The sequence below is a fragment of the Anas acuta genome, unplaced genomic scaffold (assembly GCF_963932015.1).
Source record: "Anas acuta unplaced genomic scaffold, bAnaAcu1.1 SCAFFOLD_181, whole genome shotgun sequence".
In the NCBI taxonomy this organism is placed as follows: Eukaryota; Metazoa; Chordata; class Aves; order Anseriformes; family Anatidae; genus Anas; species Anas acuta.
The window spans coordinates 1-72,089 of NW_027076005.1; the positions used below are offsets into that span (position 1 = coordinate 1).

General features: G+C 44.1%; 1 pseudogene; it reads right to left on the reverse strand.

Annotated features, from left to right (window-relative positions):
- Positions 1-285: 285 nt before the first annotated feature.
- Positions 286-34,299, reverse strand: LOC137848830 (kinesin-like protein KIF27; annotated as a pseudogene).
- Positions 34,300-72,089: the final 37,790 nt, after the last annotated feature.

Consider the following 72,089-nt stretch of genomic DNA (forward strand, 5'->3'; position numbering starts at 1 on the left):
AGATGCATATGTGACCAGCATCTACGTGTTACAAAGACATGGCACTACCTCAAGTGTGACGAAATAGAACCATCAGTTAAGAGGAAGAATGAGTCACGCTGAGCCTTAAGACGAAACACGGGGCCAAGAAGGCTGCACTGTGCGTGTGAAGTGGTGGTGGTGGCAGTGTGAGGTGTAAGACAACCAAGATAATGACAATGATTAAACCATTTTTGCTTCTACACTAGAACTACTTCATTTTAAGTTTGAGTTGTGGTTAGTAGGACCTGGAACAATCAAAAAAACTTTTCATAGTTGTTTGTTGGTCCTTTTTTTTTTTTTTTTTTTTTTTTTGGTCAAAGCATAGATCACATTAGGAAGCTTATCTTCTTACTACAAATATCTAGGTCTTTTAACCTTAATAAAGAATGATTTTAGTTAACTGGAAGTATGGACCTCCTCATTGACAATCTTCCAAGAAATAACTTCTATGAAATCAAGTGCTGGCAGCAAAATCAAGTTGATTGTTTAAAATACTGGCATCTAAAAGCATAGCATATTACACATTTGTTAATTATAATGCCATTCAGAGTCTTTCAGATCATAAAATACCGTTTTCTCAACCACAACAGTGTGAGACTGTAGCTTCTGAAATTATGCTCGAATCCACAGAAAACCAAACACGAATTTAGAACAGTGTTATACCACTGCCTCTATTACAAACTGATGTTGTCTCTCCTTTGCAAGTGTGGGGAGATGTAGTACCTTCCTGGATAAGAGTTAGTTCAGTAAAAATATGAGTTTTATGTCTATCTGATATACTTCTGTCTGTTTGCTACCCCTCAAATGATCTACTGACAAACACAAAAGCATTTTAAGATCATGTACTTACATTTAGTAGGTGCCATTAGTTGATGGGGTGACTCTCCAAAAAAGCCCTTCAATTTCTTCTTCAGCTCTCTGCTGGTTTTCTCTAGAATAAAAGAAGTCTTTTTCCAGTTGCTGGACTTTTACTTCATACTCTTTCAAGGTTTCTGCAATACCTTCACCATCTTGTTCTAGGGCAAGTAAAACTAGTATGAGAATCAAATCTTCACTTCACTTCTCTGTGCCAAAATCAAGATGCCCAGCTAGAGAATGTCCTGTATTTTGCTGACACTCTGCTTTCAGGGTGTACATTTAAACTAGTATGACAGAGGATCAAAAAGCCCATGCCAACCCCAATTCTCCATTTTAATAGGAGCATTTAGAGGATAAAGATCAATGGGATTGCTATCTTTCACCTTTCCAATGTCAACAAATTGAATATAAAAATGTGACAATTCTGACCGTTTTTTAAAAATGGTCAGCTTTTTTCTTTTATACAAGCACCTTGTGTCTGTTCATCAGCATCCTACACGACATCAGAATTAGTAACAGCCAAAATGTTATCTTTCTACCTCATATCTTCTTTTTTCTTTCATATGAAACACAGTATTTCTCAACAGTGACTAAAGATAATATCTGCTGTACAATTCCCCTTGGAAAACAAACAAGCACCCTTGAAATGATGCAGTATCAACTGTAGTTTTTTCTCATGTTCTCTGTGTTGTAGCGTCAGCTGCCTGTCACACTGCAACTTGATGTGCTCAAGTGCAGATTCCAATTCACGTATTATATTTTCCTGGTCTATGACCTTCATCTCCTGTTCTTCAGTCTGCAGTTGTAATTTACGTTCAGACTCTCGCAGGCCAACAATCTAAGACAATCTAATACACTTCTATCAAACCATTTCAACAAATGCTTTTACAGTTCTGCTTAATAGATGAATGGATACAAAAGCAATTGTCTGTATAAGCTGTAAGCTTATACTGGAAACAGATTTGCCTGCTGACATGAGTTCACACTTCAGAATTGAGCTCTGTAGATTTTGATCACATGGACTAGTGGATTTTTTAATGCCCTGTGCAGAACTTAAACTGATACAAGAGTTTTTTTCCTGTTTCTGGAAAACTGCCAATTTGTGTACCACAGACAACTTGTTCACAAAATCACCCAAGGTTCACCCATGGGCAAAGAGAGACACCAAGTCCTAATGCATTTCTTTTTTATGTTTCCAGGTGTCATTACGATTCTTCAGTATATGGTGGTAAGCGCTTGTTTGCAGAAAGATTTTATAATGGATTTGGAAAAAAGAAATACTATCCTGAGGTTAATAAAGACTGCAGGTGGGAAGAATTTCAATACGACACCACTGTTTAAATATGTTGCTACTTGAGAAGTTAGCAGCATAAAGCAGTGGAAAGGAGCAAGGAAATTTCCAGAGTTGCAACACCTTTTAAGCTAATGACACCAAAACAAGATACAAACAAGTAATAGAAAAGCATCCTTTTTTATGTTGATGTCAAGATGCAAAATATCCAAATTAACAACAGATGTGAGTAACCTAAGCAGGCTTTCAAGGAAAGTGGATTAAATTGACTTTACTTCTTGACACTATTTCATTTAACTATTTAGCGCAATAACAGGTAATAGGCTAAAATATTGATCATTAGCCAAAGCAAACCTTGTTAAAGTATTTGAAGAGGATAGCTCTGAGCTCATCAGCAGACAAGGAAACTAGTTTTCCTATTGCATTATCCTCACTCTGTGAAAGGATCTGTGAAGAGGATCTAAGCAAGTACTGGCGACTCTGAATACTTTCATTCTTGTAATTAATAGCAGCCTCCAGGGCTTCAATTCCTTCTTCCAGCTGCAAAAGGACATGTTCTTCCTACACAGAAACACAGGAGTGAGATTGTAAAAAAAGTACAAAACAAACCTTTGTGTGCATAAGACATTAACTTCATTCTCAAAGGTGAATCTAAATTGAAGAGCAAGACTAACTAGTAGTAGTACAGAGAATGGAATGGGAAAAATAAGAGGAAGAGTACAAATCTAGAACCTGCTTGGAGCAAGCAGGAAATGTCTTGATATCCCTTCCACAGACCAGAGTTCAAACAAATGGTTCATCACCACAAAAGCCTACATTCTATTCTTCCTCCATTTTCCCCTCCCCACAATTTGATGACTTCTATTACTTTTTCAGTTGAACTAGTTTTCTAATTAGCGATTAATGAACCAATCAGATCTGTAAGCAGTTTGGTGACCATTATCTGTGCAGGAAGGTGGCAGAAATTCATGCCCTGAAGTATTGCAGAAGATTCTGTGGAGTGAAGCAAATAGGATTCTTTCTGGCATGCTATCAGCTCAGTAATAGGCCCCAACTGCTGCTTCTCAAGACCTAAAACAAAACTGTGTATTTGACATCAATTTATTCAATCTTCAACTTAATTATACTGATCAATTCAAGTGTGTAACATCCATAATATGGCTTATTTTCATTGTAACTATATGGAGGCCTTCAGGTGAGGTTTGGTCTTTCACAAAAGCCTATGAAAAAAAAAATCAAGGGACATCACTATTAGAGTACTTCACCTTGTTCTATGTCCTGATAGGAAAATAGCTGCCTAAGATAAATTGATGGACATCCTGTTTCATTATTTCTCATTATAGAATTGTTAGGCCAGCGACATTTGTCCGGACTCTAGCTAAAGTAAGTAAGTTCCTCTGAAAGTATATGTTGTTCCCTGTTATGGAAGTAGTGCCATTATAGCAGTACTTTCATGTCGGCTGTTAACAAAAACACCCAACCTCAGTTCCTTGATTCTCTACTGTCTAATACTGGGAGACATTTTAGGTCATGATTGGAATACTTTATTATACAACATTGCCTAAAACTTTGATGTATCTCAGAGATAGTTACTTACTTCAGCTGACAACACTTTTCAGTTACCCTCTTTCAGTTTCTCATCCACACTATTTCTTCTCCTGAGTAGCTGATCCCTTTCCTTCTGAAGAACCTGAATTTTTTCCAGAATGTCTGTCTTATCTTCAGTAGTGCTGTCCTGAAGCTGCATACCTTTATCACACAATTCCTGGTCCAGCATACTTAAGCGAGTAGACAATTTCATACTATCTTTGTTTAAAGCCTTTAAAAAAAAAAAAAAAGAGAGAGAGAGAGAGAGAGAGAAAGAAATAAGAGGAAGAATGAAAGAAACCGTAAGTATAAAACTCCTTCCCCATAAACATGTACATGAGACTGTCGCATCCTAAAGTGGAAGACCTGTCTACTTCTTGTAAAGGGACGCCATTTAGGCTAAGTAGACAGCTACCATAAAATTTACTATTTAATCAAAAGATGAAAGAAAACAAAGAAAAGCAATGTGCAGTTTTCTACATATCTTACATGAGTTAGTCATTACGGTGACAATGACACTTCAATTTCTGTTTCTCAGTAGCCAAAGTAAATAATACAGAATGTTTCTCTGCCATGTTCTCTACTTTGCAGGCACTGAGCAATTTTTTAGATATCGTTATTTAATGTGCTGCAATAACAGAACTTTGGAAGTCAGATTTTGTTTTGTTGTTAGAATTTCGGGGATATCATGTAAATAAAGGTTATTACATTCTATTATTCATGTTTAAAATGTTCATTTGATCAAGCCACACAATAATGTAATGGCAGCTCTAGAGATACAAGTTGCATGGCTTAAACCTCTTCTGTTATCTGGCTGCCCTCCTCCCATAGTCTTTTCAGGCAGCTCTACAATTGTGTTAAATTTCTTTCTTTCTTTCTTTTTTTTATTTCTTAAATCACCTGGCTAGATCTCAGTTTCTTGATTTCTAGGAGGCTCTTCTCTTGCAATAATGCTTCTTTTTTAGCTACAATGGCTTCTCTTTTCTTTAAATCTTCTTCTAGTTCCGCTAACTGTTGGTGCTGTTGCAGAATTCTTTCCATTTCTTCATCCAGCCATTTCTTTTGCTCTTCTAACTTCTACAATTTAAACAGAGATCCAGAGAGCATTAACGAGGACTATTTGGGTCAGAATTTTATGACTATGTTTTTCCTCTTTTAGAGTAACTGATAAAACGTGAGAAATCAACATTTCAATTCTTAACATTAAGTGTTCAACAGAATCCTGATTCAGGATAATACAGAAATAGGACTGACTTAAGGAGAGGCTCAGCAATGTTATATTACTACATCTTATGCAAACAATTTTATCAGATGCTTTTAAGGAAATGTATTATTTTCCTAAAAACAGTTATAGAAATAGATGTCATATATAGAATGACAACAACTAAGTTTGAAAGGTACCACAAGAAATCAGCTAGCCCATCCTCATTGCATGATTCTTGCCCAAGACCAAGATTTGTGGAAAAACACATCGTGATGAGAAACTCTGATGCTGAAAGAAAGAAAAAATGGGAGTTCTGATCCTGCTAGCAGAGTCTATTATAAGTCTCTTCTGAAGCAATGGTTTATCAGTGGGCATATTGCTGGTATGGCTAAGAAGTTGCTTTTATTTCATTTTTTAAATTGATTTTCACCTCTAAAGACTTTGGTTAACTCATGAAACTCTCATGTTCCAATGTCTAGTTCTGAAATCATGCAGGTAGCACTGTTGCACAGGAAACCTACTATTCTAACACTGTCATGAACAACCAAAACCATAGCCATTTGTCATATTTGTCAGATGGGAAAAGAAATAAACAAACAAACCATGCAACATTTATAACAGAGCTCATCAGAATCACCTTCAAACCTACCAGACAACCAAACTCGTTGAATTTCCAGCTATCTGCATTACTACCTTTGACAAGTCATAGAAAAAACAAAGACATTACAGCCCTCTCCTTTCGTTCATTCAAAACCAGTTAAAGAGCTTCTTGACTTGTCTCAGTTTTTGCTACAACAAAAAAATAACAATTTAAAAAAAAAACAGGGGAGGGAGGACGGAATACTCTTCTTCCAAACGCTTTACAAAGATGACACGGGGTGAATAAAGACACCTTTCTTTTCAGTGTCCACACAGATTTGGAATAGATTAGCTACCTCTGATTTCTGTAAAGTCCACACCGAGTTATTTTTCTTCTTTTTAAATGCAGCAATCTCTCTGTCTTTAAGAATCTTCTGTTGCTGTTCCATCTTAAGCTGAAGTTCCTCTAAACAAAAACAAACAAACAAAACTCTTTCTGCCTCAGTCAGTGTGTTTTTCAAACACATTTAATGACAGAATCTACACAATCATGAAATCAGAAATATTGAACTAATTTACATGCAAAATTGCAACTCAGGGCTAGACATCACATAATAACATTCAAAAAAATAGCTGAAGAGAAAGGAAGAATGAAGATTTCTGTGAAAATACTTATACACAATTTCTTCAGTGTCAAGTAAGCAATTACTTAAAAGGACAAAATCTGGTAGTATAGTACATTGCCTTTGGGAAAACAAAGGTCAAACTGGTTGATCTTATTCTTTGTCATAAGGAAACAGAAAGAATCCTACTTTAATTTGTAGCTGGTCCCGCTGAAGCTCTGCTTCTAGTTGCTTCTTTTTTTTCACTCTCCTCACGCAGTCTTTTCTCTAGCAGGGTCTGCTGATGCTTCATCTGAGCCACGTTCTGCTCAAGTTCTATTGCTCGTTTTTCACTTTGGTTAGATAGAGAAGCCAGATTCTTAGTGTCTTGCTTCTTCTTCTGTAAGGCCTGAATGTTCATGGAAAATTTCAGCTTAACAACAGGAAAACTTAAAACTAAAACCCGACTCAGGTTAATTCTCTATTTCACCGAGTTAGGACAGTGAGCAAGACTTGCTACATTTTGCCACAACAATCACACATTATCTCTAAGGTCTCTGAGCCTTCGTAAAATCATCAAAGACAGAACTATCTAACTACTTAGTTGTTAAATAGTAGTGGGTATAACTGTGTGAAGGTTCTCATTGGCTACTTCAATCCAACTAGCTTCAATTGTGTGAAGCTGGTGAGAGTTTCACAATCAGAGTGTACGGATTTCAAAGGTGATGCTGAGACAGGAATTTGCAAATCCTAATGGTCATATTGGAAATACCTGCACTTTCAGCTTAGCTGCATCCATCTTCTTTCGGAACTCTCTTTGCAGCTTGGCTTTCTCAGCTCCTTATTCTCCAGCTCCTGAAGCTGCTTTTGAGTTTCGGCCAGTTCCATTTTGGCCTGCTCGGATTCTTGTTCCGGTTTAGTTATCTTCAAAGAATATTGCCTGCTTACACACTCTGCATCCTTACCTTAAAGACATCATATCCAAATAGTTTTAAAACAGCAAGCTAATAATTTGCAATGTATCACTTAAACCTGTAATTGAATCGTTACTTACTTCATCCTGATTAAACCAAAAATTTCTGAGACATTTTCCAAACCTAAACAAACAGCTCCCTTATAACACTGAAATATAGATGAACAAAGGAATCTTAAATCTGAACTCTTCATAAATCATCTGATGTCACCAAAGAAAGTAACACCTGAGTGCCACATCAAGTGAAAATTTTCTGCCTACTGCAGTCCTTGACAAAATAGCTTGCCTGTATTATTATGTTTTTTGTTGTTTGTTTGTATGTTTGTTTCTTTGTTCCCCAGAAGAATATGCTACATATTTCTCAGCTTTCAACTTGGTAATCAGCAAAAAACTCTCGATTGTGTTTCTACTGATTTGCCCTGTTCGGGCAATCTGATTTGCTCTGTTTGGGATTCCGTGAGTACTGTTACTGGGGGCGCACAATGTTTCTCAATGCCAAAAGACTGCCTCAGGAGAATATGTACACACTAGAAGAGTGTGATTGAAACAGGTAAGCACAGATCTTTAGGGTCATCACAATGATAAGTTTCTGGCAAGCATATATATATCAGGACAGGTGTGTAATGATATAGGCTAACAGGGACACTGACCTTTTCCCTCATCCACTTCTGACTCCTGCTTCTCTACTGCTATGATGGCAATGCAAGCATTCCCAGCACAGTGTCGTATCTTCTCTCCTATCCCAGACACTGGGTGACAAACACATGTCCATGAAGAGATCAGTTGCACTAAGCATACATGAAAAATTACACTATAGGTGGACAAACACAATAAGCTACAAAACACAAAAAAATATTTAACAAACAAATCTGCAGATCACAGCTGAGTAGGACACAATAAAAATTTGCAGCCTTCAATGCACTCATAGCAAGTAATTCATAGAAGTTAGGAAACTGTAAGTTACCAGAAGTATTCCCGCAGAAGAAAATTACCCAAAAACTAAGATATGCAGGTCTTCAGAAGTTTTGTGTCTTTTTTCTTGCTTATTTCTGAATGTCTTCATTTCAATTTTTCAGTCACTTACCTGTTCTTACTAATTCCTTAATAAGTTCTTCTTTCATTTTGATGTTAAGTGCAAGTTCTCCCATTTTTTGCTTGGCCTCAGTGAGTCTCAACTCTGAATTCTTTAACTTCTGCATGTTAAAAACATGACTTTTCTGGAGGCAGTCGATTTCTTCACCTTGAAAGAAAACAAAGCAATGTGGAAACCAAAAAAAAAAGGAATAAAAATGGAATAAAAGGAATACACTCTTTAGCCAAAAGACAGTGATCTGAAATATAGTATGTATAGAATTCTTACAGATGAAGCGAAAGAGCCAAAAGGAGAGAGTATTGCAAAGAGTCTTTTCCCTGCCATCTAAATACGGAAATGACAGCATGCATTAGCATTTAAAGAATGCTAATGAATGCTAATCTGAGAGAGAAAAAACATATTTAATTTAAGCATTTTCAGTGCATCTCTGATGAAATAATAGCATGTTTCCTTTTCTTGAACTAGTACTAGATTTGTAGGTCAAGTGCTTTCTCGCTAGTAAGTAGTACTCAAACATTAAGGTCACTGATGTCAATTTCAGAAAAGGGAAAAGGAAAATAATTAAAAAATAAATTTATGTTGAGCTATAATGAAAAAAGTATTTGTAGCAAATAAAGACATTTTGATGAGAAAAATAATTACATGTGATAAAGACATTATTGCATATTCTAGTACTATATCTAACACAATTTACTCTCATGACTTCCATTTTACCTGTGGCTGTATCAGTCTGTGGCACAGATTTGTCACATAAGCTGGACTTGTCAACTTGACATTTCATGTCACTTTGCTCAAAGGGAAAGCACAGAGAAGCCTGTTTTCGTGTCCATTTTTGGTTTATTGAATGCCTAAGAAAGAATGGAAAACATGATACATTCTAAACACAAAGGGATTTTTTTTTCTTTTAACTTTATATAAAGTACATGATATTAAAGAGAAGAGTGCCAAACTGAGAAAGCTTACATAAGCATTTGCACCTTCTTCTTCCCATGCTTGATCTTGTTGGATGATGTCCCCAAAACAAAGATCATGCAATCTTTATCGCATCAAAAAAACGTGGTTTTTAAACTAGTTTCATAATATGCCTAGTTGGTCCTGCAAATTTATTTTAAGTAGTATCACAAATGGCCTCACATTACAGTAGGATTAGGCAGTAATATTGTATTTGCTATATATTTATCTGTAACAAAAGTTAAAGAAAAAATTACCTAAATGAGAAAAAAAAAAATAAATTACTTTTGACTGTCTGTATTTTCTTTCTCTTCATCACTCTGATAGAGAGGTGGCAGTGAAGGACTTCATCTTGATCTTCTATGTAGCTCAGTATCATCTGGCTACGAGCACGGAATCCTGCCATCATCCGAGCCAGGGAAAAAGCAGGGGGACTGGTATACACCTGCCAAAAAGCACCAAAAAAACACTTGGAATAGTTCAGTAATTCTTTATTGATATTCCAATAGTATTTCAGTTTAAAAGTCTTTCACTACCTGACCTTGTATGCAGAATTGCAGGTGTTTAAATAATATTTCTGAGTACCTGTGTACCAGAAGGTTTTGCAAGAGAAGGTTCTGCTTAGAACACTTGTCCCAAGTGCAAAAGAAGGTACTGTTACCAACTTATTACCCAAAATGTTCAGTTTATCAGTACAGAATAATCATTCATTTTGGTAATGCTTCCTATCTGAACTGTTAAACATTGCACAAAAAGATCACTAAAGACTACAGCTTTATGACTGTGATAAATTCTGTGTTTTAAGTCAATTTGTATGGGGCTTTGAGCAACCTGATCTAGTGAAAGGTGTCTCTGTCCATGGCAGAGTTGGACTAGATGATTTTTAAAGGTCCCTTCAAACTCCAGCCATTCTGGGATTCAAAATGTAAGCCCATAGATTTTGGACAACTGGGACATAGCGTGTGTTGCAAGACATTCAAAAGTACTTTTTCAGTCTTCAATGCTAAAATGCTTCAAAGCTAAACAGCAGCTGACAAGAGGTCACCATAATTTGTCACGCCCAATAGAATTATTGAACAATAACTGTTAAAAAAAATGTAATGCTTAGGTAGACCTTACCTTTCGTGTCTCTGTCCCTGAAGATGGGTAAAGCGAGTGTAGCAGACTCTTTGTGAGTGGGACACTGTATGGCCTTCTTGCAGATGCCGTAACAGCAGGCCCATCTCCACAAGCACTTGAGAAGTCCCAAGTTTTCACAACCATAAACTTCTCTAATTTTTCTTTTAGCTGATCAATAAGGATTTGCTGTTCCACCATTTTTTCATTCTCATATGAAAAAAACAAAAACAAAAACGGTTGCTGATCATCAGGTTTGCATCATACCTTTCTAAATTCATTATAAAGGTCAGTCTTCTTGTATATCATTCACTAACTCTAAATTCTTCTGCAGTGCACAGGCAAATTCTGCAACAAACTGAAAATTCTCTGGCATGACAGGTAGAATCTTACCTCTCCCCAAACTCCAATCATTTTTTTTGAGACATTTTTGTCTCTAAAGGACCTGTCCTATATAAATTATGTCAGCTAGATTTAGACATCTAGTGAGAAGTAGATGACATATTTATCAGCCCTTGCTTGCCTTATTTGTGTGTTCATGGATAAATAAAACGGTAATTCAAGAAAAATGTTCAAATGAAGCACATGGTCTGAGTTTAAAGAATGAAATGTACATACATGTAGGCTTCCTCTTCCTCTTGGAGTGGTCCAACTTGAAAGATTATTTTTATTAATTAACATTCATAAAATTGTACGTGACCCCAGGATCCCCTGTATCAACCGTTACTTTCTTTTCTACCCAGCCTCAAATTTGTCGGTAATGCTAGTTTGAAGAACTTACTTGCCTTTCCTACAGCAATCTCTGTGCATTGTTCAAAATTACATATCTTCACTGAACTGATTTATCCATAAGGCCAAGACCATACAATTTTCAGTCTTCTCTGTTCCTTTCAGAATACATCGAAAATCTTGCCTACCAACAGGAAATTTGAATAACAGCTAGAGATAGTTAACTAAAGTATGCATTCTCCTACTTTGAATCATATATTTTTTATTTATTCTTTTTTTCTCATCTTCTTAGACTGCAAGTCCTTTCCCCATACATAGACAATGCCCCACAAATTGACATTTTGTTGGAATACAATACATAATATTTCTGTGTCATAGCAAAAAGAATATATATGTCAATACCATACATTTTATGATTGTGGAAGTAGTAATGGGCAACTCCACCTTACAACTTTTTTATTTTTTTAATCCCTATAAAACTCTGTCCCTTATGCCCTTGTACATACAACCCCATAGTGCATAACCTGTTACATAAATACATGGGTACAAACATTTACATGCTACTTTTACAGTTCTTATTCTGTCATGTATCATTGAAATGACACTTTCCTGTGCATACAACTTTAAGCCATTTGACACAAGCATTTGATTTGATTATTATACTGATTTTTCTGTTTTTAAGTAAAAGTGAGAGCTGCGATCTTTTGCCTACAGTACAACTGTTTCTGTTCATAACATCTGCCTCGTATCCTCCATAGGATACAATTATAAGCATAATCGTATATAAGCATCTATGTGTATTAGAAGCATGGATTGTTTTAGTCTAATAAGCTGACAATATGCAGTATGGGTTAAAAAGGGAAAACACACAAAAAAAGCCTATCCAGAAATGACAGAACAGAAAAAAAGTTACAGAGGGAAGGAAAAGATGTGTACCAGTGTACTTACCTTTCATTCATTGACTCTCCCCAAGCCATCAGCAAAGAAGAGGAAAAAGGAGGAAAAGGAGGAAAAGGAGAATAAGGAGGAAAAGGAGAATAAGGAAAAAAAGGAGAAAAAGGAGAAGAGTACTAACTAGCCATGTTTATGCTGTTCCCTTTAAAAAAGGTCAGATCTATCATCCTATAAAGTCAGATCTATCAACTATCCTATATATGGTCTCCTGGATCTTGAAATGCTATTCACTTACTACCCATTACAATTTCATTAGCATATACAAGATCTAGAGAGGGAAGGAGGCAAGCAGTGTTTCCACTGTGTCACTCAGCTTCTTGTAATAGTAAACTCAGAATACTAGGATGAAATTCTGTCTTAAAAAGTCAAAAGTCAACAATACTTTACTCTCACACTGAATAAAGATATAACAAAGCATGTTTCTACACAGCCTTTCAATTAAAGCATTCTGTAGGAACTTGATGGTCTTTTTGAGATTCTAAACAATCTTTTAAAGCCTTTCAAGTCCTAAATCATGAATCGTCCTGAAACAACTTAGCAACAACACAGATCTGGAGGAAGGCAGGAAGCAAAGAGAGGGTGAATGAACCACTTAATATCATACAGGAAGGCTGTGGCACAGTTAGGCTGATACACAAACTTCAGGAATCACAGTACTGTGATTCACCCACTAGATGATCTCAGCTCATTAGGGAATACAGCTCTAATTCAAACAAGGTGCTTGTAAGACTGGTAGGTGTTTACATCCAAAAAAATTCTGAAGGATCTGTCTTGAAATCATGAGTACATTCCTATGGTGGACGGATGGTTTGATATAGATATATGTAATATATGCCAGAGGAAAAATACCTGTAATCTATGTCTTTCTTCAGCCTTCTTTAAAGATTCCAGTTGCTCTTCATTTTCCTGTATTAATGTCTTTATCTGATTCTGCAATATCTTCAATTCATGATCCTTCTGGCTGAATACTTCTTCATCCATAGCTAGAGCCTGCTAGATAATAAAAGGAAAATTCAGCCAGTGGAAAAGCAGGCATTGTTATTCTTGACGTTGGAAAATTAAATACATACATATATTTATTTGTTGTTCAAAGATGTGAGTGGAACTGCAAAGTTGTGACGTATATATGGCAAATTCTCCCACCATGGAATCACAGAACAGCTGAGGCTGGAAAGGACCTCTGGAGGTCACCTGGTTTAACCCCTGGCTCAAGCAAGGCCACCTTGAGCAGGTTGCCCAGGACCATGTCCAGGTGGCTTTTGCAGGTCTCAGAGGATGACTCCACTTCTTTGGGCAACTTGTTCCAGTGCACAGCCACGGCCACCACACAGTACACAAGTGCTTCCAGATGTTTGCCTAGAAGCTCTTGTGTTCCAGTATATGCCCACTGCCTTTTGTCCTGGCTGCACGTTCACTGCACCTTCCCTTCAGGTATTTGTAAGACATTGCTAAAATCCCCCACTGAGCCTCCTCTTCTCCAAACTGAACAGTCCCATCTCTCTCAGCCTTTCCTCATTGGAGAGGTGCTCCAGTCCCTTAAGCATCTTTGTGGCCCTCTGCTGCACTTTTTCCATTATGTCCCTGAATCTCTTGCATGGGGGAGCCCGGAACTGAACAGAATCAAGCAGAATGCAGTAGAGAAGTTGGAAAGGACCTACAAAGATCATCAAGTCCAACTGGCTGACCACTTCAGGACTAACCTAAAGTTACAGCATGTTATTGCGGGCAGTGCCCAAACGCCTCCTGAATACTGACAGGCATGGGGCACCAAACAGCTCGCTAGGAAGCCGGTGCCAGTGTCTGACCATCCTCATGGTACAGAAATTTTCCCTGATGTCCAGCGTGAACTGGACATCCCCCACAGCTTTGTGCCATTCCCATGCATTCTTCCCTCAGTTACCAGCAGCACAGACCAGCACCTTCCCTCCTCAGCAAGTTGCTGAGAGCCATGAGGTCGCCTCTTGGCCTCCTATTCTTCAGACTGGACAACACAAGTGTTCTCAGTCTCTCCTCATAGGACCTGCCTTCCAGCCCTTCTACCAGCTTTGTTGCCTTCCTCTTCACACTTTCAATTATCTTCACATCCTTTTTTCAACTGGGGTGCCCCTGAGCACACGATACTCAAGGTGAGGCCACATCAATGCTAAATATGGTGGGAGAATCACCTCTTTTGACTGGCTGCCTATGCTGTGTATAACGCACCACAAAATACAGTTTGCAACTGCAACTGGACACACTACTCCAGCTGTGGCCTCACTGAGCGGAAGGATCACATCTGTTGACCTGTTAGTGACACTTTGCCTAGTGCAGCCAACAAAACCACTAGCCTTCTTAGGAGGAAGGGCACATGGCTGACTCATGTTCAACTTGGTGGCCACCAGGACGCCCAGCTCCTTTTCTGCAGGGCTGCTTTCCAGCAGGGTGGCCCCCGGCATGCACTAGTGCCTGCAGTTGTTCCTCTTCAGGTGCAGGACTCTGAACTTGCCCTTGCTGAACTTCATGAGGTTCTTGTCAGCCCACCTTTCTAGGCTGTCAAGGTCCCTGTGGCTATGGCAGCATGGCCCTCTGGGGAATCAGCTGCTCCCTTCAAAAGTGGTTTCCACCAGTCGTTTCTTTACTTCTGTTTCTCATCTATTGATTTTGTTTTGACAAGTTTCTTTCTCCCAAAGGAAATAATGGACCCATAACCAACACTACCTTACAAAGTGGGTATTTAAATCCAATTACTTTCTTCGGTGTGCTGTGAGATTTGGCTGTAAAATCTCAGCATCAATCATAATATTAATACACTTCTCAAACAAAAAAATAAGGATGGCCCTCCTCATTTTTCATCTCAAAGAAGAGCCTAAAGATTAAAGAAATTATAATGTTATTTTTTTTCAGATGTTTTTCTGGGTAAGTGATCCAATAGTGATTGAAGGTTACTTCCAAATGTAGTTGGCCTTCCAGAAAACCTTTAGGAGCCAAATGCAAAGTATAGACACACTATGTCTTACTATTCTAAAGACAGATACTTCTGTACAACTCTATCTTTTCTGTACAACCTATATCTTTCAAGTAAATACAACTCTTAAGAGCTGCTCAAGAGCCTTTATTGCCCTGTTTATTTTAGCATCTCCCTAACCATCTCCTCCGAGCTGTGGATGGCATGCTTACCTGGGTATCTTTCAGTTTAAACCCAGCTCTTACACTGTTTTGAACCTGGGAAGCAGAGCTTTACAATAAGCCAGAGAAAAAAAATGAAGAATAAATAACAGAGCTGTAATTTAGGATGATGAGAACCAAGAAAAGCCAGAATTTGTGTATGCGATTGCGAGGTAACAATCTACAGGCTTACCAGAATTCAGTGTGAAAAATGAAAATAGGTTGATTTTATAAAATTCTAGCTTGTTGGAACTCTATCTCCTCCTCCTACAAGACAGACACATTAGCTTTCCTGATTTGTTCATAGGTACCTAAACAATCAACTTAGAATGAAATACCTGGCAGTTCTTTAGTTCTCTCCTCAGCTGAAGAATTGTGATATGATGGGGCTCTTGCATGGTGCCAGTTCCAGTGTCAATTTGCTGCACGGTGAGAGCTTCCTGCTTTTTAAGCTAACATCATCATTCAAATCAACCAGGAATGGGAAGGCTTCGTCCAAACAGTTTCTGTAGCTGAAGCACTGAACTTGAAGCTGGGTGAGCTGTTCTTCTAGCAAACTGATTCAGGTTCTTTCTTGATTTAAGTCATGTCAACACTGATTACCAACTTGTTGGTTCTGCAAAGCTTCTCAGAGCAATCTGATTTCAAGTTCCATTTCATCAATCCGGTCTTGATCAGGGTTGTAGTTGACAACTGGTTTATTTCTAATGTTTTTGGCTCTGTTTGCATATTTGAGCGAATTTACAGATTCATCAAAGTCTGATGAGGATGGACTTATACATGTTATCATGACAGTCTTGGCGTTCCCTCCTAGGGAGTCTTTCAGAATGCGAGTGATTTTAGCATCCCTGTATGGAATATGTACGCTTTTCCTTTTTGGGTCTCCAAGAGCACTGATGACATTTCCCAAGGCCAACAAACCACTATTGATTTGAATTGATTCTTTGAATCCTTCACTGGTATTTCCAGTCTTTGTCACCCTCTCTGATCCTGCCAAATCCACAAAATGGAACTTTGAAGCAATCATCTGGACTGATTTCCAAGATGAATCCTGTGGATCACTATTTTTTTTGAGACTCTGCAGATTGTTTCTGACAAATACTGATAGTAAAAATGGCATGTGATCAACTAGAGTGTTCGTTCATTTGTGTTGTGCCTGCGTGACGAGCTGCATTGCCACTTTCCAACAGGCTCATCACTTCATCTGCACATTCTACTAGGAATTCCTTAGCACCAACAATCACTTCAAACACCAAAAGAAAATCAGAATAATTACATTAATTTTAAACTTTTCAGTAAAAGTTTACTGCAATTATGAAGAGTCAATCTATAAACACAAATCACAGAAGCATACCAGCCTGCATTATTATAAGGTCGTAGCACATAGCTAAATAAAATAAAACAGTATGTGGAAAGCATGAAGTACAACACATCTGAAACCTGCAGAAATAGAATATATGGGTGTATTTTGTCACACCATTTGAAACAGTATTGTAAACAGAATACACAGAATACACTTAGGTGTTTACACATCGTCTTATGCAATTTGCAACCTAGTGCTATCTAGAAAAAAAGTATGAGCAAACCTAGCTCAAAGCTTACTTTGTCAGTTAAAAAAAAAAAAAAGACAGAAATTTTGAAAGTTTGTAGTAAAAGTGACTCCCAGCCTATGTTAAGAACATAGTTCTTAGTGGAATGGAAGCAGATATTTACAGCATAAGTAGCTTAACAAATATAACTTTGAAGTGAGAAGCAAAGGCTTAATCTTAAAGCATTCATTCAACTGAATAATCATGCACAATTGTGTTTCTATGCTGAATTTGCAGAAACAGTAACAGTACTACCTTACCACCTGATGCTGCTTCTGGAGGAACATTGATATTGTTCATAGGAATCTCAAATGAAGGCTGCTTCAGATCAGCTAAACTGAATTGATATTTTGAAAACGTGACTTCGTCTAGTATTAGTCATCGGTAAGCTCTCTTTTCAAGAGATGGAAACAATAATTTGTGCACACAACAGAAATCAAATGCACAAAGTTCTAGAGCTGAAATCCTACCTGTATTTCCCTTTTCATCTTCTCAGATATGTAAATCTTTCACAGAGGTCTCCAACTCCAATAAATCTCAAAGTTCTTCCTCGTAAACCTCTATATAAGATACCTTCACTCGGAAATTGATGTTATGGTTTTCAGAAATATGCTGAAATAACTCCTGAATAGCCCGTGGGATTATGCCTTTTTCATCCTCTGAAAATGATGCTAAAATATAAACACAGATGTCACAGATACTTGCAGTCATTCTGTCACACAAATTACAAAGACTAAAACTAAAGAGAAGTCTGCGAGGTTTATCACTCAATATAATAAGGAATAGGAAGAGCTCAGTTTTCCCAAGTTTTCATGTAAAGATTTGCTTTTCTGTTGATCAGAAATGCATGGAAATGATACAGAACTTTACTACTTTCTGCGGGTACGAGACTACAAGAAAATTAAATTAGTAAAAAATCACGCTAGAAGAAAAAAATATTTTGAACTTGCTAATGAATTAATGATAAAACTTCAAATCCTTTATGCAAAAAGAACGAATACATAATTTTCAGGGTTTCAAATTCAGAATCAAGGACCAAGAAAAATCCAGGTAGTCTTCTAATTCCTGCTACTCCACTTCTTCTCTCTTATTCAGCAGAACAGACAAACAAATTGTGACTTCTCGATACGGAAGGGAAGATAACCAGAGCTGGTGATACAGGATTTCAGGGAAAGTCAGAAAGCAAAATTGTATACATGCAGAAGCTGAAGAATTCTTCTGCGAACTAATACAGAAAAATAGTAGTTTCCAGTCTCAGGTGTTTGAGAAACACTGACTTGGAAATACCAAGTAAGTCGAATAGTAGAGTTTCAGATATCTGCCTTTAAAAAAGCAAAATTTGAATTCCACATAAAGTTCAACAAGGCCAATATGCAAGGTTCTGCACTTGTGCTGGAACAGTTCCAAGCACAACTACAGTCTGGACAGAAAACAGATTGAGAGCAGCCTTGAGGAGAAGGACCTGGCGGTGTTGGATGATGAGAATCTCCACCTGAGCCAGCAATGTGTGCTTCCAGCCCAGAAAGCCAACCATATCCTGGGCTGCATCAAAAGCAGCATGGCCAGCAGGGGGAGGGAAGTGATTGTCCCCCTCTGCTCTGCTGTCGTGAGACCCCACCTGGAGCTCTGGGTCCCCCAGCACGAGGACGTGGAAGTATTTGAGAGAGTCCAGGAGGGCCACAGGGATACTTAGAGAGATGGAGCACCTCTCTTACGAAGACAGGCTGAGGGAGTTGGAGTTGTGCAGCCTGGAGAAGAGGCTTTAGGCACAGCAGCCTGCCAGTGCCTAAAGGGGGCCTACAGGAAAGCTGGGGAGGGACTCTGGAGGGACTCTTTGGCAGGTGGTGTAATGATAGGACAAGGAGGAATGGCTTTCCAACTAAAAGAGGGTTGATTTGGATTAGATATTCAGAAGAAATTCTTTACTCAGAGGGTGGCAAGGCACTGGCACAGGTTGCCCAAAGAAGCAGTGGATGCCCCATCCCCGGGGGTGTTCAAGGCCAGGCTGGATGGGGCCCTGGGCAACCTGGTCTAGTGGGTGACATCTTTGCCCGTGGCGGGGGGTTGCAACTGGGTGATCTTTAAGGTCCCTTCCAACCCAAACCCTTCTAGGATTCTATTCCATGAAATTTATCTATGAAATCTCTTTGTCAGACTCTGAAAAAAGTCCAAGAGTGAGTTTGCTTCATACAATTACCTAAAGCAGATACTTTCTAAGTAGGATAAATGTAGCCAAAATTTCTAAAGCACTGTGTTTCAGAAAGTAGTGTAAGTTGCCTGTTAGAATAGAGAATGGGAAAGAGCACTTTAATTTTTTTTTATTTTTTTTTTCTCTCATACTTTTGGTATAGCCTAACGGACACAGAATTTGTGTTTAGAACACAACCATCACATAAACTTTGGAATATATATGTCTTTTTTTGCTATACATTTTTTCATTATCTCTTAAAAATTCTCAAGCATCATCTGTTATGTATTAAATACTTAATTTGCAGAACTACATTGTTCACACACACACAAAAAAAGACTTTTTACAACGTACCAATGTGACCACCTCCAATGGTGTAAGTCTTCCCAGAACCTGTCTGTCCGTATGCAAATACTGTAGCATTATATCCCTCAGCCAAAGACACTAGAAGAGGTTTAATGCAAACTGGATAAACTTCTTCTTGGGTTGAGTTTTTGCCAAATACAACATCAAAAGTGAAGACACGGTCTTTCCCAATGATTATTTGTTGTGTATTTGGGACTAATCTCACGCATACTTGGTGGTTATGAAGTACTTCCTTGGAAAGCAGAGGTCTGACCCTTACTGCAACTTTAACCAGGATCTCCTCCATGCCGGCCTCCATCTCTGTGCTCCCCACTCGGTATTCAGGAAGTCATTACGAGATCTGTTACAATTCCTCTGTTCACCTCATTTGCAATTTTCTGCACCTAAGAAAAAATGTTCTCCGAGTTAAATAATAAAGAATTAACTCCCTGCTGAAACAGAATGTTGAAGAGTTTCCCAAAGAATACATAAGCATCATTACACCCTGGAAAGGAACTGTGATAAAAAAGCAGATATGTTAACAACTGTTAAACCAGTGCAGAAACTAATTTTGCTTCTATTACCTTCTAAGCTAGCAGACTTAACCTTTGGTCTGAAAGTGGTCAGACTTTCTGTTTGGATGTTATACTGCCGCATGAAGCAACAATATTGTAAGATCTTGTTAATGAACTCTTGATAAAGCATAGACTTACAATGAACCTTATTTTCTCACTGCTACAGTACCGATGCATAAGCAACAGAAATTATTCAAACAAAACCTTTTTATCCTGAATTTATACCTATAGACACACACGTGCTTGAAAGCCATCTTCTGCTTACAAGGGCCAAGTATTTAGAATTTCAGAAGCACAGAAAGCTGTCGTGTTGCTTACATGGTGGGTATGATTTTAAATAGTTGTGATTACTACACACCAAGCATTCCTCTGATTTTAATCCGTCTCTTTATGCCCATATGGAACTATTTTTTATTAGTTATATATTTCAGCAACCATGGTTCCTTATACTGCCCCCCATCTATTAATTCTGAAGCACAAGAAGAAGCATCGAATAGGATTTCTTTACAAATGTCTACCAGAAACACTCCAAAGTCTCGATGGGTATCAAATGCTGCCGGATCCCAAACACATCTTCTGCTCTTGCTGATTCTCAGTCAAGGAGGCTTTGCCATGCAAAGGAAAGTTTGCTGAACTTCCTTCTTGCTCAACTCCCACGCAGCCTTTTTGCTCTGTTACCCAACTGGCAGGACTCACCAGCTAAGCACATCAAATTCAGCCTGCATGAAAATGCAACCAGATTGAAACACAAGTCTTCTGTGGTTGCAAAGAGAAGAGTTTTGGCATTTCACTCACACCCATTTGCATTGAGGGCTTGTCCATTCAGAGCTGAGAAACATTGGAAGCTGACAAAAAGCCTTGTTGTACAGAACAGAGCAAAGGGAAACCAAGAAAGAGAAGCAAGAGCCTGAAATCCTGCTCATTTCAGAAAGGGCACGGCAATCACGAGCACATACTGAAAACTTACTGACTCCCCCCCCCCCACCCCCCCCTCCCAAAATGACACCCAAACTAGTCACGGGAGGGGAGGGGCGGAGGAGGGGAGAGATCCCATTTCCTACTTCCTCAAACAAACACCAAGCAAAATGCCGGCTCAGCGGCGCTGTGGGGCGGCTCCCCCCAGCCCCAGCCCCGGCCCCGTCGCTCCCCGCTCCAAACCTGCTCCGGGCGGCGGGAGGCAGCTTCCGGGCGGGCTGAGGGGCCGGCGGGCCGCGCCTGGGCCGCCCGAGCTGCTGGTGACAGCGCCTCGCTAGGCAACGGCCGCAACCTTCGGCGGCGCCGCCCCGCCGCGCACAGCGGCCCCCCGCGGCAGGAGGGCGCGGGCGGAGCGGGGGTTGAGGGATGGGTGTGAGGGGACACCGGAGGGCAGCGGGGGGCAGCCCCCGGCCCCCAGGGACGCGCACAGCTCGCCCTCGAGTCCTGGGGAGGGTGGAGGGGGCCGTCTGCTTGTGGTCAAAGCAGGGGTGCGAAATGCGGCTTCCATCGCCGCGCTCGTCATGGAGGAGAGCGTCTCCTTACGGCTCCGGTGGAGCTCAGCGGTAAAGGCTGAGTTTTCCCTCAAACACAAGCGGTCTCCAAGTAGGCGAGCCACGCTCACAACTGCTCGCAGCTGCTGGCCCAGCAGCCGCCGGGAGTGCCCAGGCACACGTCCACACAGACACATCTGTAGACACAATGCCGACAGAGCTCAAGGAGCAAAACGCGAACGGATTCTGTCCAATTTGTATATGAAAAACAACAGGTAAGACCAAGTCGGTCCCATTCATGACATGGAACACTGCTTTAGCAATTTGTAAGTGCACAGAGCTTACTCCACCCTAAAGACTTGATAAACAAAGAGACATTTAGAAAGCTAAGCTGTGAAATGACTGAAACAAAAAGGTGTATTTCCAGCTTCAGTTCCCTAAAGCGTGTAAGTACTTCTCAGAAACATAAGACAGGACAATGTAAAGATGTAATCTGCGATTAAGTAGTTCTTCTTTCACAGGGAAAACCAAAACCAATGACTTTTCAGGGACAGCAAAAACTCTTGATGAGACAACAACCTTACTCACTGTTGAAAATACAATCCCTTTACATCATTGACCTCACTCTGCTGCTGTTCTCTCCTTTTTCTTCTTTTCTCTCTTTTCTTCACATTTATAGATCTACACCCTGAAGCTAGAGATTTACCAGCACGTCGGCCACTTCTGCCTTTTCCAGGCTCTGAATCAGTATCACTTTCCAGTTGTAGTAAGGCAAAACGAGATGCAGTGGTAGGGACTGAACTGATTAGAGCAGATTCCATTGCCATTGTCTGAAATTCTAGGGAGCTGGCTTCTTTTAATTATCAGTTTCCTGGGAAAGTAGCACAGAAGGTAGAATGAAAACATTGTTTGATCAAACAAGCAATAATTCATATCATTAAACCACAGAAGTGGTTTTTTTTTGGCTCAGAAAGCATAAGACAGGGCTGGAATTGGGGGAATGAGGGAGAAATCAAAAAGATACAGTATAATTTATTTATATTTTAACCGACTACACTGTATTACCTTAGGTAACTAAAGAAGAATTACATTAAAAAAAAAAAAAAAAAAAAAAAAAAAAAAACTGTCTACCAAACACATTTTAGGCTAATACATTCGCTCTTGAGAGATTTCGTGGAAAAAAGGTGGCTCTACAAGAAGCTGGTCTTCATGTTCTGGGTGGAAATAGATAATAGAATAGAATAGAATAGAATAGAATAGAATAGAATAGAATAGAATAGAATAGAATAGAATAGAATAGAATAGAATAGAATAGAATAGAATAGAATAATTTAGTGCTTAAAAACTATTTCAGATGCCATCCCCAGAGCCTGACAAACACAATTTAAAAATGAAGTAGATAATACACATACGCAAGCTCCAGTTTGGGGTAAGGAGCCTTATCTCTTCTTTTACAAGAAGTTTAATTTTGTTTGCAATGCACTGGAGATTCAGCAAGCAGTTTTCTCCACAGGGAGGTGAACCCAGCATTTCAGCTGGTACCGTCCACAAACATCAAGTTCACCTGTTCTTACAGCAAGACACAGAGGATACGTTGGGAGGAGACAGAACTAAGTAACACTTATGCCTTCTGTTGTTGCCTGTAGCTAAAAGCAACATGTACATCCCTGGGGCACCATTCTAAAGATCAAATCATTTACCTAGCATTAAAGCTAGATCCTGGGTATATCTATGTTTGTCCAACTGCAGTTTTTCCATGCAGAGTTTGGTCAATTAGCAGAGTATTGAAAGTGATGATATCCATCTCTGATTACAAATTTCATAGAAAACAGACATCTAGATATGCTGACATATTATGACAGAGGTGTAGTGAGATAATACATACTTCTTGAAATTACTGTTCAAAAGGGATCTTTAGAGTTTGAAACAAGTTCTTGAGTTATCTGCTTAGATAACCTACAAATCTGTTCCTTATTAAGTACTATTACAAAAGAACATGAGACTCTGCAGAAGTTTCCACAGGCTCTCTTTACCACTTAACTCCAGAATTTCTCCAGTCCAAAATTGTATAGGTGCTCCATATATACTCAGGTATGTCAACATGCAACAATAGCATGGCAGAGACCATTCCCCAAAATAATGATTTAAAAGGAATATGTCATTTCACTTATCAGAGATGAAAGAACCATGCTCTACTCTTAAGTTTACAGGAGACAAAAAGGTTACAGAAAAGAGCATTCTCATCACACAAAGTTACTCAACTCCATTTCTCTCAAAAGAAGAGAAAATGAAGCTGGTCATTCTTAGGAGAAAACGGCCATTGAGCTGTGAATCTACTTGATGCTGATATTCAGATTAGCTGATCAGACCACAACTATGTATCTAGAAAATACAGGTCAATCATATCTACATCATAAGTAATTCATATTTGTCACTCTTTAAATGACAGAACAGGATACATTTGGATTTTTGTGCAGACAAGACTGTGCACATATGCACACGTGTGCATACATTGACAAATATTTTAATGCTAAATAACTATATAGTTAACCAGCTGAGGAAATTAGTTAAAGTTGAGAGACTTCATGCTCTTACTAGCTGGACACAAAATATGTTGAAACTTGAAGCTCAGAGAAAAGATTACAGGTGCATCTTTACAGCAAGAAAAAGCACCAGATAAAAGTGCTCAGTCATGTTCCACAAGAACTTATGATGCTGGATGTTGCTCTAAAGCAGACAACACTCAAAGTTTTGTCTGCAGACTCCCTGCTGTGCTTGGCTTAAGAAAAAAAAAAAAAAAGAACTATAGTATGACTCTTCAGTAAAAGCTTGGAATTTCTAGTCTCTCTCTACTGTGGTGTATTTATAGTTAATGTAAACAGTACAACGGCACAACAGTCTTTATTTGTACAGTGGCAGCAGTGGCTAATGCTGCCAAATCCTTCTTTTTGCACATACAATCTGAAAACAATTACACGTAGCTGAACCTCTACACAGGTACATAAAGTGGCTGCAAACTCCCTTCTTTCGTCTATAAATACACCAATATAAATACACCAGTAAGTATACCTTTGCTGTCTTATCGTAGTTGGCATGCAATTAAGAGCCCAGCTGACAAGTACATTTAACAAGTACTACCCATGGAATTCTGCTGTTCCAATTCACTGAAATACTACAGTGACAACATGATATCAATTTACAAAACCTTATTCCTGAATTCGGTGTTTCTACATCATCATCATCATAATGGATGGCAATGAGTTTATAAAGTGAATTGCAAATACATGAGATTGCAGGTTATTTTCTAGTTGAGTCGCAGATAGTTGTTAACATTGCTAATTCAGTTGGTAGGACATTTCAATACTATTCATATTACAGCAGGATCAAATTATCCCACTTCTGCAACACCTAAAGATGGATCCAGTGATTCACCAAGGCCTACCACCATGCCAGGCTTCATATTTTAGCACCACACCTACAATTCTGGCAGACCCATTTTATTAAGCACCTAGCACTTCAGTTTCAAAGTATGGCTCCCATTCCCCCCTCCCTGAAAAAACAATGGGCTGATACCTCAAAAGCTTTCAGCTAATTAGAGGTGCTTGCTAGCACCCTTTCAGAGGCTGGTATAGTTCCCCCCACCTCAGGAATTATGAGCAGTGTTATTCTGTATTGCTATAGAAATAACCAGCCGTAGAAAATTAAAAACACACTGGTGTAATTGAGCTTGAGGCTGTGTTTAAGGAAGCTTTTTGATCACAGAAAGAAAGTGTTCAAATATGATTCAAAGATCAAAGCCGAAATTCCTTGAAGTGGTATATTCTTTATTGCAGCGCTGGATGATGCACAGGGGATCTCTCCACCTATCGTGCATACCCAAGGCGGAAAGCAGTCTTGAATTTATACAATCAGTCTATCAATATTCTACAAGCGCCTATACATATTCCTTACCTATCCCCGCCTTCCCTCGCTTCTCATGCTAATTAGCCTTTTGACACCTTGCGCCTGCGTAGAGCCTCCCAAGAATTGTGGGCAGGGGTCTTTGGGACGTGGGCAGGGGTCTTTGGGAGGAAGACCCCGAGTCTTCCTCACAGTGTACTTTTCACCTTTGGTCAGGAATCTGCTGAGCTGGCATGTTTCTTAATTGCAAGCGCTGGTTGTTGCTAATTCTTCCATTTGTTGTATCTTTATAATGAATTCCAATGTCCAGTTTTGAGATTTATAGTCCTTCCATTTGTTTCTCTGTCTGTCTGCCGCTTCCTTATCATGAGTTGCAGCATCTTGTTTCGAGATATACAGTCCTTGTCTGGGGATTGTCCTTGCCTCCCCAATGCCTCCCCACTGCCTCCTTAATCAAATACCACAAGGAGTTTCATAATTCCACAGATCAAACTATGACCTGAAGCATTATTTCAACTTCTACAGTAGTTTTCAAGGAAGAGTTTTGAAGTGCGGTAAAATATTGGAAGTAAATAACAGCCTGTTGCCCAAACCCTATTTATCTGAACACAATATTCCCTACTACATAGGCTACAGGAAAAATCTGCATGAAGGTAAAAGGAAGCAAAGCCTGCTGGCAAGTATTTGAAATTGTTTCCATTTGTGTTATATATTAGCAAGAGCCACAGTCTTGAGAGAAGACTTTCACTAATGTGTCAAGGAAGTAAGTAACCCCGTTACAAAAAGAGCCCTCAATAATCCAAGTTGCAACACCATCATGGCATGGATTGACAGCTCCCATAAATGACCCAGTTTCCCAACTTTCTGATCTGCATATCACTAGCAGGCTGTTAGTGCAACTCTCTGTGCAGTCTGCTCCAAGCAGTAAGAGTTGTGAACACAGCTCCTGCAGCCAAAAGTACCTGTTACTCAGATTCATACATCACCAACAGAAGATGAGCATTGTGAGGAATGTGTTAACAATTCGTGTCCATAAAGAACAATTCTGTTTGAATCCTGTCTGCCTCTGGGTCCTGCACTGGCAATTTAATTCTTGAACCACAGATGCAGTGTGTCCCAGTCTCCCCCTCATTCTAGTCAATTTATCACGTCTTCAGAAAACACTCCTTAAATTTATGAACCTGTTTGCTTTTGTTATTCTGGACTTCTATTTCTAACAGTTACAGCCTTTTTTTCCTGTCTTCTTCGAGATTAACTTAACACTGCTATAGATGTGTCTGTGAATGGCTGGGGAAGAATGTTTTAATTACTCCTGAAGCGTCAAATAAGAAAGCTGTTGATTTAAAGATCAAAGCCGAAATTTTCTTAAGTGGTATATTCTTTATTGCAGCGCTGGATGATGCACAGGGGATCTCTCCACCTGTCGTGCATACCCAAGGTGGAAAGCAGTCTTGAATTTATACAATCAATCTATCAATATTCTACAAGCGCCTATACATATTCCTTACCTATCCCCGCCTTCCCTCGCTTCTCATGCTAATTAGCCTTTTGGCACCTTGCGCCTGCGTAGAGCCTCCCAAGAATTGTGGGCAGGGGTCTTTGGGACGTGGGCAGGGGTCTTTGGGAGGAAGACCCCGAGTCTTCCTCACAGTGTACTTTTCACCTTTGGTCAGGAATCTGCTGAGCTGGCATGTTTCTTAATTGCAAGCGCTGGTTGTTGCTAATTCTTCCATTTGTTGTATCTTTATAATGAATTCCAATGTCCAGTTTTGAGATTTATAGTCCTTCCATTTGTTTCTCTGTCTGTCTACCGCTTCCTTATCATGAGTTGCAGCGTCTTGTTTCGAGATATACAGTCCTTGTCTGGGGATTGTCCTTGCCTCCCCAATGCCTCCCCACTGCCTCCTTAATCAAATACCACAAGGAGTTTCATAATTCCACAGATCAAACTATGACCTGAAGCATTATTTCAACTTCTACAGTAGTTTTCAAGGAAGAGTTTTGAAGTGCGGTAAAATATTGGAAGTAAATAACAGCCTGTTGCCCAAACCCTATTTATCTGAACACAATATTCCCTACTACATAGGCTACAGGAAAAATCCGCATGAAGGTAAAAGGAAGCAAAGCCTGCTGGCAAGTATTTGAAATTGTTTCCATTTGTGTTATATATTAGCAAGAGCCATAGTCTTGAGAGAAGACTTTCACTAATGTGTCAAGGAAGTAAGTAACCCCGTTACAAAAAGAGCCCTCAATAATCCAAGTTGCAACACCATCATGGCATGGATTGACAGCTCCCATAAATGACCCAGTTCCCAAACGTTCTGATCTGCATATCACTAGCAGGCTGTTAGTGCAACTCTCTGTGCAGTCTGCTCCAAGCAGTAAGAGTTGTGAACACAGCTCCTGCAGCCAAAAGTACCTGTTACTCAGATTCATGCATCACCAACAGAAGATGAGCATTATATACATGTACCATATAATTTTAAGGCAACATTATAGCAATGGTTATTTCTAGCAAGTAGTAATTTATTTATTTATTTATTTAGTGCTTTACTCATTTGTAGGTCATGCTTTTCTACAAACCATGTCAGCATACGTGAATGGATTATTTCAGATTTTTATATTAAAACAACAGATAAGACCAAGTCGGTCCCACTAATGACATGGAACACTGCTTTAGCATGTCTGATGCAGCAATTTGTAAGTACACAGAGCTTACTCCACCCTAAAGACTTGATAAACAAAGAGACGTTTAGAAAGCTAAACTGTGAAATGACTGAAACAAAAGGGTGTATTTCTAGCTTCAGTTCCCTAAAGCATTTAAGTACTTCTCAGAAACAGAAGACAGGACAATGCCCTGAAGAGCTTCAGTCTAGTTTTAGACATGATGTAACAAAGCTAACTATAATAAAAGTAACATATCCAGTGTTTCAGTAACACCGAATCCCTTTTCTATGTTACCCACCTTAACCCACACTGCAGGTCAAATAGCTCTACTGTAAGCACTGCTGTAAGCCCCCAACACACATGTTAAGAGGAGCGTAATGCACACCCAGAAACTCAGTTGGAGCATCAGCAGCTTCCTGGTCTGCGTACAGCTTTTTATACATGCATGAATTTACAGTTAACTGGCAAATGTTCAAACACCACAAAGAAATGAGCAGCACATCACAATTTAGGACTCTAGGCTGACGTTAGGAGCAGACTTTCAAGCATTTGTGGAATAACCACATAGCTTTAAATACGGTGATCTACTGTTTCAAGGAAAATACGCTGAATAGCCCAAAAACACAACTCAGTTCTTCTTGAACCACTTCCATCTTCAACTAAACTAATAAAGCCACAGATTTCCAAGAACTTTGAAAAGAGCATCTTCCCACACGCTGTCTCCTTGTGTCTATTACTAACATGCTTATTTGCCACCATCTATCATCGAAACACGTGCTCAGCTAACACCTAAAGTACTGACTGTACTAACTCACCACTGTGTCTCTTATTTTTTTCCTTCATCTTCTGAGATTTGATTTCCTCAAGTGTTTTTATTCCAAAATTCAGATTGCCCTCTGAAAATAGGAAACAGTTCATGAGACTGGCTTAGAGGCACTCACTGAGGACCACAGGTCCTCAGGCTTCTTAGCGCTCAGCAACTTTCTGAAGTATTTAGAATAAAGCCTGGCAACACTCCTCACAAGTGAAAGAGCCAGAGAACCAAGGGCATTTTGCCCCTCCTTTCATCCTTCAGGCTTAAAAATGTAGTTTTAATTTTAATCCATTTACACGATATTAGATCCCTCTATCGTTAGATATGGCTTATCAACAGTGGTTGCAAGGCTGCACGTGCGGCCATTTCAACTCCATGCTGTGGCCCTGTTTTGTTCTCCAAAAGTAAAGAAAAGGAGTTCACCTTTCTGACCCAATGGGCACATGATGGTATTCATGGCAGAAATGAGATCATGGAAATAACCGAGTCCATTCAGCACCCCTACATTTTGTTGTGTTTTTACACCACACTGCTTTTGAGTTAACTGTCAAGTTCTTCTGATTTATCCTACTAAGGTGCTGGAATACCTTGTTTAGTAGCAGTAGAACTGCCTTTGCGAGTGGAAATCACCCGTAATCCATTTTTGCCTTCCGCAGCTGGTTGCTGGACGGGAGTTTTAGTTTCTTCTTCCTCAGAAAGTTGGTCTGAAGGGGAAAAATCTATTCAGTTATGCATAGACCAGATTGTTCATGATTACGTAGCTCATGCAGTGACACTTCAGCCCATGCTTCATATAAAAAACTTTGTTGCTCTTTTGTTTTGTTTTGTTTTTTAAAGAGCTACACTGACCTGATGAACTCCTAAGTAGAATACACTAGGACAAAACATCTAGGACTCTAGATTCTCTCTGCAGCTTTAACTACTACACAACACATTGGTCTTCAGACAGAAAAAAGAAATTTCCTTCCTAGTTTCACATAGAACTTTACACAACAGACCAGCTAAAGCCAGGAGTGGTTCCAAGCTTTCCTCCAACGTTTCAGGTTCTGTCCACTGACTGCCGGACAAAGCCACCAGTGACCTGGCCACACTGCCTGCCCTATCGCTAGTCAGACCTCAGGTCATCTGTGATTTCTACATTCCTTTACAGCACAGATTCCTTCAAGAAACAAAGATTTACACAATCATTTACAGCACAAATTCCTTCCAAGAACCAAAACATGCTCACCATCATCATCTTCATCATCATCTGCAGCATTGATTACAACTGGAGGGTGTGTAGGGCTTGGGACATTTTCAGAGTTTTCCACTTTCATCACCCCCTTAGCTGTGGAGAGGGATTTGACTGGACAGAAAGTTTGTTTTGCTGCAGTGACATCTGAGCCACTTTCAAAGCATCGTCCGTGGACTCAGGCGGACTTGGCAGTGTAGCTAGAGGAAGAGGAGGATCATCGGTAATATGACAGTTTAAAACTTTGACCACAATTTAGCAAAGAGGTGGTAGGAAAGGCAGATAACCCGCACAGACAACGAATTCAGCATCTCCTTTTGCCCATCCCATCACTGTTTACACCGTCAACAATGACTTCCCTTCGAACAACAACACATCTCCCTACCACCCAGCAAAAGATGAAACAACAGGAAGCAAACTGCAAGGCAAACATCACACAAAGCCAAGAGAAGCTGAGCACGAAAGCAGAAAACAAACACCAGCAGTACACTCGGTGCAGTACACCTATGACTGCAGACCTTTTCCTGTACTCACAAATGAACAGTTACCTGATGCCCCCTACAGGATTGGCACCCACTAAGTAATACTCCAAATTAAGTCTTCAGCGCTTAAAGAAAAAGGACCTAAACCCACTCTTGCTTGGTGGGAAGAATTGTCCATCGATGTAACATCCCTTTGCATGATGAAAAGCACAGTTGGCTTTCTGACAGCCTCCCGGCTGCTTCTCCCAGTAGCAAGGAATCTCACTGCACTTTTTCTGAAGACAGAAAGAAAGAAAAGCTCGTGATAACATGCACCTGAGGCTTGCAAAGAGATGCGCAGCTCCAGATCATGACAGCTGTCACAACACAGTGCTGAAACATCATTCCAAAGGTCAGTTTCTCAGTTCAGTGGAGTATTTCTGGGCATATTCACAAAGTTTGCATAAGCTGGAACCACTATGCACATTTAGATTTGTCATCATTCAGTTAGAGAAGACAGGCACTCTCAGACACCAGTTGAGGGTGGGTTAAACTAATACACCTAGGATTATACTAACATTATTCAGAGGGAAAAAGAACATCTGAAATTGCCTAGGTTAACCCTGTCTAGAACTACTTCTTGGAGACTTAGTTCTTCTGCACCTTTAACTTTCCCCACTTCCTACCCCAGGCAGCTAGAACAGCGTTATCAGAAGGACTGTGGGTCAGAAGAGACCTGAGAGTTCATTATCAAGCCTGCTCCCATGACGATAGAACAGCCTGTTTATTACCCCCCTGCTCCAGCAGGTTTTAGCAGTCTATTTAACAGCTATTCTGCATCTGTTGAGAAAACTGTCAGCATCTAATAAAAATATATATATATATTGCTAAGACATACCTAAGGCATTGATTTTATTTTCCTCTGCTTCCTCCCACCCCCTCTCTTGGTAACAGAAACCAGTATGATTTTGAAGCAAACAAATCTATCCTGCAAAAGCACAATCAGTACACCTACGGCACTGAAAAATGCTTTTGTTGATTGATTTTGAGAACACATCGTTAGGCACTCACGTCAATTTCCATGTGTCTGAATCGGCAGACGTTCCTGAAACAACGACCCTCCTGCCACAGCTTGCAGACCGTCTCATTGCCCAGAGCAGCTTCGCAGTGGCGGTAGGCACATTTGTCTCCCTGGAACCAAAAGGAAACCAACGAGGAAAATAGAGTACAGCCTCAAAAATGGCCATGCTGCTGCCTAATGTTGCTACAACTGAATTCAGAATCTATCTGGTTCTCAAGTTAACCAAAGACCAGCGTGCTTCCTCCTCCTAATCTACTCCTTCCTGAAAAAAAATGGGAAAAAAAAGCAAAGCAAAGGAAAGCCAGCCATACCTTGGTACAGGTAGAATAGAAATAGAAGTAGCAATCGTCTCCTTGTTTAGACATGCCAACGAGTTCTGCTAACAAGCTCGGCTTCTCTCCACAGGGCCTTCCTCTGCTCTTGGAGAGAGCTGTCTTCACCCTTGCTTGGGCTGAAAGTCTTCTACTGGCTTGTGAGCAGGGAAATCTTCTTTTGAAAAGTAACCCTAAAGAAAGTAACAAGTGAAAAATAATGAGGAACCAACATTTTTCCAGCTTTCTTCAGTTCATCAAATCAAGTTATCAGTCTCTCGAAGAGAGCAAAGCCTTGAAATCAGCTGTTACATGAACTAACTAAATATGAAAGTTCCGTAAAGCTGCCAGGAGCTTTGTCAGCAAGTGTTCTCTTCCACATCCTCAGTAAGATGACTTGGAGCACATCTGGAAGCCTGAAAACGGAGTCACTCCTTAAAAAACCACCTGATCATACATGCAAGTCAATAATCAACTCTGGCTACAAATAACTTCTCTAGAACACAGTTAGGACGCATTAAACAGTACGTTCCAGGCACTGTGGGTCTTCCATTTCACCTACCTGGACAACCTCAGCAAAGTTATCGATCTTCAAAGACTTCCAGTTAACTTCTCCTGTAGGCCAAACCAAGACTGAATCCGTGAATTAATAATAAAGGGGTAGGAAGAATTTTCCTCCTCACTTTGCCAAGGGAACCTCTCATCCACAATTCAAACATAGGATGTGCTTTTAAACAGCTTATAACTAATAGAGGAAGCAAGTCCATTTGAATGCTCTCTCAGACTGGAGACAGCCAGGGTTAGTTAGCTCTTCAAAAAAATAAAAACCAAAAAACAAAACAAAACAAAAACAAAAAACCCAGCGCATTTAGAGATGAGCTCGTGATTCAAAGTGGCTGCAAAAATGAGGCTCCATCTTCCACAGCCGGACAATTTAACTTTTTTTTTTTTTTTTTTAATTTAAAATTCGGTATGTTCCAATCTCTGGTCTTCAAGATTTCTTCACCTATTAAGAAAACACAAAAACCTTTCCCCGTCTTTATTACCTGTACAGCAAAAAACATACCAGTGCATATAAATCCACAGATGTGCATACGCATACACACATCTGTGTTTATACACACACGAGGAGGGAGTGAGAGAAAGTTAGCGAGAGCGACAGTGAAAATCAGAATTTTTGCCTTTTCGACACAGAGAGCGCGTAAAAATTCTCTCATTTTGAGGGAACTAGAAAAAAATGGAGGCTCTACAAAAGATTTTGATGAGTATGCCTTCGAGGCCGATGCTTTGTAACATGAGTGATCTGGGGGCCACCACACAAATATGCAGACGTATGTACATGCATACAGGATAAACAGATCTATACACACAAGCGTGCACAGTATATGTTGTATGATCTCCATAGCGAGAACAACTCGTAGCCCTGATCAGACACGTAGAGTTGCAATCAATTAACAGCAGGAAGACAGCAGATCAAGGGTACAGCAAGCTTTGAGAGGCAGGGGAATGCTCACTTTGCCAGTGGCATGACTGCATGATGCCAAGGATTTTGAATTAGTTGGATTTTTTGGAAGCAATTGGGTTTTTCTTTCTGCGCTGTAGCAAATACCACAGGTTTGCCACCAGGTGCTGTTCCCTAATCCATATATCCATCCTCATCCATTGCTTCAGGATCATGAAAGGTTAGAGAAGACGACTTAGGTCCAATTTAACAGCCAATGATTTTTCGATGAGCAGAGCTGCAACAGATTTTATTTAGCCACAAGCATTTTTTTTTCTTTTTTCTGAGATGAAGTCAGAAATTTTAATTATTATTATTTTTAAAGACACTAAACACAAAACCTGCAACCAGACCAGATAAAGTTCAAATTAGAGTGATTCTGAATCCTTTCATTAAAACGCTGCACATTTCTGTGCAAATTATTTCTGACTCTTCTGGACAAAAGTGGATGAAATAGTTCTTACAAATTAATAATCAAAGGTTGGAACCTTTTACTCACACAAACACTAGTGAATTTTCCAGGAAATATTTTTTTGGCAGGGAATTTTCCCAAATCTAAGATAAAGAGAGGAAAAGTTGGCTTCTCATATTAGTTACTGCTTTTGACTGCTGGGCAAAGGGAATAAAAACAGTAGTTAAGTGCAAGCTTTCCTTCTCTTCTTTACTATGGATAGGAATCGTCACTTCACACCTTTAGCACCTTCAGAAACACACCCAGTGCCATGCAGGTTCCTCTGCATCTACTTCTAACAATTACTGGTGCTCCTTAGCATGGAAGTTTGACTCAAAACACTCTCCAGATTTAGCTCTTTTGACTGCCCAAGGAGCTCATCATTTTGCTTGTTGCCTTCCAGTTTCCTGAACAGACCGGGAACACTGTTCAGAATCTGAATAGATCTGGTCTAAGGAATAGGAAGAAAGCAAAACCAAGCATACCTCGCAGCCCTAAATTCCAAAAAAGCAGTCTCATTTTAAAAAGGACCTCAAAAGCTTTTTTTTTTTTTAAACTGACACCTGCTAACACGGCAATCCGGGCGCTAAACCAGCTGAAGTTGTCCCTGAAAGCCTGAATAAAAATGAGTAACTCTGGTGCATTCAGCAGGTCTGTAATAGAAGTTGGTAAGATTTTTGATTTCTTTTTTTTTGCTCCAGGGTGCTGGAAAAATGTTTGCATTAAGAGATTTTGAACCTTTTCTACCAAACAATTAGAGATGCGCTACAGTGCCAGTAGCTGGGGGTCTGGAAATACACACCAACAAGTGTCATAAGCTTTGCCTTTGCTGAAGGAAGATGAATAGTACCAAGAAAATCTGTCTAGTTTGTTTTACAGGCTTGTCTTTCTCAGTATGGAACAAACTGACCTCCCTGGTCTAACTTTGCAGTTGCCTATTCTGCCTTTGTCCTGGAGAGAAGAGCAAGAACAAATCTATTTTTGCACTCCAAAAACGCATTAGAGGAGGATTATCACACCCACCTAAGGGTACTTCCTTGTTTGTTTATAAAGCACCAAGTATTTCTCTTGGACAGTCTCTGTAGCTGGTCTGTTTTGTGCCTTCCATTTATAATAAAGATATTAAGATGCTTACCCCTTGTTTTTTTTTTTTTTTTTTTTGTTTTGTTTTGTTTTGTTTTGTTTTGTTTTTGTTCTTTTTTCTAACGAACAGTGGAAGTGGAGAGTCAGATGACAAGCAAGAACAAACACTAGAAACTCCTTGTTCTGCCCCTGCTTTTTAATCACCCAGCATCACCCCGGCTGCAAAACAGCCTCTGCTGATTTACCTGTTTGTTAAAGCACCCCACAGGCTGCAAGTGCGGTGTCCTAGGTGTCAAGTTCTATTTAACGGTGCACGGGTAACCATTCATCTTCCCACAGTCGAAGCACAGAACAGCCTCTTGCTAACAGAACTCATCCCTGCTGCTGCAAGAAACCTCATAGCCTGAAGGAAAACCTCAAGCTAAGAGTTCCAAAGCAAAAGCAGAAAACGCATGATTTGTACTCTTTATATTGGAGTGAATTCTAGCTGCTAAATGCTGCCTACATCTGAGGGCACGTGCTGAGGCTGGGGGGAAGGACACTCAACACCCACTGACAGCAGGAGTGCAAAGATGACAGCCAAGAAGGCAAAGGTTAGAGCTGAACGCTGCCTCAGCTTCCTCCAGCAGCCAGCGGGGGGTCACCTTTCAGCACGCTCTCTGAGACTCTGAGCCCCGAGTTACCGCAGCCGCCAGCTACAGCTGCTCCTTGCTGGCCCAAACTATTGGAAGAGTCTTCAAACTTCAGGGACCTGTTTTATGACAGCCTCGAGATCCAATTAATCTGTTCCTGAAGGCGCTGATCGTCCTGGTGTTTCTGGAGCTGTCCAAGAACAATCCTGAACTGAGGCACTCGTCTGATCAGACAGTGCTTCGGCACAGATTTGTCTTTAGCTTGACACATCAAGGTGAAGAGGAATCGATTCTTGCAAGCAACCTCTCAAGCAGGGATCTAATAAGGTGACCAAAACGACAGATCTGTTGTGCAGATCTGAGCACGTCCCTCTGCAGGGAATCACTTTCAAGCCTAAGATGTTTCACCCATCTCCCTGCCCCAGAGCGACACAAGTAAAGCTCTTAAGCAATTGCTAACCTGTTCTCAGTGCTCACGAGTCCCAAATCACTCATTTTACAATCTATAAACCATGGCAGCTGGCACCTAGTTGGCACATGGTGACACTGCACACGTTGGCAGTGTCGTCAGGAGCTGCAAAGTCAGGGCTGAGGGGGTTAAGGGAAAACCACACATCAGTTTAGCAACTTGGCTCCCGTAGGATACTTCCTACGGCAGGAGTTTCAGCAAAGCCACTCAGAGGGACCTGCTGGCTAATTCAAACGGGACTTCTGCTGGAGCAGTCAGAAGGCAGCAGGAGATATCCAGTGGGCATCGCTGTCAGTCTGTGGCAGTTTGGGGTCCAGGTATCAGTGGTTAGGTGGGGTTTTCTCTGCTTCACTTTCTCCAAAGCTGTGAAAAAATATTTCTTTTACAGCACTGTACAGTCCCACGTTAAGGATGGAACCAGCTGCATCAACTTCCAGTACGACGGTGTTGGAAAAAGGTGCCTTTGGTGGTCAGGAGCACAACAGCTCTGCTGATGTGTTATTTAAGTGTGTTCTTACATCTGAGTTTCCTCATAGCAGTATGTAGCTGAGGGGGTCCAACTTTCCCAGGGAAGATTTATGGTTTTTCTCCTACCAAGCACCAGCTCAGTATACAAAGCTCTGTTAATAACACCCAAGCATGTAGATGTTAAACTGAAACTGCTTTTAAACCTAGTTGTTGTTACAAAAATAGCTTAATACACCATCTTCAGAGGGTAAAAATTCACATGGAAGTACAGAAAAACCCAGAAGCGCTTCCTGAGCTTCAGTTTACCAACAGCACCATCGGATTTAGATCCTGGCCTGGCAGCCAGGATGCAGGGTCTGTAAGCATTGCTGCGATGTGGAAGTGCCAAGACAGGTTTCTGGCCTGCCCTGACTAAAAGACCTTTTTTTTCCATACAAACAGCGTGCCAGGGTACGCTGTAATGCCAATGTGCCAGGTCAATAGAGGATGTCAAACAACAGAGGCGTTTCTCCTAATTTCTGGCATGAAAACACTTTTAACAGCATTCTTTTCACCAAGAAACCCCTCTCTATCTTCTCCAATACTCCAGGATCTGCTGCAGCTGCAGCAGCCGCGCTGCTACAACCCACATCTTTGCCAAATCTTTTCAATAATTGTGCTTTACCTCGGCAACGTTGAGGTCACTCCTCTTCCTCCTCCAGCTGAGGAAGCAGCTCGCTGGCTCTGCCACACCGCAGGTGCGCAAGCAAAAGCTGGGAACACAGGAGTCAAACTCTCAGTGCTCACGAAGCCACCAGGGCACAGGCCTGACACAGAGGCACCCCGGATCCGCTCTCCCTCCCCGCTGCGAGGCTCGCAGCAGCCCCGACCCGAAGCGCACACAATGCTTCGCATGGTGATGTCACCGCTGATTCTGAGTCCCCAGGTGAGGATCTGCCTCACCACTCTCAACGCTGGGGTTGGGTTTTGGTTTTGTTTTTTTTTTTTTTCTTTTAAACATTCACAGCTTATGGGAAACCATCAGGTAAACCACAGATCGCTAGGGAAGAAGTCCCACACGAGGGAAGAAGTCCGTGCTTTTCTTCCAGGCAGCGGCACGTGCTTTAACACGCCGCGTTCGACAAAGCAGCTCTCCCCGTTTTGCTCAGTGGCAACAGGCACGACTGCAACGCACACAGGTGTAGGCAGCACCTGCAGGTCCCAAACCCTTAACCGGTTTGTAGAGAGCACCAATTTTTGAAGTAGTGGCTCTCCCTTAATCCATGACCCCTTCTTTCCTTTATTTATAGCGGGTGGCTCTCCTCCATTTTCCTCCTCAGTGTCTGAGCAGACACTGGGAATCGTTTCTGGAGGAAGGGCACTGCTGAAGCTCCTACATCTACTCTCCGAGAAAAGAGAGTATGTCAAAGAATACAGATTTCCTTTCTTTTTCCCTTTTGAAATACAATTTCTGAAATCAACGCTGCCGCCTGGCAGCAAATACCTACGGGACTAAAGAGGATTCCTCATCCTCACTGTAACGTTGTAGTTAACCTCCCAACGAACCCATCTCCCCAGGAAGCGGCCATTTGAGATGGGAAGGGGTAGAGCAAGAGGAAGCTCTCCTTAGCCTAGCTCTTCTCCCAACACCACCTTGCCATCCAGCACCAAATTCAATTCACCCGCTCCGCCCGATCAGTCGAACGGGCGTCCGACGCTGGCACATGCCACAGCGGTGTTTCTGACGTGGCTTAAATCACCTATCCGCAGAATATCTCGGGTCCGTACGCTCCAATAACGCAGTAGTTGAGAAATAACGCCCAGAGCTCACACTCTGAGTGCAGCCCAACAGCACCGAAGCACCGGGAGGCTAAACATTCCCAACCTGGCAACAAGGCTGACCCAAGCAACAGCACGGAACCCTTCTGCACCTTCAGCGTGGACATCAGCGGAAGGAAACACAGATTTTTCTTTTCTCCTGGGGCTGCACTGCTCAGGGCCAGCAGAGCAGTGCTTCCCCTTCCCTTCTCTGTCTGTGCCAAGATCGTGCCTCGTCTCTCGAGTCCTGCCCGTGATGGTGCCTGGCCTCAGCCCCTTGAGGCGGCCATTCCTCCACCACCGCAGCTCTCTTGGCAAGCTGCGAGTCATTTTATGTCTTGTCACGGCTTTCCAGAGCCAGGCACACAGGTTCTGGAGAAGGCTGGGGCAGGACAAGCCTGCTTTAAGCCCCAAACCTGCCTCCTTTACTGTCTCCTCTCAGGCCAGGCCTACCCTCCGGGCCCAGCAGCACTCATCCTGCCTGCCCCAGGACCCGCAGGTTGCGCCCTGTGGTAGCAGCAAAGAGCCCCCCAAATGTCTGTCCTGGGGTACACAGGGGTGAGGCAGCCCCGTCACTGCACAGACACCCATGGGACACGTCACCAGAGCCGCTATCGGCTTGGCAATTAAGGACGTGGGAGAGGAGCCCACGTCACGCAAGCATTCGTGGCTGCCCTGGACAAAGAAAGAAACAGTGGCTGTTTTTCTCCCCATTTAAATAGCTAAAAGCACCGCTAGCAGTTTCTTTCTTTGCGTCCAGCCTGTACTACGTTTAAAGACAGAAGCAGCTTCTGCTGAGGAGGTGGAAGATGCTGTCAGCAGAAACACCGTGCCTAGAATGCGAGCAGGGAAGACAGCGATGCTGTGAAATAAAGCTTTTACAGCCGCTTCAGATCAGTTGGCCCGGGCTCCAAGGGTCAGACACCCAGCTGGGAAGATTGAATTTCCTCCTCGATAGCCTTGCCCAGCTCAATCTTGCCATCCTGACTTGGCTCCAGAGAAAGCCTCTTATTAAAGGCACAGAGAAACAATAGCTTCTCGGCCAAAAACTAGGAGTTCAAGCAATCCAGTGAAAAAGCTGTGCTTGGGAACAAGAACGTTTCAGAGGCTAGTTGATTTTAGTTCTCATCGTCACTCGTGTCATGGCAAAGGGCCTCTACAGAGGCAAAAGAGTCTCAGCACTGAGGTAGGACATAGCTCAAACACCAGCCCCAGAAGGTGGAGATCATAGCCTTGACTCACCCTAAAGGCATCGCAGAAAGGGCACCAGGTAAGAGGACAAGGAGGGTTTTTGCTCTAGGGTTAGTTTGTCACATAGCCCAGGAGCCACTGGCTTTGGCTAGCATTTGACAACTGATTCTGGACCTTGAATGGACGAAGCCATACTCTGCCTCTGAATAATGAGGCTTGCATAGAGAGAAAACCCACACTGCCTATAGGGACTCTGTCATAGCAGTGGGCTTGCTTCTTGAGCCCCATCCCTCTTTCCACCCTGCAGGCCCTACTTGCACGCTCTGCCTTGCTCAGATGGGAAGCTCAGCCATTCATCCAGCACCACGAGAAGATATGGGATTGATTTCACAAGCTGGTGGACACACTGAGGACGTCACAGTTACATGTGGGCACATTTTATTCTCTGGATGCACTCGCGCATTGTTTCTGCTCAACAGCCAAAGCTTTATTGATTCAAAACCATTTCCCTTCTCCCCCACCCCCAGCATGTTTTATTTATTTATTTATTTATTTTTAAATTTTGTATATGTATCCCTTTTCCCACCCCTCAACTGCTCGTCCACTTCTGATTTGAGTAATATCTCTGCTTGGAGTCTGTTTTCTCAGAAGAAGCTAACTGACAATTCATTCTTTTTTTTTTTTTTTTTCTCCCAAGAACTATATAAATTACATGCAAAACATTGTACACAGAGATTAATATCAAAATGCAATACAGATCAGATGCACTTTAAGCTGGACTCTAGGATATGGCAAACACACCAGGGTACATATTGCTTTGAAACCACCATTTTTTTTTAATGTCATGCATACCACATAATATTCAGTCTTTTGTTTTGTATTTTTCTGTTTTTATACAAAAATACCAGTGCTTATTATACTAGTTACTGGAAAAGAAAAAAAAAAATCAGATCTGTGTGCCCTCTTCAAATCAAAATTTTGTTGTGAGAGCACTGGATAAATATATATACACACACCAACAAGTGTCATAAGCTTTGCCTTTGCTGAAGGAAGATGAATAGTACCAAGAAAATCTGTCTAGTTTGTTTTACAGGCTTGTCTTTCTCAGTATGGAACAAACTGACCTCCCTGGTCTAACTTTGCAGTTGCCTATTCTGCCTTTGTCCTGGAGAGAAGAGCAAGAACAAATCTATTTTTGCACTCCAAAAACGCATTAGAGGAGGATTATCACACCCACCTAAGGGTACTTCCTTGTTTGTTTATAAAGCACCAAGTATTTCTCTTGGACAGTCTCTGTAGCTGGTCTGTTTTGTGCCTTCCATTTATAATAAAGATATTAAGATGCTTACCCCTTGTTTTTTTTTTTTTTGTTTTGTTTTGTTTTGTTTTGTTTTGTTTTGTTTTTGTTCTTTTTTCTAACGAACAGTGGAAGTGGAGAGTCAGATGACAAGCAAGAACAAACACTAGAAACTCCTTGTTCTGCCCCTGCTTTTTAATCACCCAGCATCACCCCGGCTGCAAAACAGCCTCTGCTGATTTACCTGTTTGTTAAAGCACCCCACAGGCTGCAAGTGCGGTGTCCTAGGTGTCAAGTTCTATTTAACGGTGCACGGGTAACCATTCATCTTCCCACAGTCGAAGCACAGAACAGCCTCTTGCTAACAGAACTCATCCCTGCTGCTGCAAGAAACCTCATGGCCTGCAGGAAAACCTCAAGCTAAGAGTTCCAAAGCAAAAGCAGAAAACGCATGATTTGTACTCTTTATATTGGAGTGAATTCTAGCTGCTAAACGCTGCCTACATCTGAGGGCACGTGCTGAGGCTGGGGGGAAGGACACTCAACACCCACTGACAGCAGGAGTGCAAAGATGACAGCCAAGAAGGCAAAGGTTAGAGCTGAACGCTGCCTCAGCTTCCTCCAGCAGCCAGCGGGGGGTCACCTTTCAGCACGCTCTCTGAGACTCTGAGCCCCGAGTTACCGCAGCCGCCAGCTACAGCTGCTCCTTGCTGGCCCAAACTATTGGAAGAGTCTTCAAACTTCAGGGACCTGTTTTATGACAGCCTCGAGATCCAATTAATCTGTTCCTGAAGGCGCTGATCGTCCTGGTGTTTCTGGAGCTGTCCAAGAACAATCCTGAACTGAGGCACTCGTCTGATCAGACAGTGCTTCGGCACAGATTTGTCTTTAGCTTGACACATCAAGGTGAAGAGGAATCGATTCTTGCAAGCAACCTCTCAAGCAGGGATCTAATAAGGTGACCAAAACGACAGATCTGTTGTGCAGATCTGAGCACGTCCCTCTGCAGGGAATCACTTTCAAGCCTAAGATGTTTCACCCATCTCCCTGCCCCAGAGCGACACAAGTAAAGCTCTTAAGCAATTGCTAACCTGTTCTCAGTGCTCACGAGTCCCAAATCACTCATTTTACAATCTATAAACCATGGCAGCTGGCACCTAGTTGGCACACGGTGACACTGCACACGTTGGCAGTGTCGTCAGGAGCTGCAAAGTCAGGGCTGAGGGGGTTAAGGGAAAACCACACATCAGTTTAGCAACTTGGCTCCCGTAGGATACTTCCTACGGCAGGAGTTTCAGCAAAGCCACTCAGAGGGACCTGCTGGCTAATTCAAACGGGACTTCTGCTGGAGCAGTCAGAAGGCAGCAGGAGATATCCAGTGGGCATCGCTGTCAGTCTGTGGCAGTTTGGGGTCCAGGTATCAGTGGTTAGGTGGGGTTTTCTCTGCTTCACTTTCTCCAAAGCTGTGAAAAAATATTTCTTTTACAGCACTGTACAGTCCCACGTTAAGGATGGAACCAGCTGCATCAACTTCCAGTACGACGGTGTTGGAAAAAGGTGCCTTTGGTGGTCAGGAGCACAACAGCTCTGCTGATGTGTTATTTAAGTGTGTTCTTACATCTGAGTTTCCTCATAGCAGTATGTAGCTGAGGGGGTCCAACTTTCCCAGGGAAGATTTATGGTTTTTCTCCTACCAAGCACCAGCTCAGTATACAAAGCTCTGTTAATAACACCCAAGCATGTAGATGTTAAACTGAAACTGCTTTTAAACCTAGTTGTTGTTACAAAAATAGCTTAATACACCATCTTCAGAGGGTAAAAATTCACATGGAAGTACAGAAAAACCCAGAAGCGCTTCCTGAGCTTCAGTTTACCAACAGCACCATCGGATTTAGATCCTGGCCTGGCAGCCAGGATGCAGGGTCTGTAAGCATTGCTGCGATGTGGAAGTGCCAAGACAGGTTTCTGGCCTGCCCTGACTAAAAGACCTTTTTTTTCCATACAAACAGCGTGCCAGGGTACGCTGTAATGCCAATGTGCCAGGTCAATAGAGGATGTCAAACAACAGAGGCGTTTCTCCTAATTTCTGGCATGAAAACACTTTTAACAGCATTCTTTTCACCAAGAAACCCCTCTCTATCTTCTCCAATACTCCAGGATCTGCTGCAGCTGCAGCAGCCGCGCTGCTACAACCCACATCTTTGCCAAATCTTTTCAATAATTGTGCTTTACCTCGGCAACGTTGAGGTCACTCCTCTTCCTCCTCCAGCTGAGGAAGCAGCTCGCTGGCTCTGCCACACCGCAGGTGCGCAAGCAAAAGCTGGGAACACAGGAGTCAAACTCTCAGTGCTCACGAAGCCACCAGGGCACAGGCCTGACACAGAGGCACCCCGGATCCGCTCTCCCTCCCCGCTGCGAGGCTCGCAGCAGCCCCGACCCGAAGCGCACACAATGCTTCGCATGGTGATGTCACCGCTGATTCTGAGTCCCCAGGTGAGGATCTGCCTCACCACTCTCAACGCTGGGGTTGGGTTTTGGTTTTGTTTTTTTTTTTTTTCTTTTAAACATTCACAGCTTATGGGAAACCATCAGGTAAACCACAGATCGCTAGGGAAGAAGTCCCACACGAGGGAAGAAGTCCGTGCTTTTCTTCCAGGCAGCGGCACGTGCTTTAACACGCCGCGTTCGACAAAGCAGCTCTCCCCGTTTTGCTCAGTGGCAACAGGCACGACTGCAACGCACACAGGTGTAGGCAGCACCTGCAGGTCCCAAACCCTTAACCGGTTTGTAGAGAGCACCAATTTTTGAAGTAGTGGCTCTCCCTTAATCCATGACCCCTTCTTTCCTTTATTTATAGCGGGTGGCTCTCCTCCATTTTCCTCCTCAGTGTCTGAGCAGACACTGGGAATCGTTTCTGGAGGAAGGGCACTGCTGAAGCTCCTACATCTACTCTCCGAGAAAAGAGAGTATGTCAAAGAATACAGATTTCCTTTCTTTTTCCCTTTTGAAATACAATTTCTGAAATCAACGCTGCCGCCTGGCAGCAAATACCTACGGGACTAAAGAGGATTCCTCATCCTCACTGTAACGTTGTAGTTAACCTCCCAACGAACCCATCTCCCCAGGAAGCGGCCATTTGAGATGGGAAGGGGTAGAGCAAGAGGAAGCTCTCCTTAGCCTAGCTCTTCTCCCAACACCACCTTGCCATCCAGCACCAAATTCAATTCACCCGCTCCGCCCGATCAGTCGAACGGGCGTCCGACGCTGGCACATGCCACAGCGGTGTTTCTGACGTGGCTTAAATCACCTATCCGCAGAATATCTCGGGTCCGTACGCTCCAATAACGCAGTAGTTGAGAAATAACGCCCAGAGCTCACACTCTGAGTGCAGCCCAACAGCACCGAAGCACCGGGAGGCTAAACATTCCCAACCTGGCAACAAGGCTGACCCAAGCAACAGCACGGAACCCTTCTGCACCTTCAGCGTGGACATCAGCGGAAGGAAACACAGATTTTTCTTTTCTCCTGGGGCTGCACTGCTCAGGGCCAGCAGAGCAGTGCTTCCCCTTCCCTTCTCTGTCTGTGCCAAGATCGTGCCTCGTCTCTCGAGTCCTGCCCGTGATGGTGCCTGGCCTCAGCCCCTTGAGGCGGCCATTCCTCCACCACCGCAGCTCTCTTGGCAAGCTGCGAGTCATTTTATGTCTTGTCACGGCTTTCCAGAGCCAGGCACACAGGTTCTGGAGAAGGCTGGGGCAGGACAAGCCTGCTTTAAGCCCCAAACCTGCCTCCTTTACTGTCTCCTCTCAGGCCAGGCCTACCCTCCGGGCCCAGCAGCACTCATCCTGCCTGCCCCAGGACCCGCAGGTTGCGCCCTGTGGTAGCAGCAAAGAGCCCCCCAAATGTCTGTCCTGGGGTACACAGGGGTGAGGCAGCCCCGTCACTGCACAGACACCCATGGGACACGTCACCAGAGCCGCTATCGGCTTGGCAATTAAGGACGTGGGAGAGGAGCCCACGTCACGCAAGCATTCGTGGCTGCCCTGGACAAAGAAAGAAACAGTGGCTGTTTTTCTCCCCATTTAAATAGCTAAAAGCACCGCTAGCAGTTTCTTTCTTTGCGTCCAGCCTGTACTACGTTTAAAGACAGAAGCAGCTTCTGCTGAGGAGGTGGAAGATGCTGTCAGCAGAAACACCGTGCCTAGAATGCGAGCAGGGAAGACAGCGATGCTGTGAAATAAAGCTTTTACAGCCGCTTCAGATCAGTTGGCCCGGGCTCCAAGGGTCAGACACCCAGCTGGGAAGATTGAATTTCCTCCTCGATAGCCTTGCCCAGCTCAATCTTGCCATCCTGACTTGGCTCCAGAGAAAGCCTCTTATTAAAGGCACAGAGAAACAATAGCTTCTCGGCCAAAAACTAGGAGTTCAAGCAATCCAGTGAAAAAGCTGTGCTTGGGAACAAGAACGTTTCAGAGGCTAGTTGATTTTAGTTCTCATCGTCACTCGTGTCATGGCAAAGGGCCTCTACAGAGGCAAAAGAGTCTCAGCACTGAGGTAGGACATAGCTCAAACACCAGCCCCAGAAGGTGGAGATCATAGCCTTGACTCACCCTAAAGGCATCGCAGAAAGGGCACCAGGTAAGAGGACAAGGAGGGTTTTTGCTCTAGGGTTAGTTTGTCACATAGCCCAGGAGCCACTGGCTTTGGCTAGCATTTGACAACTGATTCTGGACCTTGAATGGACGAAGCCATACTCTGCCTCTGAATAATGAGGCTTGCATAGAGAGAAAACCCACACTGCCTATAGGGACTCTGTCATAGCAGTGGGCTTGCTTCTTGAGCCCCATCCCTCTTTCCACCCTGCAGGCCCTACTTGCACGCTCTGCCTTGCTCAGATGGGAAGCTCAGCCATTCATCCAGCACCACGAGAAGATATGGGATTGATTTCACAAGCTGGTGGACACACTGAGGACGTCACAGTTACATGTGGGCACATTTTATTCTCTGGATGCACTCGCGCATTGTTTCTGCTCAACAGCCAAAGCTTTATTGATTCAAAACCATTTCCCTTCTCCCCCACCCCCAGCATGTTTTATTTATTTATTTATTTATTTTTAAATTTTGTATATGTATCCCTTTTCCCACCCCTCAACTGCTCGTCCACTTCTGATTTGAGTAATATCTCTGCTTGGAGTCTGTTTTCTCAGAAGAAGCTAACTGACAATTCATTCTTTTTTTTTTTTTTTTTCTCCCAAGAACTATATAAATTACATGCAAAACATTGTACACAGAGATTAATATCAAAATGCAATACAGATCAGATGCACTTTAAGCTGGACTCTAGGATATGGCAAACACACCAGGGTACATATTGCTTTGAAACCACCATTTTTTTTTAATGTCATGCATACCACATAATATTCAGTCTTTTGTTTTGTATTTTTCTGTTTTTATACAAAAATACCAGTGCTTATTATACTAGTTACTGGAAAAGAAAAAAAAAAATCAGATCTGTGTGCCCTCTTCAAATCAAAATTTTGTTGTGAGAGCACTGGATAAATATATATACACACACCAACAAGTGTCATAAGCTTTGCCTTTGCTGAAGGAAGATGAATAGTACCAAGAAAATCTGTCTAGTTTGTTTTACAGGCTTGTCTTTCTCAGTATGGAACAAACTGACCTCCCTGGTCTAACTTTGCAGTTGCCTATTCTGCCTTTGTCCTGGAGAGAAGAGCAAGAACAAATCTATTTTTGCACTCCAAAAACGCATTAGAGGAGGATTATCACACCCACCTAAGGGTACTTCCTTGTTTGTTTATAAAGCACCAAGTATTTCTCTTGGACAGTCTCTGTAGCTGGTCTGTTTTGTGCCTTCCATTTATAATAAAGATATTAAGATGCTTACCCCTTGTTTTTTTTTTTTTTTTTTTGTTTTGTTTTGTTTTGTTTTGTTTTGTTTTTGTTCTTTTTTCTAACGAACAGTGGAAGTGGAGAGTCAGATGACAAGCAAGAACAAACACTAGAAACTCCTTGTTCTGCCCCTGCTTTTTAATCACCCAGCATCACCCCGGCTGCAAAACAGCCTCTGCTGATTTACCTGTTTGTTAAAGCACCCCACAGGCTGCAAGTGCGGTGTCCTAGGTGTCAAGTTCTATTTAACGGTGCACGGGTAACCATTCATCTTCCCACAGTCGAAGCACAGAACAGCCTCTTGCTAACAGAACTCATCCCTGCTGCTGCAAGAAACCTCATGGCCTGCAGGAAAACCTCAAGCTAAGAGTTCCAAAGCAAAAGCAGAAAACGCATGATTTGTACTCTTTATATTGGAGTGAATTCTAGCTGCTAAACGCTGCCTACATCTGAGGGCACGTGCTGAGGCTGGGGGGAAGGACACTCAACACCCACTGACAGCAGGAGTGCAAAGATGACAGCCAAGAAGGCAAAGGTTAGAGCTGAACGCTGCCTCAGCTTCCTCCAGCAGCCAGCGGGGGGTCACCTTTCAGCACGCTCTCTGAGACTCTGAGCCCCGAGTTACCGCAGCCGCCAGCTACAGCTGCTCCTTGCTGGCCCAAACTATTGGAAGAGTCTTCAAACTTCAGGGACCTGTTTTATGACAGCCCCGAGATCCAATTAATCTGTTCCTGAAGGCGCTGATCGTCCTGGTGTTTCTGGAGCTGTCCAAGAACAATCCTGAACTGAGGCACTCGTCTGATCAGACAGTGCTTCGGCACAGATTTGTCTTTAGCTTGACACATCAAGGTGAAGAGGAATCGATTCTTGCAAGCAACCTCTCAAGCAGGGATCTAATAAGGTGACCAAAACGACAGATCTGTTGTGCAGATCTGAGCACGTCCCTCTGCAGGGAATCACTTTCAAGCCTAAGATGTTTCACCCATCTCCCTGCCCCAGAGCGACACAAGTAAAGCTCTTAAGCAATTGCTAACCTGTTCTCAGTGCTCACGAGTCCCAAATCACTCATTTTACAATCTATAAACCATGGCAGCTGGCACCTAGTTGGCACACGGTGACACTGCACACGTTGGCAGTGTCGTCAGGAGCTGCAAAGTCAGGGCTGAGGGGGTTAAGGGAAAACCACACATCAGTTTAGCAACTTGGCTCCCGTAGGATACTTCCTACGGCAGGAGTTTCAGCAAAGCCACTCAGAGGGACCTGCTGGCTAATTCAAACGGGACTTCTGCTGGAGCAGTCAGAAGGCAGCAGGAGATATCCAGTGGGCATCGCTGTCAGTCTGTGGCAGTTTGGGGTCCAGGTATCAGTGGTTAGGTGGGGTTTTCTCTGCTTCACTTTCTCCAAAGCTGTGAAAAAATATTTCTTTTACAGCACTGTACAGTCCCACGTTAAGGATGGAACCAGCTGCATCAACTTCCAGTACGACGGTGTTGGAAAAAGGTGCCTTTGGTGGTCAGGAGCACAACAGCTCTGCTGATGTGTTATTTAAGTGTGTTCTTACATCTGAGTTTCCTCATAGCAGTATGTAGCTGAGGGGGTCCAACTTTCCCAGGGAAGATTTATGGTTTTTCTCCTACCAAGCACCAGCTCAGTATACAAAGCTCTGTTAATAACACCCAAGCATGTAGATGTTAAACTGAAACTGCTTTTAAACCTAGTTGTTGTTACAAAAATAGCTTAATACACCATCTTCAGAGGGTAAAAATTCACATGGAAGTACAGAAAAACCCAGAAGCGCTTCCTGAGCTTCAGTTTACCAACAGCACCATCGGATTTAGATCCTGGCCTGGCAGCCAGGATGCAGGGTCTGTAAGCATTGCTGCGATGTGGAAGTGCCAAGACAGGTTTCTGGCCTGCCCTGACTAAAAGACCTTTTTTTTCCATACAAACAGCGTGCCAGGGTACGCTGTAATGCCAATGTGCCAGGTCAATAGAGGATGTCAAACAACAGAGGCGTTTCTCCTAATTTCTGGCATGAAAACACTTTTAACAGCATTCTTTTCACCAAGAAACCCCTCTCTATCTTCTCCAATACTCCAGGATCTGCTGCAGCTGCAGCAGCCACGCTGCTACAACCCACATCTTTGCCAAATCTTTTCAATAATTGTGCTTTACCTCGGCAACGTTGAGGTCACTCCTCTTCCTCCTCCAGCTGAGGAAGCAGCTCGCTGGCTCTGCCACACCGCAGGTGCGCAAGCAAAAGCTGGGAACACAGGAGTCAAACTCTCAGTGCTCACGAAGCCACCAGGGCACAGGCCTGACACAGAGGCACCCCGGATCCGCTCTCCCTCCCCGCTGCGAGGCTCGCAGCAGCCCCGACCCGAAGCGCACACAATGCTTCGCATGGTGATGTCACCGCTGATTCTGAGTCCCCAGGTGAGGATCTGCCTCACCACTCTCAACGCTGGGGTTGGGTTTTGGTTTTGTTTTTTTTTTTTTCTTTTAAACATTCACAGCTTATGGGAAACCATCAGGTAAACCACAGATCGCTAGGGAAGAAGTCCCACACGAGGGAAGAAGTCCGTGCTTTTCTTCCAGGCAGCGGCACGTGCTTTAACACGCCGCGTTCGACAAAGCAGCTCTCCCCGTTTTGCTCAGTGGCAACAGGCACGACTGCAACGCACACAGGTGTAGGCAGCACCTGCAGGTCCCAAACCCTTAACCGGTTTGTAGAGAGCACCAATTTTTGAAGTAGTGGCTCTCCCTTAATCCATGACCCCTTCTTTCCTTTATTTATAGCGGGTGGCTCTCCTCCATTTTCCTCCTCAGTGTCTGAGCAGACACTGGGAATCGTTTCTGGAGGAAGGGCACTGCTGAAGCTCCTACATCTACTCTCCGAGAAAAGAGAGTATGTCAAAGAATACAGATTTCCTTTCTTTTTCCCTTTTGAAATACAATTTCTGAAATCAACGCTGCCGCCTGGCAGCAAATACCTACGGGACTAAAGAGGATTCCTCATCCTCACTGTAACGTTGTAGTTAACCTCCCAACGAACCCATCTCCCCAGGAAGCGGCCATTTGAGATGGGAAGGGGTAGAGCAAGAGGAAGCTCTCCTTAGCCTAGCTCTTCTCCCAACACCACCTTGCCATCCAGCACCAAATTCAATTCACCCGCTCCGCCCGATCAGTCGAACGGGCGTCCGACGCTGGCACATGCCACAGCGGTGTTTCTGACGTGGCTTAAATCACCTATCCGCAGAATATCTCGGGTCCGTACGCTCCAATAACGCAGTAGTTGAGAAATAACGCCCAGAGCTCACACTCTGAGTGCAGCCCAACAGCACCGAAGCACCGGGAGGCTAAACATTCCCAACCTGGCAACAAGGCTGACCCAAGCAACAGCACGGAACCCTTCTGCACCTTCAGCGTGGACATCAGCGGAAGGAAACACAGATTTTTCTTTTCTCCTGGGGCTGCACTGCTCAGGGCCAGCAGAGCAGTGCTTCCCCTTCCCTTCTCTGTCTGTGCCAAGATCGTGCCTCGTCTCTCGAGTCCTGCCCGTGATGGTGCCTGGCCTCAGCCCCTTGAGGCGGCCATTCCTCCACCACCGCAGCTCTCTTGGCAAGCTGCGAGTCATTTTATGTCTTGTCACGGCTTTCCAGAGCCAGGCACACAGGTTCTGGAGAAGGCTGGGGCAGGACAAGCCTGCTTTAAGCCCCAAACCTGCCTCCTTTACTGTCTCCTCTCAGGCCAGGCCTACCCTCCGGGCCCAGCAGCACTCATCCTGCCTGCCCCAGGACCCGCAGGTTGCGCCCTGTGGTAGCAGCAAAGAGCCCCCCAAATGTCTGTCCTGGGGTACACAGGGGTGAGGCAGCCCCGTCACTGCACAGACACCCATGGGACACGTCACCAGAGCCGCTATCGGCTTGGCAATTAAGGACGTGGGAGAGGAGCCCACGTCACGCAAGCATTCGTGGCTGCCCTGGACAAAGAAAGAAACAGTGGCTGTTTTTCTCCCCATTTAAATAGCTAAAAGCACCGCTAGCAGTTTCTTTCTTTGCGTCCAGCCTGTACTACGTTTAAAGACAGAAGCAGCTTCTGCTGAGGAGGTGGAAGATGCTGTCAGCAGAAACACCGTGCCTAGAATGCGAGCAGGGAAGACAGCGATGCTGTGAAATAAAGCTTTTACAGCCGCTTCAGATCAGTTGGCCCGGGCTCCAAGGGTCAGACACCCAGCTGGGAAGATTGAATTTCCTCCTCGATAGCCTTGCCCAGCTCAATCTTGCCATCCTGACTTGGCTCCAGAGAAAGCCTCTTATTAAAGGCACAGAGAAACAATAGCTTCTCGGCCAAAAACTAGGAGTTCAAGCAATCCAGTGAAAAAGCTGTGCTTGGGAACAAGAACGTTTCAGAGGCTAGTTGATTTTAGTTCTCATCGTCACTCGTGTCATGGCAAAGGGCCTCTACAGAGGCAAAAGAGTCTCAGCACTGAGGTAGGACATAGCTCAAACACCAGCCCCAGAAGGTGGAGATCATAGCCTTGACTCACCCTAAAGGCATCGCAGAAAGGGCACCAGGTAAGAGGACAAGGAGGGTTTTTGCTCTAGGGTTAGTTTGTCACATAGCCCAGGAGCCACTGGCTTTGGCTAGCATTTGACAACTGATTCTGGACCTTGAATGGACGAAGCCATACTCTGCCTCTGAATAATGAGGCTTGCATAGAGAGAAAACCCACACTGCCTATAGGGACTCTGTCATAGCAGTGGGCTTGCTTCTTGAGCCCCATCCCTCTTTCCACCCTGCAGGCCCTACTTGCACGCTCTGCCTTGCTCAGATGGGAAGCTCAGCCATTCATCCAGCACCACGAGAAGATATGGGATTGATTTCACAAGCTGGTGGACACACTGAGGACGTCACAGTTACATGTGGGCACATTTTATTCTCTGGATGCACTCGCGCATTGTTTCTGCTCAACAGCCAAAGCTTTATTGATTCAAAACCATTTCCCTTCTCCCCCACCCCCAGCATGTTTTATTTATTTATTTATTTATTTTTAAATTTTGTATATGTATCCCTTTTCCCACCCCTCAACTGCTCGTCCACTTCTGATTTGAGTAATATCTCTGCTTGGAGTCTGTTTTCTCAGAAGAAGCTAACTGACAATTCATTCTTTTTTTTTTTTTTTTCTCCCAAGAACTATATAAATTACATGCAAAACATTGTACACAGAGATTAATATCAAAATGCAATACAGATCAGATGCACTTTAAGCTGGACTCTAGGATATGGCAAACACACCAGGGTACATATTGCTTTGAAACCACCATTTTTTTTTAATGTCATGCATACCACATAATATTCAGTCTTTTGTTTTGTATTTTTCTGTTTTTATACAAAAATACCAGTGCTTATTATACTAGTTACTGGAAAAGAAAAAAAAAAATCAGATCTGTGTGCCCTCTTCAAATCAAAATTTTGTTGTGAGAGCACTGGATAAATATATATACACACACCAACAAGTGTCATAAGCTTTGCCTTTGCTGAAGGAAGATGAATAGTACCAAGAAAATCTGTCTAGTTTGTTTTACAGGCTTGTCTTTCTCAGTATGGAACAAACTGACCTCCCTGGTCTAACTTTGCAGTTGCCTATTCTGCCTTTGTCCTGGAGAGAAGAGCAAGAACAAATCTATTTTTGCACTCCAAAAACGCATTAGAGGAGGATTATCACACCCACCTAAGGGTACTTCCTTGTTTGTTTATAAAGCACCAAGTATTTCTCTTGGACAGTCTCTGTAGCTGGTCTGTTTTGTGCCTTCCATTTATAATAAAGATATTAAGATGCTTACCCCTTGTTTTTTTTTTTTTTTTTTTTTTTTTTGTTTTGTTTTGTTTTGTTTTTGTTCTTTTTTCTAACGAACAGTGGAAGTGGAGAGTCAGATGACAAGCAAGAACAAACACTAGAAACTCCTTGTTCTGCCCCTGCTTTTTAATCACCCAGCATCACCCCGGCTGCAAAACAGCCTCTGCTGATTTACCTGTTTGTTAAAGCACCCCACAGGCTGCAAGTGCGGTGTCCTAGGTGTCAAGTTCTATTTAACGGTGCACGGGTAACCATTCATCTTCCCACAGTCGAAGCACAGAACAGCCTCTTGCTAACAGAACTCATCCCTGCTGCTGCAAGAAACCTCATGGCCTGCAGGAAAACCTCAAGCTAAGAGTTCCAAAGCAAAAGCAGAAAACGCATGATTTGTACTCTTTATATTGGAGTGAATTCTAGCTGCTAAACGCTGCCTACATCTGAGGGCACGTGCTGAGGCTGGGGGGAAGGACACTCAACACCCACTGACAGCAGGAGTGCAAAGATGACAGCCAAGAAGGCAAAGGTTAGAGCTGAACGCTGCCTCAGCTTCCTCCAGCAGCCAGCGGGGGGTCACCTTTCAGCACGCTCTCTGAGACTCTGAGCCCCGAGTTACCGCAGCCGCCAGCTACAGCTGCTCCTTGCTGGCCCAAACTATTGGAAGAGTCTTCAAACTTCAGGGACCTGTTTTATGACAGCCTCGAGATCCAATTAATCTGTTCCTGAAGGCGCTGATCGTCCTGGTGTTTCTGGAGCTGTCCAAGAACAATCCTGAACTGAGGCACTCGTCTGATCAGACAGTGCTTCGGCACAGATTTGTCTTTAGCTTGACACATCAAGGTGAAGAGGAATCGATTCTTGCAAGCAACCTCTCAAGCAGGGATCTAATAAGGTGACCAAAACGACAGATCTGTTGTGCAGATCTGAGCACGTCCCTCTGCAGGGAATCACTTTCAAGCCTAAGATGTTTCACCCATCTCCCTGCCCCAGAGCGACACAAGTAAAGCTCTTAAGCAATTGCTAACCTGTTCTCAGTGCTCACGAGTCCCAAATCACTCATTTTACAATCTATAAACCATGGCAGCTGGCACCTAGTTGGCACATGGTGACACTGCACACGTTGGCAGTGTCGTCAGGAGCTGCAAAGTCAGGGCTGAGGGGGTTAAGGGAAAACCACACATCAGTTTAGCAACTTGGCTCCCGTAGGATACTTCCTACGGCAGGAGTTTCAGCAAAGCCACTCAGAGGGACCTGCTGGCTAATTCAAACGGGACTTCTGCTGGAGCAGTCAGAAGGCAGCAGGAGATATCCAGTGGGCATCGCTGTCAGTCTGTGGCAGTTTGGGGTCCAGGTATCAGTGGTTAGGTGGGGTTTTCTCTGCTTCACTTTCTCCAAAGCTGTGAAAAAATATTTCTTTTACAGCACTGTACAGTCCCACGTTAAGGATGGAACCAGCTGCATCAACTTCCAGTACGACGGTGTTGGAAAAAGGTGCCTTTGGTGGTCAGGAGCACAACAGCTCTGCTGATGTGTTATTTAAGTGTGTTCTTACATCTGAGTTTCCTCATAGCAGTATGTAGCTGAGGGGGTCCAACTTTCCCAGGGAAGATTTATGGTTTTTCTCCTACCAAGCACCAGCTCAGTATACAAAGCTCTGTTAATAACACCCAAGCATGTAGATGTTAAACTGAAACTGCTTTTAAACCTAGTTGTTGTTACAAAAATAGCTTAATACACCATCTTCAGAGGGTAAAAATTCACATGGAAGTACAGAAAAACCCAGAAGCGCTTCCTGAGCTTCAGTTTACCAACAGCACCATCGGATTTAGATCCTGGCCTGGCAGCCAGGATGCAGGGTCTGTAAGCATTGCTGCGATGTGGAAGTGCCAAGACAGGTTTCTGGCCTGCCCTGACTAAAAGACCTTTTTTTTCCATACAAACAGCGTGCCAGGGTACGCTGTAATGCCAATGTGCCAGGTCAATAGAGGATGTCAAACAACAGAGGCGTTTCTCCTAATTTCTGGCATGAAAACACTTTTAACAGCATTCTTTTCACCAAGAAACCCCTCTCTATCTTCTCCAATACTCCAGGATCTGCTGCAGCTGCAGCAGCCACGCTGCTACAACCCACATCTTTGCCAAATCTTTTCAATAATTGTGCTTTACCTCGGCAACGTTGAGGTCACTCCTCTTCCTCCTCCAGCTGAGGAAGCAGCTCGCTGGCTCTGCCACACCGCAGGTGCGCAAGCAAAAGCTGGGAACACAGGAGTCAAACTCTCAGTGCTCACGAAGCCACCAGGGCACAGGCCTGACACAGAGGCACCCCGGATCCGCTCTCCCTCCCCGCTGCGAGGCTCGCAGCAGCCCCGACCCGAAGCGCACACAATGCTTCGCATGGTGATGTCACCGCTGATTCTGAGTCCCCAGGTGAGGATCTGCCTCACCACTCTCAACGCTGGGGTTGGGTTTTGGTTTTGTTTTTTTTTTTTTCTTTTAAACATTCACAGCTTATGGGAAACCATCAGGTAAACCACAGATCGCTAGGGAAGAAGTCCCACACGAGGGAAGAAGTCCGTGCTTTTCTTCCAGGCAGCGGCACGTGCTTTAACACGCCGCGTTCGACAAAGCAGCTCTCCCCGTTTTGCTCAGTGGCAACAGGCACGACTGCAACGCACACAGGTGTAGGCAGCACCTGCAGGTCCCAAACCCTTAACCGGTTTGTAGAGAGCACCAATTTTTGAAGTAGTGGCTCTCCCTTAATCCATGAGCCCTTCTTTCCTTTATTTATAGCGGGTGGCTCTCCTCCATTTTCCTCCTCAGTGTCTGAGCAGACACTGGGAATCGTTTCTGGAGGAAGGGCACTGCTGAAGCTCCTACATCTACTCTCCGAGAAAAGAGAGTATGTCAAAGAATACAGATTTCCTTTCTTTTTCCCTTTTGAAATACAATTTCTGAAATCAACGCTGCCGCCTGGCAGCAAATACCTACGGGACTAAAGAGGATTCCTCATCCTCACTGTAACGTTGTAGTTAACCTCCCAACGAACCCATCTCCCCAGGAAGCGGCCATTTGAGATGGGAAGGGGTAGAGCAAGAGGAAGCTCTCCTTAGCCTAGCTCTTCTCCCAACACCACCTTGCCATCCAGCACCAAATTCAATTCACCCGCTCCGCCCGATCAGTCGAACGGGCGTCCGACGCTGGCACATGCCACAGCGGTGTTTCTGACGTGGCTTAAATCACCTATCCGCAGAATATCTCGGGTCTGTACGCTCCAATAACGCAGTAGTTGAGAAATAACGCCCAGAGCTCACACTCTGAGTGCAGCCCAACAGCACCGAAGCACCGGGAGGCTAAACATTCCCAACCTGGCAACAAGGCTGACCCAAGCAACAGCACGGAACCCTTCTGCACCTTCAGCGTGGACATCAGCGGAAGGAAACACAGATTTTTCTTTTCTCCTGGGGCTGCACCGCTCAGGGCCAGCAGAGCAGTGCTTCCCCTTCCCTTCTCTGTCTGTGCCAAGATCGTGCCTCGTCTCTCGAGTCCTGCCCGTGATGGTGCCTGGCCTCAGCCCCGTGAGGCGGCCATTCCTCCACCACCGCAGCTCTCTTGGCAAGCTGCGAGTCATTTTATGTCTTGTCACGGCTTTCCAGAGCCAGGCACACAGGTTCTGGAGAAGGCTGGGGCAGGACAAGCCTGCTTTAAGCCCCAAACCTGCCTCCTTTACTGTCTCCTCTCAGGCCAGGCCTACCCTCCGGGCCCAGCAGCACTCATCCTGCCTGCCCCAGGACCCGCAGGTTGCGCCCTGTGGTAGCAGCAAAGAGCCCCCCAAATGTCTGTCCTGGGGTACACAGGGGTGAGGCAGCCCCGTCACTGCACAGACACCCATGGGACACGTCACCAGAGCCGCTATCGGCTTGGCAATTAAGGACGTGGGAGAGGAGCCCACGTCACGCAAGCATTCGTGGCTGCCCTGGACAAAGAAAGAAACAGTGGCTGTTTTTCTCCCCATTTAAATAGCTAAAAGCACCGCTAGCAGTTTCTTTCTTTGCGTCCAGCCTGTACTACGTTTAAAGACAGAAGCAGCTTCTGCTGAGGAGGTGGAAGATGCTGTCAGCAGAAACACCGTGCCTAGAATGCGAGCAGGGAAGACAGCGATGCTGTGAAATAAAGCTTTTACAGCCGCTTCAGATCAGTTGGCCCGGGCTCCAAGGGTCAGACACCCAGCTGGGAAGATTGAATTTCCTCCTCGATAGCCTTGCCCAGCTCAATCTTGCCATCCTGACTTGGCTCCAGAGAAAGCCTCTTATTAAAGGCACAGAGAAACAATAGCTTCTCGGCCAAAAACTAGGAGTTCAAGCAATCCAGTGAAAAAGCTGTGCTTGGGAACAAGAACGTTTCAGAGGCTAGTTGATTTTAGTTCTCATCGTCACTCGTGTCATGGCAAAGGGCCTCTACAGAGGCAAAAGAGTCTCAGCACTGAGGTAGGACATAGCTCAAACACCAGCCCCAGAAGGTGGAGATCATAGCCTTGACTCACCCTAAAGGCATCGCAGAAAGGGCACCAGGTAAGAGGACAAGGAGGGTTTTTGCTCTAGGGTTAGTTTGTCACATAGCCCAGGAGCCACTGGCTTTGGCTAGCATTTGACAACTGATTCTGGACCTTGAATGGACGAAGCCATACTCTGCCTCTGAATAATGAGGCTTGCATAGAGAGAAAACCCACACTGCCTATAGGGACTCTGTCATAGCAGTGGGCTTGCTTCTTGAGCCCCATCCCTCTTTCCACCCTGCAGGCCCTACTTGCACGCTCTGCCTTGCTCAGATGGGAAGCTCAGCCATTCATCCAGCACCACGAGAAGATATGGGATTGATTTCACAAGCTGGTGGACACACTGAGGACGTCACAGTTACATGTGGGCACATTTTATTCTCTGGATGCACTCGCGCATTGTTTCTGCTCAACAGCCAAAGCTTTATTGATTCAAAACCATTTCCCTTCTCCCCCACCCCCAGCATGTTTTATTTATTTATTTATTTATTTTTAAATTTTGTATATGTATCCCTTTTCCCACCCCTCAACTGCTCGTCCACTTCTGATTTGAGTAATATCTCTGCTTGGAGTCTGTTTTCTCAGAAGAAGCTAACTGACAATTCATTCTTTTTTTTTTTTTTTCTCCCAAGAACTATATAAATTACATGCAAAACATTGTACACAGAGATTAATATCAAAATGCAATACAGATCAGATGCACTTTAAGCTGGACTCTAGGATATGGCAAACACACCAGGGTACATATTGCTTTGAAACCACCATTTTTTTTTAATGTCATGCATACCACATAATATTCAGTCTTTTGTTTTGTATTTTTCTGTTTTTATACAAAAATACCAGTGCTTATTATACTAGTTACTGGAAAAGAAAAAAAAAAATCAGATCTGTGTGCCCTCTTCAAATCAAAATTTTGTTGTGAGAGCACTGGATAAATATATATACACACACCAACAAGTGTCATAAGCTTTGCCTTTGCTGAAGGAAGATGAATAGTACCAAGAAAATCTGTCTAGTTTGTTTTACAGGCTTGTCTTTCTCAGTATGGAACAAACTGACCTCCCTGGTCTAACTTTGCAGTTGCCTATTCTGCCTTTGTCCTGGAGAGAAGAGCAAGAACAAATCTATTTTTGCACTCCAAAAACGCATTAGAGGAGGATTATCACACCCACCTAAGGGTACTTCCTTGTTTGTTTATAAAGCACCAAGTATTTCTCTTGGACAGTCTCTGTAGCTGGTCTGTTTTGTGCCTTCCATTTATAATAAAGATATTAAGATGCTTACCCCTTGTTTTTTTTTTTTTTTTTTTGTTTTGTTTTGTTTTGTTTTGTTTTGTTTTTGTTCTTTTTTCTAACGAACAGTGGAAGTGGAGAGTCAGATGACAAGCAAGAACAAACACTAGAAACTCCTTGTTCTGCCCCTGCTTTTTAATCACCCAGCATCACCCCGGCTGCAAAACAGCCTCTGCTGATTTACCTGTTTGTTGAAGCACCCCACAGGCTGCAAGTGCGGTGTCCTAGGTGTCAAGTTCTATTTAACGGTGCACGGGTAACCATTCATCTTCCCACAGTCGAAGCACAGAACAGCCTCTTGCTAACAGAACTCATCCCTGCTGCTGCAAGAAACCTCATGGCCTGCAGGAAAACCTCAAGCTAAGAGTTCCAAAGCAAAAGCAGAAAACGCATGATTTGTACTCTTTATATTGGAGTGAATTCTAGCTGCTAAACGCTGCCTACATCTGAGGGCACGTGCTGAGGCTGGGGGGAAGGACACTCAACACCCACTGACAGCAGGAGTGCAAAGATGACAGCCAAGAAGGCAAAGGTTAGAGCTGAACGCTGCCTCAGCTTCCTCCAGCAGCCAGCGGGGGGTCACCTTTCAGCACGCTCTCTGAGACTCTGAGCCCCGAGTTACCGCAGCCGCCAGCTACAGCTGCTCCTTGCTGGCCCAAACTATTGGAAGAGTCTTCAAACTTCAGGGACCTGTTTTATGACAGCCTCGAGATCCAATTAATCTGTTCCTGAAGGCGCTGATCGTCCTGGTGTTTCTGGAGCTGTCCAAGAACAATCCTGAACTGAGGCACTCGTCTGATCAGACAGTGCTTCGGCACAGATTTGTCTTTAGCTTGACACATCAAGGTGAAGAGGAATCGATTCTTGCAAGCAACCTCTCAAGCAGGGATCTAATAAGGTGACCAAAACGACAGATCTGTTGTGCAGATCTGAGCACGTCCCTCTGCAGGGAATCACTTTCAAGCCTAAGATGTTTCACCCATCTCCCTGCCCCAGAGCGACACAAGTAAAGCTCTTAAGCAATTGCTAACCTGTTCTCAGTGCTCACGAGTCCCAAATCACTCGTTTTACAATCTATAAACCATGGCAGCTGGCACCTAGTTGGCACACGGTGACACTGCACACGTTGGCAGTGTCGTCAGGAGCTGCAAAGTCAGGGCTGAGGGGGTTAAGGGAAAACCACACATCAGTTTAGCAACTTGGCTCCCGTAGGATACTTCCTACGGCAGGAGTTTCAGCAAAGCCACTCAGAGGGACCTGCTGGCTAATTCAAACGGGACTTCTGCTGGAGCAGTCAGAAGGCAGCAGGAGATATCCAGTGGGCATCGCTGTCAGTCTGTGGCAGTTTGGGGTCCAGGTATCAGTGGTTAGGTGGGGTTTTCTCTGCTTCACTTTCTCCAAAGCTGTGAAAAAATATTTCTTTTACAGCACTGTACAGTCCCACGTTAAGGATGGAACCAGCTGCATCAACTTCCAGTACGACGGTGTTGGAAAAAGGTGCCTTTGGTGGTCAGGAGCACAACAGCTCTGCTGATGTGTTATTTAAGTGTGTTCTTACATCTGAGTTTCCTCATAGCAGTATGTAGCTGAGGGGGTCCAACTTTCCCAGGGAAGATTTATGGTTTTTCTCCTACCAAGCACCAGCTCAGTATACAAAGCTCTGTTAATAACACCCAAGCATGTAGATGTTAAACTGAAACTGCTTTTAAACCTAGTTGTTGTTACAAAAATAGCTTAATACACCATCTTCAGAGGGTAAAAATTCACATGGAAGTACAGAAAAACCCAGAAGCGCTTCCTGAGCTTCAGTTTACCAACAGCACCATCGGATTTAGATCCTGGCCTGGCAGCCAGGATGCAGGGTCTGTAAGCATTGCTGCGATGTGGAAGTGCCAAGACAGGTTTCTGGCCTGCCCTGACTAAAAGACCTTTTTTTTCCATACAAACAGCGTGCCAGGGTACGCTGTAATGCCAATGTGCCAGGTCAATAGAGGATGTCAAACAACAGAGGCGTTTCTCCTAATTTCTGGCATGAAAACACTTTTAACAGCATTCTTTTCACCAAGAAACCCCTCTCTATCTTCTCCAATACTCCAGGATCTGCTGCAGCTGCAGCAGCCGCGCTGCTACAACCCACATCTTTGCCAAATCTTTTCAATAATTGTGCTTTACCTCGGCAACGTTGAGGTCACTCCTCTTCCTCCTCCAGCTGAGGAAGCAGCTCGCTGGCTCTGCCACACCGCAGGTGCGCAAGCAAAAGCTGGGAACACAGGAGTCAAACTCTCAGTGCTCACGAAGCCACCAGGGCACAGGCCTGACACAGAGGCACCCCGGATCCGCTCTCCCTCCCCGCTGCGAGGCTCGCAGCAGCCCCGACCCGAAGCGCACACAATGCTTCGCATGGTGATGTCACCGCTGATTCTGAGTCCCCAGGTGAGGATCTGCCTCACCACTCTCAACGCTGGGGTTGGGTTTTGGTTTTGTTTTTTTTTTTTTCTTTTAAACATTCACAGCTTATGGGAAACCATCAGGTAAACCACAGATCGCTAGGGAAGAAGTCCCACACGAGGGAAGAAGTCCGTGCTTTTCTTCCAGGCAGCGGCACGTGCTTTAACACGCCGCGTTCGACAAAGCAGCTCTCCCCGTTTTGCTCAGTGGCAACAGGCACGACTGCAACGCACACAGGTGTAGGCAGCACCTGCAGGTCCCAAACGCTTAACCGGTTTGTAGAGAGCACCAATTTTTGAAGTAGTGGCTCTCCCTTAATCCATGAGCCCTTCTTTCCTTTATTTATAGCGGGTGGCTCTCCTCCATTTTCCTCCTCAGTGTCTGAGCAGACACTGGGAATCGTTTCTGGAGGAAGGGCACTGCTGAAGCTCCTACATCTACTCTCCGAGAAAAGAGAGTATGTCAAAGAATACAGATTTCCTTTCTTTTTCCCTTTTGAAATACAATTTCTGAAATCAACGCTGCCGCCTGGCAGCAAATACCTACGGGACTAAAGAGGATTCCTCATCCTCACTGTAACGTTGTAGTTAACCTCCCAACGAACCCATCTCCCCAGGAAGCGGCCATTTGAGATGGGAAGGGGTAGAGCAAGAGGAAGCTCTCCTTAGCCTAGCTCTTCTCCCAACACCACCTTGCCATCCAGCACCAAATTCAATTCACCTGCTCCGCCCGATCAGTCGAACGGGCGTCCGACGCTGGCACATGCCACAGCGGTGTTTCTGACGTGGCTTAAATCACCTATCCGCAGAATATCTCGGGTCCGTACGCTCCAATAACGCAGTAGTTGAGAAATAACGCCCAGAGCTCACACTCTGAGTGCAGCCCAACAGCACCGAAGCACCGGGAGGCTAAACATTCCCAACCTGGCAACAAGGCTGACCCAAGCAACAGCACGGAACCCTTCTGCACCTTCAGCATGGACATCAGTGGAAGGAAACACAGATTTTTCTTTTCTCCTGGGGCTGCACCGCTCAGGGCCAGCAGAGCAGTGCTTCCCCTTCCCTTCTCTGTCTGTGCCAAGATCGTGCCTCGTCTCTCGAGTCCTGCCCGTGATGGTGCCTGGCCTCAGCCCCGTGAGGCGGCCATTCCTCCACCACCGCAGCTCTCTTGGCAAGCTGCGAGTCATTTTATGTCTTGTCACGGCTTTCCAGAGCCAGGCACACAGGTTCTGGAGAAGGCTGGGGCAGGACAAGCCTGCTTTAAGCCCCAAACCTGCCTCCTTTACTGTCTCCTCTCAGGCCAGGCCTACCCTCCGGGCCCAGCAGCACTCATCCTGCCTGCCCCAGGACCCGCAGGTTGCGCCCTGTGGTAGCAGCAAAGAGCCCCCCAAATGTCTGTCCTGGGGTACACAGGGGTGAGGCAGCCCCGTCACTGCACAGACACCCATGGGACACGTCACCAGAGCCGCTATCGGCTTGGCAATTAAGGACGTGGGAGAGGAGCCCACGTCACGCAAGCATTCGTGGCTGCCCTGGACAAAGAAAGAAACAGTGGCTGTTTTTCTCCCCATTTAAATAGCTAAAAGCACCGCTAGCAGTTTCTTTCTTTGCGTCCAGCCTGTACTACGTTTAAAGACAGAAGCAGCTTCTGCTGAGGAGGTGGAAGATGCTGTCAGCAGAAACACCGTGCCTAGAATGCGAGCAGGGAAGACAGCGATGCTGTGAAATAAAGCTTTTACAGCCGCTTCAGATCAGTTGGCCCGGGCTCCAAGGGTCAGACACCCAGCTGGGAAGATTGAATTTCCTCCTCGATAGCCTTGCCCAGCTCAATCTTGCCATCCTGACTTGGCTCCAGAGAAAGCCTCTTATTAAAGGCACAGAGAAACAATAGCTTCTCGGCCAAAAACTAGGAGTTCAAGCAATCCAGTGAAAAAGCTGTGCTTGGGAACAAGAACGTTTCAGAGGCTAGTTGATTTTAGTTCTCATCGTCACTCGTGTCATGGCAAAGGGCCTCTACAGAGGCAAAAGAGTCTCAGCACTGAGGTAGGACATAGCTCAAACACCAGCCCCAGAAGGTGGAGATCATAGCCTTGACTCACCCTAAAGGCATCGCAGAAAGGGCACCAGGTAAGAGGACAAGGAGGGTTTTTGCTCTAGGGTTAGTTTGTCACATAGCCCAGGAGCCACTGGCTTTGGCTAGCATTTGACAACTGATTCTGGACCTTGAATGGACGAAGCCATACTCTGCCTCTGAATAATGAGGCTTGCATAGAGAGAAAACCCACACTGCCTATAGGGACTCTGTCATAGCAGTGGGCTTGCTTCTTGAGCCCCATCCCTCTTTCCACCCTGCAGGCCCTACTTGCACGCTCTGCCTTGCTCAGATGGGAAGCTCAGCCATTCATCCAGCACCACGAGAAGATATGGGATTGATTTCACAAGCTGGTGGACACACTGAGGACGTCACAGTTACATGTGGGCACATTTTATTCTCTGGATGCACTCGCGCATTGTTTCTGCTCAACAGCCAAAGCTTTATTGATTCAAAACCATTTCCCTTCTCCCCCACCCCCAGCATGTTTTATTTATTTATTTATTTATTTTTAAATTTTGTATATGTATCCCTTTTCCCACCCCTCAACTGCTCGTCCACTTCTGATTTGAGTAATATCTCTGCTTGGAGTCTGTTTTCTCAGAAGAAGCTAACTGACAATTCATTCTTTTTTTTTTTTTTTTTCTCCCAAGAACTATATAAATTACATGCAAAACATTGTACACAGAGATTAATATCAAAATGCAATACAGATCAGATGCACTTTAAGCTGGACTCTAGGATATGGCAAACACACCAGGGTACATATTGCTTTGAAACCACCATTTTTTTTTAATGTCATGCATACCACATAATATTCAGTCTTTTGTTTTGTATTTTTCTGTTTTTATACAAAAATACCAGTGCTTATTATACTAGTTACTGGAAAAGAAAAAAAAAAAAACAGATCTGTGTGCCCTCTTCAAATCAAAATTTTGTTGTGAGAGCACTGGATAAATATATATACACACACCAACAAGTGTCATAAGCTTTGCCTTTGCTGAAGGAAGATGAATAGTACCAAGAAAATCTGTCTAGTTTGTTTTACAGGCTTGTCTTTCTCAGTATGGAACAAACTGACCTCCCTGGTCTAACTTTGCAGTTGCCTATTCTGCCTTTGTCCTGGAGAGAAGAGCAAGAACAAATCTATTTTTGCACTCCAAAAACGCATTAGAGGAGGATTATCACACCCACCTAAGGGTACTTCCTTGTTTGTTTATAAAGCACCAAGTATTTCTCTTGGACAGTCTCTGTAGCTGGTCTGTTTTGTGCCTTCCATTTATAATAAAGATATTAAGATGCTTACCCCTTGTTTTTTTTTTTTTTTTTTGTTTTGTTTTGTTTTGTTTTTGTTCTTTTTTCTAACGAACAGTGGAAGTGGAGAGTCAGATGACAAGCAAGAACAAACACTAGAAACTCCTTGTTCTGCCCCTGCTTTTTAATCACCCAGCATCACCCCGGCTGCAAAACAGCCTCTGCTGATTTACCTGTTTGTTAAAGCACCCCACAGGCTGCAAGTGCGGTGTCCTAGGTGTCAAGTTCTATTTAACGGTGCACGGGTAACCATTCATCTTCCCACAGTCGAAGCACAGAACAGCCTCTTGCTAACAGAACTCATCCCTGCTGCTGCAAGAAACCTCATGGCCTGCAGGAAAACCTCAAGCTAAGAGTTCCAAAGCAAAAGCAGAAAACGCATGATTTGTACTCTTTATATTGGAGTGAATTCTAGCTGCTAAACGCTGCCTACATCTGAGGGCACGTGCTGAGGCTGGGGGGAAGGACACTCAACACCCACTGACAGCAGGAGTGCAAAGATGACAGCCAAGAAGGCAAAGGTTAGAGCTGAACGCTGCCTCAGCTTCCTCCAGCAGCCAGCGGGGGGTCACCTTTCAGCACGCTCTCTGAGACTCTGAGCCCCGAGTTACCGCAGCCGCCAGCTACAGCTGCTCCTTGCTGGCCCAAACTATTGGAAGAGTCTTCAAACTTCAGGGACCTGTTTTATGACAGCCTCGAGATCCAATTAATCTGTTCCTGAAGGCGCTGATCGTCCTGGTGTTTCTGGAGCTGTCCAAGAACAATCCTGAACTGAGGCACTCGTCTGATCAGACAGTGCTTCGGCACAGATTTGTCTTTAGCTTGACACATCAAGGTGAAGAGGAATCGATTCTTGCAAGCAACCTCTCAAGCAGGGATCTAATAAGGTGACCAAAACGACAGATCTGTTGTGCAGATCTGAGCACGTCCCTCTGCAGGGAATCACTTTCAAGCCTAAGATGTTTCACCCATCTCCCTGCCCCAGAGCGACACAAGTAAAGCTCTTAAGCAATTGCTAACCTGTTCTCAGTGCTCACGAGTCCCAAATCACTCATTTTACAATCTATAAACCATGGCAGCTGGCACCTAGTTGGCACACGGTGACACTGCACACGTTGGCAGTGTCGTCAGGAGCTGCAAAGTCAGGGCTGAGGGGGTTAAGGGAAAACCACACATCAGTTTAGCAACTTGGCTCCCGTAGGATACTTCCTACGGCAGGAGTTTCAGCAAAGCCACTCAGAGGGACCTGCTGGCTAATTCAAACGGGACTTCTGCTGGAGCAGTCAGAAGGCAGCAGGAGATATCCAGTGGGCATCGCTGTCAGTCTGTGGCAGTTTGGGGTCCAGGTATCAGTGGTTAGGTGGGGTTTTCTCTGCTTCACTTTCTCCAAAGCTGTGAAAAAATATTTCTTTTACAGCACTGTACAGTCCCACGTTAAGGATGGAACCAGCTGCATCAACTTCCAGTACGACGGTGTTGGAAAAAGGTGCCTTTGGTGGTCAGGAGCACAACAGCTCTGCTGATGTGTTATTTAAGTGTGTTCTTACATCTGAGTTTCCTCATAGCAGTATGTAGCTGAGGGGGTCCAACTTTCCCAGGGAAGATTTATGGTTTTTCTCCTACCAAGCACCAGCTCAGTATACAAAGCTCTGTTAATAACACCCAAGCATGTAGATGTTAAACTGAAACTGCTTTTAAACCTAGTTGTTGTTACAAAAATAGCTTAATACACCATCTTCAGAGGGTAAAAATTCACATGGAAGTACAGAAAAACCCAGAAGCGCTTCCTGAGCTTCAGTTTACCAACAGCACCATCGGATTTAGATCCTGGCCTGGCAGCCAGGATGCAGGGTCTGTAAGCATTGCTGCGATGTGGAAGTGCCAAGACAGGTTTCTGGCCTGCCCTGACTAAAAGACCTTTTTTTTCCATACAAACAGCGTGCCAGGGTACGCTGTAATGCCAATGTGCCAGGTCAATAGAGGATGTCAAACAACAGAGGCGTTTCTCCTAATTTCTGGCATGAAAACACTTTTAACAGCATTCTTTTCACCAAGAAACCCCTCTCTATCTTCTCCAATACTCCAGGATCTGCTGCAGCTGCAGCAGCCGCGCTGCTACAACCCACATCTTTGCCAAATCTTTTCAATAATTGTGCTTTACCTCGGCAACGTTGAGGTCACTCCTCTTCCTCCTCCAGCTGAGGAAGCAGCTCGCTGGCTCTGCCACACCCCAGGTGCGCAAGCAAAAGCTGGGAACACAGGAGTCAAACTCTCAGTGCTCACGAAGCCACCAGGGCACAGGCCTGACACAGAGGCACCCCGGATCCGCTCTCCCTCCCCGCTGCGAGGCTCGCAGCAGCCCCGACCCGAAGCGCACACAATGCTTCGCATGGTGATGTCACCGCTGATTCTGAGTCCCCAGGTGAGGATCTGCCTCACCACTCTCAACGCTGGGGTTGGGTTTTGGTTTTGTTTTTTTTTTTTTCTTTTAAACATTCACAGCTTATGGGAAACCATCAGGTAAACCACAGATCGCTAGGGAAGAAGTCCCACACGAGGGAAGAAGTCCGTGCTTTTCTTCCAGGCAGCGGCACGTGCTTTAACACGCCGCGTTCGACAAAGCAGCTCTCCCCGTTTTGCTCAGTGGCAACAGGCACGACTGCAACGCACACAGGTGTAGGCAGCACCTGCAGGTCCCAAACGCTTAACCGGTTTGTAGAGAGCACCAATTTTTGAAGTAGTGGCTCTCCCTTAATCCATGAGCCCTTCTTTCCTTTATTTATAGCGGGTGGCTCTCCTCCATTTTCCTCCTCAGTGTCTGAGCAGACACTGGGAATCGTTTCTGGAGGAAGGGCACTGCTGAAGCTCCTACATCTACTCTCCGAGAAAAGAGAGTATGTCAAAGAATACAGATTTCCTTTCTTTTTCCCTTTTGAAATACAATTTCTGAAATCAACGCTGCCGCCTGGCAGCAAATACCTACGGGACTAAAGAGGATTCCTCATCCTCACTGTAACGTTGTAGTTAACCTCCCAACGAACCCATCTCCCCAGGAAGCGGCCATTTGAGATGGGAAGGGGTAGAGCAAGAGGAAGCTCTCCTTAGCCTAGCTCTTCTCCCAACACCACCTTGCCATCCAGCACCAAATTCAATTCACCTGCTCCGCCCGATCAGTCGAACGGGCGTCCAACGCTGGCACATGCCACAGCGGTGTTTCTGACGTGGCTTAAATCACCTATCCGCAGAATATCTCGGGTCCGTACGCTCCAATAACGCAGTAGTTGAGAAATAACGCCCAGAGCTCACACTCTGAGTGCAGCCCAACAGCACCGAAGCACCGGGAGGCTAAACATTCCCAACCTGGCAACAAGGCTGACCCAAGCAACAGCACGGAACCCTTCTGCACCTTCAGCGTGGACATCAGTGGAAGGAAACACAGATTTTTCTTTTCTCCTGGGGCTGCACCGCTCAGGGCCAGCAGAGCAGTGCTTCCCCTTCCCTTCTCTGTCTGTGCCAAGATCGTGCCTCGTCTCTCGAGTCCTGCCCGTGATGGTGCCTGGCCTCAGCCCCGTGAGGCGGCCATTCCTCCACCACCGCAGCTCTCTTGGCAAGCTGCGAGTCATTTTATGTCTTGTCACGGCTTTCCAGAGCCAGGCACACAGGTTCTGGAGAAGGCTGGGGCAGGACAAGCCTGCTTTAAGCCCCAAACCTGCCTCCTTTACTGTCTCCTCTCAGGCCAGGCCTACCCTCCGGGCCCAGCAGCACTCATCCTGCCTGCCCCAGGACCCGCAGGTTGCGCCCTGTGGTAGCAGCAAAGAGCCCCCCAAATGTCTGTCCTGGGGTACACAGGGGTGAGGCAGCCCCGTCACTGCACAGACACCCATGGGACACGTCACCAGAGCCGCTATCGGCTTGGCAATTAAGGACGTGGGAGAGGAGCCCACGTCACGCAAGCATTCGTGGCTGCCCTGGACAAAGAAAGAAACAGTGGCTGTTTTTCTCCCCATTTAAATAGCTAAAAGCACCGCTAGCAGTTTCTTTCTTTGCGTCCAGCCTGTACTACGTTTAAAGACAGAAGCAGCTTCTGCTGAGGAGGTGGAAGATGCTGTCAGCAGAAACACCGTGCCTAGAATGCGAGCAGGGAAGACAGCGATGCTGTGAAATAAAGCTTTTACAGCCGCTTCAGATCAGTTGGCCCGGGCTCCAAGGGTCAGACACCCAGCTGGGAAGATTGAATTTCCTCCTCGATAGCCTTGCCCAGCTCAATCTTGCCATCCTGACTTGGCTCCAGAGAAAGCCTCTTATTAAAGGCACAGAGAAACAATAGCTTCTCGGCCAAAAACTAGGAGTTCAAGCAATCCAGTGAAAAAGCTGTGCTTGGGAACAAGAACGTTTCAGAGGCTAGTTGATTTTAGTTCTCATCGTCACTCGTGTCATGGCAAAGGGCCTCTACAGAGGCAAAAGAGTCTCAGCACTGAGGTAGGACATAGCTCAAACACCAGCCCCAGAAGGTGGAGATCATAGCCTTGACTCACCCTAAAGGCATCGCAGAAAGGGCACCAGGTAAGAGGACAAGGAGGGTTTTTGCTCTAGGGTTAGTTTGTCACATAGCCCAGGAGCCACTGGCTTTGGCTAGCATTTGACAACTGATTCTGGACCTTGAATGGACGAAGCCATACTCTGCCTCTGAATAATGAGGCTTGCATAGAGAGAAAACCCACACTGCCTATAGGGACTCTGTCATAGCAGTGGGCTTGCTTCTTGAGCCCCATCCCTCTTTCCACCCTGCAGGCCCTACTTGCACGCTCTGCCTTGCTCAGATGGGAAGCTCAGCCATTCATCCAGCACCACGAGAAGATATGGGATTGATTTCACAAGCTGGTGGACACACTGAGGACGTCACAGTTACATGTGGGCACATTTTATTCTCTGGATGCACTCGCGCATTGTTTCTGCTCAACAGCCAAAGCTTTATTGATTCAAAACCATTTCCCTTCTCCCCCACCCCCAGCATGTTTTATTTATTTATTTATTTATTTTTAAATTTTGTATATGTATCCCTTTTCCCACCCCTCAACTGCTCGTCCACTTCTGATTTGAGTAATATCTCTGCTTGGAGTCTGTTTTCTCAGAAGAAGCTAACTGACAATTCATTCTTTTTTTTTTTTTTTTTCTCCCAAGAACTATATAAATTACATGCAAAACATTGTACACAGAGATTAATATCAAAATGCAATACAGATCAGATGCACTTTAAGCTGGACTCTAGGATATGGCAAACACACCAGGGTACATATTGCTTTGAAACCACCATTTTTTTTTAATGTCATGCATACCACATAATATTCAGTCTTTTGTTTTGTATTTTTCTGTTTTTATACAAAAATACCAGTGCTTATTATACTAGTTACTGGAAAAGAAAAAAAAAAAAACAGATCTGTGTGCCCTCTTCAAATCAAAATTTTGTTGTGAGAGCACTGGATAAATATATATACACACACCAACAAGTGTCATAAGCTTTGCCTTTGCTGAAGGAAGATGAATAGTACCAAGAAAATCTGTCTAGTTTGTTTTACAGGCTTGTCTTTCTCAGTATGGAACAAACTGACCTCCCTGGTCTAACTTTGCAGTTGCCTATTCTGCCTTTGTCCTGGAGAGAAGAGCAAGAACAAATCTATTTTTGCACTCCAAAAACGCATTAGAGGAGGATTATCACACCCACCTAAGGGTACTTCCTTGTTTGTTTATAAAGCACCAAGTATTTCTCTTGGACAGTCTCTGTAGCTGGTCTGTTTTGTGCCTTCCATTTATAATAAAGATATTAAGATGCTTACCCCTTGTTTTTTTTTTTTTTTTTTGTTTTGTTTTGTTTTGTTTTTGTTCTTTTTTCTAACGAACAGTGGAAGTGGAGAGTCAGATGACAAGCAAGAACAAACACTAGAAACTCCTTGTTCTGCCCCTGCTTTTTAATCACCCAGCATCACCCCGGCTGCAAAACAGCCTCTGCTGATTTACCTGTTTGTTAAAGCACCCCACAGGCTGCAAGTGCGGTGTCCTAGGTGTCAAGTTCTATTTAACGGTGCACGGGTAACCATTCATCTTCCCACAGTCGAAGCACAGAACAGCCTCTTGCTAACAGAACTCATCCCTGCTGCTGCAAGAAACCTCATGGCCTGCAGGAAAACCTCAAGCTAAGAGTTCCAAAGCAAAAGCAGAAAACGCATGATTTGTACTCTTTATATTGGAGTGAATTCTAGCTGCTAAACGCTGCCTACATCTGAGGGCACGTGCTGAGGCTGGGGGGAAGGACACTCAACACCCACTGACAGCAGGAGTGCAAAGATGACAGCCAAGAAGGCAAAGGTTAGAGCTGAACGCTGCCTCAGCTTCCTCCAGCAGCCAGCGGGGGGTCACCTTTCAGCACGCTCTCTGAGACTCTGAGCCCCGAGTTACCGCAGCCGCCAGCTACAGCTGCTCCTTGCTGGCCCAAACTATTGGAAGAGTCTTCAAACTTCAGGGACCTGTTTTATGACAGCCTCGAGATCCAATTAATCTGTTCCTGAAGGCGCTGATCGTCCTGGTGTTTCTGGAGCTGTCCAAGAACAATCCTGAACTGAGGCACTCGTCTGATCAGACAGTGCTTCGGCACAGATTTGTCTTTAGCTTGACACATCAAGGTGAAGAGGAATCGATTCTTGCAAGCAACCTCTCAAGCAGGGATCTAATAAGGTGACCAAAACGACAGATCTGTTGTGCAGATCTGAGCACGTCCCTCTGCAGGGAATCACTTTCAAGCCTAAGATGTTTCACCCATCTCCCTGCCCCAGAGCGACACAAGTAAAGCTCTTAAGCAATTGCTAACCTGTTCTCAGTGCTCACGAGTCCCAAATCACTCATTTTACAATCTATAAACCATGGCAGCTGGCACCTAGTTGGCACACGGTGACACTGCACACGTTGGCAGTGTCGTCAGGAGCTGCAAAGTCAGGGCTGAGGGGGTTAAGGGAAAACCACACATCAGTTTAGCAACTTGGCTCCCGTAGGATACTTCCTACGGCAGGAGTTTCAGCAAAGCCACTCAGAGGGACCTGCTGGCTAATTCAAACGGGACTTCTGCTGGAGCAGTCAGAAGGCAGCAGGAGATATCCAGTGGGCATCGCTGTCAGTCTGTGGCAGTTTGGGGTCCAGGTATCAGTGGTTAGGTGGGGTTTTCTCTGCTTCACTTTCTCCAAAGCTGTGAAAAAATATTTCTTTTACAGCACTGTACAGTCCCACGTTAAGGATGGAACCAGCTGCATCAACTTCCAGTACGACGGTGTTGGAAAAAGGTGCCTTTGGTGGTCAGGAGCACAACAGCTCTGCTGATGTGTTATTTAAGTGTGTTCTTACATCTGAGTTTCCTCATAGCAGTATGTAGCTGAGGGGGTCCAACTTTCCCAGGGAAGATTTATGGTTTTTCTCCTACCAAGCACCAGCTCAGTATACAAAGCTCTGTTAATAACACCCAAGCATGTAGATGTTAAACTGAAACTGCTTTTAAACCTAGTTGTTGTTACAAAAATAGCTTAATACACCATCTTCAGAGGGTAAAAATTCACATGGAAGTACAGAAAAACCCAGAAGCGCTTCCTGAGCTTCAGTTTACCAACAGCACCATCGGATTTAGATCCTGGCCTGGCAGCCAGGATGCAGGGTCTGTAAGCATTGCTGCGATGTGGAAGTGCCAAGACAGGTTTCTGGCCTGCCCTGACTAAAAGACCTTTTTTTTCCATACAAACAGCGTGCCAGGGTACGCTGTAATGCCAATGTGCCAGGTCAATAGAGGATGTCAAACAACAGAGGCGTTTCTCCTAATTTCTGGCATGAAAACACTTTTAACAGCATTCTTTTCACCAAGAAACCCCTCTCTATCTTCTCCAATACTCCAGGATCTGCTGCAGCTGCAGCAGCCGCGCTGCTACAACCCACATCTTTGCCAAATCTTTTCAATAATTGTGCTTTACCTC